Source organism: Leguminivora glycinivorella, chromosome 18 (genome assembly GCF_023078275.1).
Source record: "Leguminivora glycinivorella isolate SPB_JAAS2020 chromosome 18, LegGlyc_1.1, whole genome shotgun sequence".
Classification (NCBI taxonomy): Eukaryota; Metazoa; Arthropoda; class Insecta; order Lepidoptera; family Tortricidae; genus Leguminivora; species Leguminivora glycinivorella.
In genome coordinates this window covers 2,850,648-2,922,736 of record NC_062988.1, presented here as the reverse complement: position 1 = coordinate 2,922,736, position 72,089 = coordinate 2,850,648, and the positions used below count along the sequence as shown (strand labels likewise).

The 72,089-nt window shown below is 37.3% G+C and overlaps 2 protein-coding genes across 3 annotated transcripts; both read right to left on the bottom strand.

Moving 5' to 3' along the window:
* Nucleotides 1–29,531: 29,531 nt before the first annotated feature.
* On the bottom strand, nt 29,532–32,521 carry LOC125236039. Its single transcript, XM_048142727.1, has 4 exons — nt 32,323–32,521; nt 31,303–31,404; nt 30,407–30,486; nt 29,532–29,662 (listed from the first exon to the last, which is right to left on the bottom strand). The coding sequence occupies exons 1-4, from the start codon at nt 32,444–32,446 to the stop codon at nt 29,633–29,635; spliced, it is 336 nt and encodes a 111-aa protein (XP_047998684.1). The 5' UTR covers nt 32,447–32,521; the 3' UTR covers nt 29,532–29,632.
* On the bottom strand, nt 32,387–52,435 carry LOC125236038 (zinc finger protein ZFP2-like). 2 transcript variants are annotated; one of them, XM_048142725.1, is made up of 13 exons: nt 52,308–52,435; nt 52,059–52,149; nt 50,149–50,325; nt 42,633–42,723; nt 39,110–39,241; nt 38,202–38,365; nt 36,223–36,334; nt 35,757–35,866; nt 35,487–35,584; nt 34,568–34,880; nt 34,402–34,482; nt 34,006–34,152; nt 32,387–32,520 (listed from the first exon to the last, which is right to left on the bottom strand). In XM_048142725.1, the coding sequence occupies exons 1-13, from the start codon at nt 52,379–52,381 to the stop codon at nt 32,518–32,520; spliced, it is 1,593 nt and encodes a 530-aa protein (XP_047998682.1). In that variant the 5' UTR covers nt 52,382–52,435; the 3' UTR covers nt 32,387–32,517. The 2 variants fall into 2 exon arrangements, with proteins under 2 accessions (XP_047998682.1, XP_047998683.1); XM_048142726.1 differs by lacking the exon at nt 34,402–34,482.
* Between the last annotated feature and the right edge of the window lie 19,654 nt (nt 52,436–72,089).

Sequence of the window (72,089 nt, the reverse complement as noted above, 5' to 3'; positions counted from 1 at the left end):
AACGCTCACGAAACGAAACACTAGTAGATATCTATCTCTATCGCTCTTGCGTATTGGCGCGACAGAGCCAGACTACCTTTCGCGGTTCGTTTTCGTTTCGCGTCGGAGAAATGCCATTCGGCTACGGGGCCAGGCTATACAAGCGCAGCGCGCGACTCGCCTCGCTGGCTTTCAATCCTCGCATTTTGCTCCATTTAGTTACAAATACTATTCCCTTTATTTATCTTCCTTCTTAAGTTAGGTTTTGTACAATATGAGTATAAAAGTAAAATAAAAATAACACTTACAAAACAATATAAAACACATAAACACATTATAAAAAACCTAATAGTAGAGGAGACATAGCCTTGGGGGTCATAATAATTACCACAGAACCGAAGTTTGGTTTTTTTAGTTCTTTGTGTGTGTCTTTTTGACATACTAAAAATATAGTAAAATATATTTATGCAAAATGCGTTTTTTCGACCGCCAAAAGTTGTATGAAAAATTACTATGGAAAAAAAATCCTAAAATTTAAAAATCGTCTCTGGTATCAACTTATGGGGAATTAGGCGGCAAATTTTTTTATAGCGTTGATGTTTAGCAAAAATATAAATATTTTTCACTATTTTGGTAAAATAAAAAATGATAAAAATCATAAATTTGATGAAAGGAAGAAATTAAAACATAAATTTCAGCAATGTAATTTTTTTCATATGTCCCACACCATGGTAAATACGGGTACGATCCGCCTGGTGATTAACAGTTACGGTAGCTTATGACGCCTGCCAATCTAGAGCCTCCACATGCGCGTTGCTGGCCCTTTAGGGTACCTTTCCACTAGAGATGCGCAACGTGATAGTGTTTGATATCCACCAATCTTGTTCACTGTTCACAAAGCGTAGCGCTAGTAGGAACGGGTTCGACTAAGCTGATTGTGGATATCAGAAGCATCCATAACACATCTCCGGTGGAAAGGCACCCTTAACAGTCCTCAGCTAGCTCGCAGGATAACGCGCGTCCGCGGGAGAAAAATCCTCCTATTGTACCGTATTTACCATGAACTTGTATTTTGGTGGGGTTCAATATAAGTATATAAATTGTCGCATCCCATAAAAAAAACTGTCGATAAAGCATTATATCGAACACGAGAGAAAACCAAAACCTAATAATCATCGGTTTTTCTAGTCATAAATCTGCGCATCCACACACCCTGGACCCGTATATGGTCGCACACTGCGGCTTCTTCTTCTTCAACCTAGCGTTTTCCCGGCCTAGCGCCAGGGTCCGCTTTCCTACTCAGTCTTCTCCACTTTGCCCGGTCTTCAGCATACTTAGACGTGAGATTGTTCTCTTGTATGTCCGCTCCCACGACGTCCAGCCAGCGCTTCTTTGGGCTACCGGGGCCGCGTGACTTGGAGCCTTGGACAGCGAGATTAAGGCATCTGTTTTCGATGTAGGCTTAGGAGGATTTTTCTCCCGCGGACGCGCGTTATCCTGCGAGCTAGCTGAGGACTGTTAAGGGTGCCTTTCCACCAGAGATGTGTTATGGATGCTTCTGATATCCACAATCAGCTTAGTCGAACCCGTTCCTACTAGCGCTACGCTTTGTGAACAGTGAACATGATTGGTGGATATCAAACACTATCACGTTGCGCATCTCTAGTGGAAAGGTACCCTAAAGGGCCAGCAACGCGCATGTGGAGGCTCTAGATTGGCAGGCGTCATAGGCTACCGTAACTGTTAATCACCAGGCGGATCGTACCCGTATTTACCATGGTGTGGGACATATGAAAAAAATTACATTGCTGAAATTTATGTTTTAATTTCTTCCTTTCATCAAATTTATGATTTTTATCATTTTTTATTTTACCAAAATAGTGAAAAATATTTATATTTTTGCTAAACATCAACGCTATAAAAAAATTTGCCGCCTAATTCCCCATAAGTTGATACCAGAGACGATTTTTAAATTTTAGGATTTTTTTTCCATAGTAATTTTTCATACAACTTTAGGCGGTCGAAAAAACGCATTTTGCATAAATATATTTTACTATATTTTTAGTATGTCAAAAAGACACACACAAAGAACTAAAAAAACCAAACTTCGGTTCTGTGGGAATTATTATGACCCCCCCCATACAAATTCTCATTCCACTCCTCTACTATAACCTAGGGTGCCGCCAGGAGCGGGGCAGGGCCCAAGCTGCCGGTGGTTAGGGCTGCAGAGAGAGGAACCGTCGGACTATCCGCGCCGTGTCCAAGATCACCGCCTTCTGCATCTGGCCCTTGATCCATCCACCTAGCGAGAGTCTCTTAAGATGGTGGTCGAGACTCTTCGCTATGAGACCGTTCGCTGAAACGACTATCGGAACAATGATCGTTGAATCAACATCCCACATGGCGGTTATCTCGTGAGCTAAGTCTAGGTACTTACTGGACTTTACAAATACTTATTATTACGTGTACTAAAAATGTTGATTAGGTGAAGTCAACCCATAGATGCCCACTGGGATGTTTAAAAAAGACCCACGGAATAAAACACGCTCCTATTTAGTAGCTTGCTCCGTTGTAGTCACCTCAAGAAATAAGGAACTAAAAACATATTTTTCCCCTCACTAGCTCGGAAACATGTGTTTTGTCCTTTAATAACAGCGGGTAAAAACGCATTTTATCCACTAGTGGGTAAAGTAATTTGACCTTGAATAAAGTCAAATTAACTGCTTTAAAATTGATAAAAGTAGGTGAATCTAGTAATAAAGATGATTTACCACCTGTGGAACTACTGGAAGCAGTGATAAACGCATTTTTCGCGTTGTAGTTTCTTCGCTATAGTGAGGGGAAAAGTTTTGTGTTGTGTAAATGGGTGCAAATGCATTAAACTTCTCGTGTGTTAAAAAACTCACAAGTTCAGGATTCTATTCTCGAACCACTCGCTTCGCTCGTGGTTCAACTATAGAATCCTTTCACTTGCTCATTTTTCAATTCCACACTCGGCGTTAAAATACAACTTTGCCCCCTTGTATAACAAATAACTATTGGGAATACCTATATGGGTAAAATTGCCCCTTGGCAGCCCGTGTCATTACGTCCGATTATGAGATCATGGTTGGCCGATACCCTTCATTCCGCTCCGGAAAACAATCCCTATGTCCGACTGTGTTCAAAATCTTCTAAGTTATGCATATCTTAACCACACCTCGGACACTGGCGATCAAATATATGAAAGAGGCGCGTTCCTAGCACACATTCTAAGCTCGTGTAGGTGAACGCGTACCATGCTTGTATGAGTGAGATATGACAGGTCGACTGTTCGCGTTTTTGACAGGCGGTAACTGTGAGGTAACCGAGAGGGGGTGGGCGGCACTTTCAGCGGGGAGCGGGAGTGGCCATACTGTACGATAGTACTCATTATTATACTATGTCTTAACCAACTATCGAGAAATGGAGTTTAAGTCAGCAGTAACATTTAAGAATGATTATATGAGTTAATAGTGTATTGTAAGTTTTGGCAAGCTTAAAACTGTTTTTTTTTTCCACAAAGCTAACTCAGATATTTCTTACTAGTTTTCGCCCGCGGCTTCGCTCGCGTTAGAAAGAGACATAAAGTAGCCTATGTCACTCTCCATCCCTTCAACTATCTCCACTTAAAAAATCACGTCAATTCGTCACTCCGCTTTGCCGTGAAAGATGGACAAACAAACAGACACACACACTTTCCCATTTATAATATTAGTATGGATTATTTATAACAGGCGCGCTCGTGGTACAGTTTCTTACACCAATTTAAGTGACTATAATTTCATTTTTACTAGATATCCAGTATTTAAATAAAATGACTTTCCCATTGCGTTAATCCGGAGCGTGTAATCCAGGCTATACAAGCGCAGCGCGCGGCTCGCCTCGCTGGCTTTCAATCCTCGCTTTTTGCTCCATTCAGTTTCCACTCCGCGGGGACGGAAATGAATTTCTTGCTATTTTTTTAGCTATTGGAGGTTGAGAGCTGAGAGAGTACTTTATAATGGGTAGTCAGGAAGATTATAGATGTTTAAGACGCTACAGGAGCGAAAATTTGGGAATTTTAGCTAAACTTACTAGTATATTAGCTAAAATTCCCATTATTATTAACAAGATTTATTTATTTATTGTAATGTGTGTGTTCCTATGTACATTTCTGAGGTTGTGCAATAAAGTGGATTTGTATTGTATTGTAAGATTTATCGAAAAAATTGTCCATTCAGAACAACTCAGTTAAAAGATATTGCGAAAAAATCTTTTAAATCGAGGTTCCGCTCTCGACTGTTTCCTCCTTCAAAACTTAATAAATCGTAACGAAATTTGAGAATATGAATAACAGTAAAATTATCTGTGTCGGACAGTTTAGTTTTTTTGGCTAATTGTTACCAATTTTGTATACCAAACCTTTTTTTGCGCCATAATCAATAAGGCCGTTTTTGGAAAATTTTGATGGGCTCTAGCGTCTTTAAAAATAAGAATATCAAAAAAATCAAAACAGTCCGACACAGATAAAAATAATAACAATCTGTGTTGAAAAGATCAGCGTTCTATGTTCAAAAACCAGGGAGGAAATAGTCGAGAGCGTTTGTATGGAGAATTGACCCCCCCCCCTGTATCGTCTTAAACAAAATACATATTATTATAAGTAATTTGTGTTGCGGGTCAGCGTCTTCCTTAGAATTTTTGAAATGGATGTTAGAGAGGCAGATTTCAATTAAGTAAGCAAGCTGTAGGTATTGAATACCTACAGGTTATACACCTTAATAGTCTGCAAGTTGTATGTGCCTATCAACAACATAAGATTTTTGCCGTCATAGACTTGATATTCTATTTTGTTCCCCGCATTCTATGACTTGATTTGTTTACGGGTTGTGCCATTTCTGACATGGCTTTGACGACATTTTTATAATATTTAATGCTTACGATAAGCTTCCAACTTGTGTCGAAGTGTATTGTAATATTCAATTAGTGGTCATTATCATGTAAAGACTGTCCTGCACTGAGAGAAATTTGAATTGTGAATTTAACAAGTTCGACTTGTTGCGGTTTATCCGTTTGAATCAGCCAAACTTATGTTTAAAACAATATGTGTCAGGTTGTTTTTATAAAATCGACTTGTTGATTCAAATATATTGCCGATTCAAATGACAAGTAGCTTGTTGTTTGAACCAAAGAGCACGTAGGCGCTATTTTAACCAAAAAACTTGTTGAACGAACATGAAAACTGGTTGTATTTTCTCTCAGTGTGCTTTTTCACTCAACCGCATCCTTTCTGTTTTGCCTTATTTACCAAAAAGACGGAATAATTTCTCTCGCGAATTCTCTCCGCCCGGCCCGCGACTCGCGAACGAGCACAGATTCAGTTTCATCATCTCATCCAACCCCGTAATTATAAGCTCAGGTGATCGGTTGATGATTCATTTGCAGGTTGATACGTCTGGGTGAAAATTGGGATTTTTATGACGGGGAAGCTGAAAATTCAACGTTTATAATGTAAGAGTTTAATTTTTATATGAAATGAAAAAAAAAACGGAATGTAGAGTAAGTAAATCTTGACTGGAGGGCAAATGTAACTGGTACATTTTTTCCATGTTGAAATGAAATGAAATATTTGAAATAGTTTATTGTGTGTATGTTTGCATCATTAAATAGAGTGTCCACCGGTTTTATATGGTAGGCGTGTTCAGTGGATAAAGTCATGTAGAACTCAACAGCATAATGGAAAAAATAGATCAGTTACCATCCCAACGTTGAGATTTTCCCTGCTATACCTTAGTTCATTATTGTTCAAGTTATTACGAGGAATCTTTGAAAGTAATGTGAAAGTAGAAATATGTACACCTAAATAGGATGTAGGTGTGTTTGAAAGGTATACATTTTAGAAGTTGTGTCGGAACGAACGGTGCAATGAGTTTCATGCGTATTCCACGCATGAAACTCATTGCACTATTGTGTTGACATACATATGGGCACATTTCGGACACTAGCGATCAAATACAGGGTGTAACAAAAATGGTGGTGATCCGTTTAATTAAGGGCGTATTCAATATCGTATTCTCATCAGGAAAAAGTAGGATAAAAATTTTTTTCGCAAAAAATTTTTTTATCTTTGTATGGAGATTCAACCGATTCGCGCGGCCCGGCTCATACAACATTTTTTTTTCGCTAAAAAAATTTTCTACTTTTTCCTGATAAGAATACGATACTGAGTACGCCCTTAAACGGATCACCACCATTTTTGTTACACTCTGTATATGAAAGAGGCGCGTTCCTAGCACACATTCTAACCTGGTGTACGTGAACGCGTACCATGCTTGTATGAATGAGACAATATGACAGGTTGACTGTTAGCATTTTTGACAGGCGGTAACTGTGAGGTAACCGAGCGAGGGTGGACGGCATTTTCAGCGGGGAGCGGGAGTGGCCAATGGCCATACTGTACGATAATACTCTTTATTATACTGTGGTATGGGTCTTGACATCATTAGTGATAATTATAAAATCCTAAAACCATGTTTTAGACAAATAACTTTCGTTTTAAATATAATAAGCAATGAATGACAAATAATTATTTGCGATATATAAATTAATACGGAAAATTATCGAGCGTATAAAAATATTGAATCATTTTTGTCATTTATCTAATAAGTAAATTATAACATAAGATAAACATGTCAAAAAAAGCCTTAACTAAAAATAATTACAAATAGTAATTAGTCAATACCATAATTGATTTATGAATAACACCATACCATGTATTTATGAATAACATAATTTTTGGTCACATCAAAACTTTATTATACTAACAATGTTCTCTTAGCCATACTTATGTCCAGTTTGTGCTTTCTACAAAACAACAAAGTGTGCAATTTTAATAAATAACTGTCAAGCACTTGATATAGCCATTTCCTGGTAGATTAGCATTTAAAGCGCAGTATAAAGCGAGTAATATTTTATTAGACGGCCACGTGCGCGAGCGCCGGAAGGGCCCTGTGGCGCCATCTCTTAATAAATTGCCCGTTTTAAAATGCTATTTGAAAGAGAAGGGCTTATGTGACGATTTTCCTATTTAAATACGTTGATTTTATACTTTTGATATATCATGCCTAAATGTTTTTTATGAAACACTGATTCAAACTTTCACGATTTTTACACATATTTAAAATTGCAAACGGGACTTAATCGCGTATTTACTATGTTTTAAACACTAACCTCCGACGTTTCAAGGACGGCATTGTCCCCGTGGTCTCGGAGCAGACTGGCTGAAGTTGACATCAACATCTTCTAGCTGTACGAGTTTTTCGAGCTACCCGCACTTGGTCCTGACTACCCACTTGAACAGTTTGTGCACTAGGGATGTCACCTTGTCGACACACAACACTCACGATATTCGGTTTTTCAACCTGCGATATTTGTTTCTTCTTGCATTTACTAATGACCGGGTTCCATGTGGATGAGATATTAAAACCTTCGTCTCGATTGAAATTTTTATACTTCTTAATTTCAATGGCTTCACGTATTTTTCTACTATAATACCCACGATCTGTAGAGAGAATTTTAGGGTTGTGAAGCTCAATCCAATGGTTAGGCCCTGACTGTAGCAAGTGCTCAGCAACGGCAGACTTGTTCACCTGGCGATTTTTGACAGCTGCGATATGTTCCTTGACCCTTTCCGCTATGGTACGTTTCGTCTCACCAATGTAGGAACTACCACAACTGCAATCAATCTTATAAACGCCGATATCAATCTTATGCCGTCCTTGAAACGTCGGAGGTTAGTGTTTAAAACATAGTAAATACGCGATTAAGTCCCGTTTGCAATTTTAAATATGTTTTTTATGCTTCATCTCTTTTTTTTTGTAAATCTCTAGGTCTGCTCATTATACTATCTTTGTTCCTACATATAAAAACATGAAAGACCTTCGGGCAACGTGCTACGGCGTAGGCTTAGAAAGAATACGAGTAAATTATAACGTAGAGGATGTTTAAAATTACAGCATATGTATTCTTCAATGTCCTTGTTGAGTTACTATTTAGTTTTTTTATTACATATGCAGATTAGATGCAGCAAATATTTATAGACTTATTCAAAACGGAACCAAATTCTAAAGTTAATTATTCCTAAATTATCTTAAGGGCAATACTTTCAAGCACTCGTCGGGCCCAACTCCCTCGAATTTAAACTTAAAATACACCATACTTTTTTGATAAAAATGTCATATATTACAAAGAAAATCATGGCGTTTACGACATTTTGTAAAAAGAGGGTAGAACATGTTTTCCGACCCTCCCATTGTGATTCAAATCGTACAAGGCAGCCGAATTTAAATAAGAATAAAGCTAATATATTATAACTGTATTTTGTGGGTTTATTTTCTGTATTATTGTTGTTTTTTGCGAAATATGTTGACGTGCCAATGCCAAAAGATTTTAGGCACGTGTAATTTAGGAAACAGGTCTTTATTTTTTAGATTTAGGAAGCATACATGTACATACAAAATCGAAAACGGTCGTGTTTAGTAGGTACGGCAACAAAATAGTACATTACGATACAAGTGCGTAAAAAAGGAAGTTCGAAACGAGTGGCGATAAATTAAAACACGACCGAAGGGAGTGTTTTAAATCGACACGAGTTACGAATTTCCTTTTCGCACGTGTATCGTACGACGTTTTTCAGTACAGATGAGCCTCCGAAGTTTCGACCTGGCATATAATGAACCACTTCTCGCAGTAGTGCGTAAAAAAAAAACACCATCTGTACTGAAAAGTTGTTTTTTATGGGATAGGAGTAAACGAGCAGACAGGTCGCCTGATGGTAAGCTATCACTGCCGCTCATGGACACCCGAAACACCAGAGGTGTTGGAGGTGCGTTGCCGGCCTTTAAGATGGGTGTACAGATGTAGTGCGAAAAGATTTGCCTTCGAATTGTTACGGAAACGTACGAACGTGTCATGTTATTTCAGTCAGTGTCAATACAAGATGTACTGACATTGACTGAACTAGCATGACAAATACGAACGTTTTCGAAGGAAACCCTTTTCGCATTACATCTGTACGCTCTTTTCTTGAAGGTTTGAAGGTCGTATCGGTCCGGAAATACCGCAGGCGACAATTCATTCCACAGTTCAGAATTTGTGTACATGGATTAGTTATCCAAAAGACATGTTAAGTAGGTACAGATTTGTATACAGAGTTATTACTCAACAACATCCATTTTTTAATACTTCATTGAGTGTAGATAAACAGGTACAGTCAGTGTTTAAATAAAGCTGCGAAAACTGTGCCCTTAAATGTAGACACGACTTTATTGTTTATACATTAAGGTTGTGGATGCAAAGTTTTGGTAATTTGTCTATTCTTTTTAATAGTACTGTATTCTATTGACTGTACCTACGATATATGTATGGACTGTACCTTTCACAACCAAAAATAATGTTAAGGTGCAGGACCATATGAAATTAACAACCTACACTATTCAGCATCGCCTAATTAGATATTCATTATAAACAGAAAATTATTTTTTAAATACATAACTAATGATGTCAACCCTTCAAACACGAAACATTAACACTTTAAAGTGTCATAAAACTAACAAAATGCACCCTTCAACACCCCTAGTATAATAGCACAATTCAAAATATGTATTTCATATCGCTATGAATGATATGACACTTTGAAGGCGTTACGAATTACACTAAATCCCTACAAAATTAGAAGAACATTCTAGAACTATGACTTGACTCTTCTGGGTTTTGAAATGGGGTGCAAAATGGAATGATAGTTTAATTTTGAGAGGTATGGGTAAAATTGTGAGTGTATGTTATGTGTCATTGTATTTTTAGCCCCAGGTTTAGATGGGGCAGTTTGCACCCTCTGATTAGCGCGCTTAATCTGTAGGGGATGTTTGGATGGTTTTATGTAACATGGTTTTAAGACTGACTTGGCAAAAAAATATTTTAACACACTTATGAAAATTACTGTATATATTAAAATACACACTACGACGTAGTGAATCGTGGTAACTTATACAACTCAAGTGGTTCATATTATGGTTTGTCAGAAAATACTGCAGCTAGCTATGTATGATAACTGTTATCAGGTTTAAATAATGGTTGTAACATATCTAAAAATATATTGATTTGTAATCCGCATAATACACATATATCCATGCAATCCACCAAATTACGCCAGAATTTAAATGTCATTACTGAAGAATGATTATAGGTAGATGTATTTAGAAGTACTTACTAAGCTCGAAGCAATGCCCGTGTGAATTTTTTTTGTCAATTTGAAGTATTTCCTTACGTTAGTCCCTAATAACAGCAGTTCTCGAAAAGTTTGTACAAAAATGAAGGAAAAAGTTAAATTTGTTTTTATTAATTCCTATTTTGTTACCAAGATTTTGTTGATGAATTGAGATTTTATTAAGTTTTATTTCGTCATTAAGGTTCCCTAGTATCTATATTTTCTTAATTATAAAAAATAACCAGTGAATATCTTACGAAAATCGACTTATATTACTAAATGTTGGTAACAAAATATTATCAATTAAAATTTGCTGACGTGGCTATGTTGTACAAAGTTGCCGGGAACTGCTCATAAACAGTTTCTCTAAAAACAATTTCTTTCCTATCTGCTCAGAATTTGGATTCAAATTTTCTTGGTTACTATTGCATACATGCGTCCAGTTATTCAATAATATTTAGTATGTTTACTTACCAACTTAAACTGTTGCTTAATGAACTGCCCGGGGACTTGTTTGCCTACACGCTCATCTTATTATAACTTGTTCGTGTTCATCTTGTTTATATTTTAGTTGTACAACATGGACATTCGCTGGATTATACAATTGATGTATCTGTTACATATGTCATCTAAACAGAGCTTAGTTTAAAAATGGAATAAAATAAAAGTATTCGGTTTGAAAAAATTTCACTTTAAATCGGTATGTTATTTGATTACATTTTGTTAAAGTTGGTAATCAGGGCCAATTGCGGGTAGTCTGAAAAACTCGTACTGCTAGAAGATGTTGATGTCAACTTTAGCAAGTCTATTCCGGCACCACAGCGACAATGCTGTCGTTGAAACGTCGGAGATTAGGTAAAAAACTTAATTATACGCAATGAAGTCTCGTTTAAGTACAATATTAAGCATCGGTATGTTATTTATTTAGGTAGTTTTAGATGGTTGGTTTTTTCATCATACAGAAACGTCTGCGAGCGATATTACATATTTTTCCTTTAATTTAAAAATAGTTTTAGAAATATTGGGTTATGTAGTTTAAGATGTATACTATCAGCAGTGGGTGATAAACTATGTCTGATATGATGATGATGAAGCGCTTCGTGTTTTTTTATATATAGTGATTTCGAGTGACCATTTTGATATGTCTTTTCAACAGGTTGCACTGTCCGTGGCCACGAACGACTCTGTGGTTGAAACGTTTTAAAAAAGGTAAATGATTTATTAAAACTCTAGAGTTAAGTGTTTATGTTGATTACTTTTATCAGCATACGTTCCATTACAATATGCTCCACAAAACATCTCACCTATAAATCCCATTCCGGAAGTGACGTCACAACGCCGCGCCGGAAGTCGCCGCGCGCGCATCCGATTCCGCGTAACCGGGTAATGGCTGCGGTTGGTGCCACTGAGATTAATGGTAACGCCGATTCTATTAACCTTATGGGGAGGTCATAAATATAGTGTAATAGTTTTCTTGAAAATGGGGGAAACAATTAAAAAGGATATGAAAGAGCAGTTTTTAGGCGTATTTCGTAATGTCTTTGTAGGGATCCATTATAAGTTTGGCATTTTCAATTTTTAACCCCCGACGCAAAAACGACGGGGTGTTATAAGTTTGACGTGTCTGTCTGTGTGTGTGTGTCTGTCTGTCTGTGTGTCTGTCTGTGGCATCGTAGCTCCCGAACGGATGAACCGATTTGGATTTCGTTTTTTTTGTCTGAAAGCTGAGTAAGTCGGGAGTGTTCTTAGCCATGTTTCATGAAAATCGGTCTGATATGTCGCGGTTGGGGGTTTTTTCAAAATTTTAATTTTGTGGTTAGGTTATATAATAATAGTTTGTAGGTAACCTATCTCTTAATACTTGTTGGCAGTTGTTTTTATGAACCCTGTTAAATATAGTCTCTCAATTTTATTATAAGTATTACGAGGACAATGAACAAACGTGACAAAAGAATGCCGGTCAAACTGAAAGGCTTAGTCTACAAGACAATAATACGGCCCGTACTGATGTACGGCAGCGAGACGTGGGCAGTCAAGCAGAAGGATGTGCATTGTACATACTATTCAAGTTGCCGAAATGAAGATGCTAAGATAGATGTGAGGCGTCACCAGGCTCGATAGGATCTGCAACGAGTACGTGCGAGGCAGCCTGGGCGTACGCGACATCGCGGACAAAATGCAGGAAAGTAGGCTGCGATGGTATGGGCACGTAGGGAGAAGACCACCAGACTACGTTGGAAATTTAGCGCTACGTTTCTCTATCCCCGGTAAGAGAGGCAGAGGAAAACGAAGACAAGATGGAGGGACGTAGTGCTAAAAGATATGGCTGAGTGCAGAGTGTCCGAAGACGACGTCAAGGATAGGGCGAAGTGGAAGCGGTTGACAAGGAAAGCTGACCCCACCACCATGTGGGATTCATAGCTTGGAAGAGAGAGAGAGAGAGATTACGAGGACAATGAAATATTATGAAGTAATGTCCGCTACCTACATCATTATACCTTCCCTCACCACATACTTTATCATTGCAAATTGCAAATTTGAAAACCCATAAAATATTTGATAGCATCCCTATTCAGGCTAACAAAGCGATTTCGACGCGAATCGGTCACGGCTCGACACGTTTTAAAAAAATTGCGTACCATTCATAAAAGGCCTATGCTTCGAATACAGTAAGCATCATTCTATCACAATGTCTATTGGAACTTTGGATAAAAAGGACCTTAAATAACCTACAGTAATAGGACCCTTTAGTTCTGAAAAGTCTCAATTAGTAACGCACCGATCGCGTTTACACCCACGACAAGTGCAACAATGACGTCATTAGTCGTCATTAAAAATCAAAGACTTTAAAGCTATAAGTACAAGGTTTAAAGTCACATGTGAGTTGTGAGGAAATTCCACCGTGTATGAATTTAAAAATAATAATACGTCATCCCGTCCCTGTGTCTTTTTGATTCAGTGTAGCGTAATGCATGTTTCGGTCGTGTGTTATTTGAGGAGTGGGTGTCCGTTGTCGGGTCCGATACGGTATTGTAAAATTAGCGTATTGTAAATAAGTACCATGATTATCCGTAGGTCATTGTAGGTACTCTTCTTGTGTAAAGGAAAGAAATAAGGGTAATTAGAAGGAAAACAGACATAATATATTAAGAACGACAAACGGAAAAACGTCGTAATACTAAGGTCCCTAGTTAAAATGAGTTATACATAATTCAAGGTTAAAAAACTAAATAGAATTTTACATTAGCTCCTATAAGTAATCCATAGCCAAACATGACACTGAACTGAACGTTCTAGTCTAACTTAATCAAAATTTGCTATATGCAGCATATCTAATTCGTACCTGTTCAAACATTTTACACATCTTGTATCACAGTCATATTGTGTTTATAAGTGAATGAAATAGATTTGTTCATTTTTAGTCTAGTTCTGTTTAGTTTCATAGAAGATGATAAGTAAGTAGATGCATTTTAATGATTTTAGATATTGCGGATTTCTAAACTTCAGCAATGGACACGCACAATATTCTAATAGCCACATTCGCGCGTGAATTTAAATCTCGCCCGGGGCTAGGTTAGAACGTTGATTTGTGGTTATTTACCGCGGTTGTTAAGTTTCCATTCTGCACGGCCACTCGTGCGGAAGGCGCCATTTCGATTCGACTAACGTTTTTAATTTCGGAATAGGGACTCCAAATTTGAAATTCGAACAAAAGATTTTACAGCCAGTGGTTTGGTATAGGATTTGATTTTTTCGTTGTGAACGTGCATCGTTCGTTCTTTTGTGGATTGGTTGTTAGAAGGTTCACGCCTGCAGCTATGATATTAATCTTTAATTTGGCCATTGTTGCGGTTGCCTTTCTTTGGGTAAACCCTAAAACCCATTTGGAATGGGGTTAATTCTCTCACTGATTCCAAATGAATTTAGGTATTTGAACTTCGATATATTATAGGTAAATGCCGGGATAACGTAAGGAGGATGATGATAGGTAAACTTACAGACTTTACAGACGTATTTATGTATAACAGGTAGGCTCTGTCTTTTTCTTCCTCTCGAGATTTATTAAGATATATCAGGATCAGGACACAACTATATATTTTTATTTTGATATTAATTTCTGGTATTCACTTACAGTTGAGTTACATGGCGTAAGTGCCATATAATATGTATAACACACACTGAAATGTGGATCTAATGTAAGAGCTCTACATGGTTGGAGCTCAGCGACTTTACATCAGCTAACTACGAGTACTACAAGTAACTCAAAAATGTGTCGCTTAACCACAGAATATTATACACCGTGTTTCACTTAACACTAAAAACCTGAAAACCGTTTGTTCAGAATCGAGAGTAGAATCGATTGAGCTATATCGTTAAAAGTCGAGTAGAGCTGCACAGAAAATTAAATATTCAATTCAAAAAAATAATAATCATTAAATTAAAAAATGAATATTCTAGATACGTTTAAAAAAATAAAAATCAGTTGGGGTGTCTGAGGTTTTGAGTGATACCGGAAACACGGTGTATATTCTGTGGTTAAGTGACAAGTACAGAAAGCTCACTCCTTTGATGTTCACAAAACGTCGCCATTATAAATTCTTACCTACATTAACAAATTGACCGCACGCGAGCAGCCGACATTGAATTCTATTGCGCCGCGCGAAGGTGGTCACCACTAAATGGGCCGCGAACTCGCGGCCGCCGGCATGTACTTGTAGCGCGGCGATAGAATCGCGGAGTGAGCCGCCCCTGGCTTAACTTCAAACTTGGGTAAATCCATTCTGCTTTAAGGTTGAATATATAAAAAAATAAAAAATATAATATAATCTTAAGATTTACCCAAGTTTGAAATTAAACGACACAAATCTAGCGTTGCATAGGCGCCACGGAATATACACTTTATATTATTTGCCTGACTAGTTGCCTTTTACAGTTTTAAATACTTCATACAAGTATAGCGTGCGCATCAGACTTCTTGCCGAAAGGTGTGGTTTTTCGGCGGTTCCGGGGCAACCTGCCGAATCCTACACCGGGGCAAACGACGCAACGGAGCCACGCTGTTACGTCATCGCCCAAATCAAAATTGTTAAATTTTATTGTTTTTTTTTATTTCATGTTCTTATTTACTGTTTTTTTTAATTTAAGGTTCATGACGCATTGGATTTATCTGAAATGTCATTGAAATAATTATGTTTTCATAAAAATAAATAAAAAGCTAAATAGTTATACGGTTATACTCCGATGTTCTCTAGTTCAAACATAAATCTAAATAAATATAAGGACTGATTCGCGGTGCGACAGACGAACCGGAATCGTGAGGCTGTGCGCCTCCTGAACTGCAAACACTGAGGTAAATGCTAAAATGCTTGCTCGCACAGAACAGGTGGGGTAGACAAGAAGGTTTCTTATGAATTTCGAAATCATTGGTAATCGGAGTAATTTTTTTTGAAAAACTATTTTTCAAATTAGGATTTTGGGAGGCCCGTTTGTAGTTCTCACTACAAGTTGTATGTTGTAGTTTCATGTAATGGAGAATTGACACACTAACTAATAATGAAGAAATGTACTTTCACGTTGTCAGAATGTTACTGAAAATACCACAAGTCCGGCTCGATAAGTATATGTTGATCCAATTTAGCTTCATATCATAAGTTAATTGTATATCCCATCATGAAAATCCATTTAGTACTTTTAAGTTTATTGCGAACATATACAGGCACGCACGCGGATACTGATAGGGAACTTTGTTTTAAACCAGTAATGAAAGACATATTTTAAAAAGTAGTGTCAAATAATAAGGGTAGGTACATAACCTCAATTAAAATTGTAAGTACTCGTTGTTATGGTACCTACATAATAGTGTCAGTTCTGTGACATCTAGACTTTGATAGCGTCTGGGCTAGTCGAATCAGTTCCAGCCTAGATTTAGTAAATTTACTAAGTTTAAAATCTCCGGCTTCCTTGGGGCGTGCTATGCAAATTTAAGAAAGCTACGCACTGCGCGGTTACTCTGCGTTTATGTAAATACTAGCTTTTACCCGCGGCTTCGCTCGCGTTAGAAAGAGACGAAAAGTAGCCTATGTAACTCTCGATCCCTTCAAATATAATCAGTCAATTCGTCACTCCGTTTTGCCGTGAAAGACGGACAAACAAACAGACACACTCACTTTCCCTTTTATAGTATGGATTAGTATGGATGATACGATTTACGATATTTTTCAGTGGCTCTTCAAAGCTTCGACCTGGCAAGAAATGTCTTACAAAAAAACACCATATCGCTGGCTGTGTGACTCAACCTCGTATATCGGCAATACTTTGAAAAAAACTTTATCTTCTGTAAATGAAGATAAAAATGTATTAAGTATGTATGGAATGCATATAGACTTACTACGTTTTGTCTTTGAGGAGCAGTGCGAGATACGAGATATTTTCAAAGTAGTGACGATATGTTAGGCGCGCGTTTTTACAACTCAAACTCGTATCGTATAATAAGATAAGCATTGATGTTTGATACGAGGTTCAGTCATACGGTGTGACTTAACCCCTCGTATGCTTAGATACAGCGGGCCGATTTTTGAGTCTCACGCGTCCGAATTCAGAAAATTGTCACTGAAAATAATAGGCAAGTCACCGTTTTCAACCGGTATTTTAGTGACAAAATCCCGTATGCGAGATTCAAAAATCGCCCTCCTGGTCCGGGTGCATGGGAATTTTAATCAATTGTTTTAAATGTCAAGGTCTTTTTTAAATGATGAAAATTGGCAGGCCGCATACGAGGAGTTAAATATAGCTTTTGCCCGCGGTTTCGCTCGCTGGGGCTGCGGAATAACTTACCAAATATTTAGGTCGCTGGTTCCCTCCTTGGTGAGTGTCCTCAATGATATAGGTACTTAGGTTGTTTATTTGAATGTATTTTATTTAGTTTAAGGATCCTCTTTAATTATATAAATGAATTAATCTTCGCAACACATTAATTATACGATAATGCATTTTTCTTTTCTTTCGTGACACTGACTTACTGTCACTTCATTTCTTTATATCAACTCCTTGTCGACAACACCCGACAAGGAGGACGTAATATGTTAAAGGTTTTGAATTAAGGCGCAAACACTCGCAAATCGCGAAATGCGCCATACACACTTCCACCCCCCATTTTAGGGAAGTGAGTGGGTTAAAAAGAGACAAAAGCTAGCCTGTGTCACTTTCTATCCCTCCAACTGTCTCCACTTCAAAAATCACGTCAATCCGTCGCTCCGTTTTGCCGTGAAAGACGGACAAACAAACAGACACACATACTTTCCCATTTATAATATAAGTTTGGATTGAGACTTGAGACCCGCAACCCTTGATATGTATAGGTAGGTACTGAAAACTGTCGTTTTACCAACACAGTACGTAGCAGAGCCTCCGCTGAATTCCCAATGAGTCTGCCACGGAAGGGTTCTGTCGTGACATTCGGCGCCCGACAAAGGTTTTTGCAAAACGAATTTATTAAACCCCTTGGTTTTCCGTATAAGTGGGAAAGTTGAGATTGATGGCTGAATCTATTAGAGTTGAGGAGCGAGTTTAACACTTGGAGGGTGTAAAAAGATTTGAAGAAGGGTTTTGTATTCTTGACGGCGTTGGCCGAGGGGCGATCTGTAGTTATTGGACATAAAAATGTCCTCCTAAGCTAGGTACGATCTTTATCGCGAAAAAGTTTTGGAATTTTTATAGCAGTTTGATGTTCTTGGTGAGAAGAAGATAGTTCCACAGTCAAACTTTTGCCGCGAAAACTGAGCAGAGGCAGGGATATATTCGTTCTGATTATACATAATTGTTGTTTGTGAGCTTAGATATGTTATTTCTTGGTTATTTCGGAGCTTGAAAGGTATAACTTACCCCAGAAACTATACAAATTATTTACAAAAGTGTAATGCCACTCCTCCTTTAAAAATTTCAAAGGGACTAAATGCCGAAAACATGAAAGAACTATGAAAGTATTCAAATTAGTAAAGCCTGACCAGACATATATATAACTACTAGCGTTTGTCCGCGGCTTTGCTCGCGTTAGAAAGAGACAAAAAGTAGCCTATGTTACTCTCCATCCCTTCAACTATCTCCACTTAAAAAATCACGTCAACTTGTTGCTCCGTTTTGCCGTGAAAGACGGACAAACAAACAGACACACACACTTTCCCATTTATAATATTAGTATGGATGCGCCATGCTGCGGAATTTCAAGAGAACCAAATTTTTCATAGTATTTTGAACTGTCGCCACATGACATTAACAGTGCCCTCTTGACAGTGCTGATAACATAATAACAACAACCGGCATCGACCGACACCTACTTAACATAGGTAACTAAATGAACATGTTAACATTTTTTCATCAAATTCTAACCGATATATCAAAGCAAAATCACCCGGTTGACAGACATAGATCTTAATTTATATGACCTCATTATTATATAAAATTATACATCTATATTACACAAAACATGTACAAATGAAATGACAATTGCTTAGCCCGGGGCAGCCAAACGAGATCAAAATAAAAATCAAATTACCCCGAGCATTGCACCGAGGGGCCCTTAATTATAATCCCCTGCATCGAGACCCTTAACTTGACTTATAATAAATTTTATTTGGGATTATTGATCATAACTTAATTATAATATTATGATTAGTTGATTGTGTAAGTATGAAAATCTTTGAGCCGAAAGATGGGAACGATAAGTCGATCTAAATTAATAATACATATAGGGAATCGCACAAACCAAAATGTTTCATCCAAGTGCTTTCCGAATATGGAGCTCTTTGTAATAATTTGTCAGTGCAAAATCTGTGCTACTAGTAGTAGATACTAGAATGGTGCAGTGAGGGCAAAAAAGTGGATTATTTTGAATATTTATAGATTACCTATGCAGAATAATGCAGATTTAAAAAAAATAGAACATATAATCAAGCGGGCCGTATGTTTGTTTGCCACTGACACGAAAAACTTAAGTCTCTACGGTACTTTTGGTCCAAGACTGACCAAGTAGGTGGATGATTAAATTTAACACTCAATGGTCTATTTTGTCACATACTCGTACACTGGAAGAAAAGATTTTAGCGACATACCGTGGCATAAAATATGCTCATTGAGGTCAATGAGCTATAGTCAGATAATACAGCAAAAAAATATATATTTCACAAAATCTAACAAAATTGTGTACAGAACAGAACAATATTTTGCGCAGTCCCCCACAATGCAATCGCCTGCAGACTGGCGAATAAAAATCAATTGTAGAACAGAACGAACGGCGGATTACGCCGCACCAGCGCACACGCAAATTGCGCGCTAACCTGATTACAACTAGTTCCACATTGTCTTTAGCCCGCGGGCGCCCTGGATATGGCAAACCAGATCTCTAGATGTGTCATGGATGTTTGGAAGTGGATGTCAAGATGAATATAAGAATAAGAATAAGAAATTTATTTGCTAGGATGCCTGGATATGCGCACGATTCTTGGATATTTTTTCTCATTTCAGGGTTATTATAAAACGAACCTTAGTCAAAGATATCCTCTCCCTATCCTCTGTTCCACGGACTCTGCAATCTCTGTATATCACATTACACGGACCATAGGTTTTATTACGTACTAAATTACTAATTTGACTACAAGTATCCAGTTCTTCAATGTCTTCAGCCTTCGGGCCCTGGATGTGACACTGCAGGGATTCTACACCTATTTTATTTTCATAGTTTTGATATGTCACTTGCATTTTGGCCCAGAATTTTGACAACTGATCAAAACCATAACTGTCATAACAAAAAATCAAATCTTGAGTTCTGCGAGATTTTGAAGAATGAAATAAATAAAATGGCATATCCAGTTTTTTGCTATCATTGGAAAAAATAAGACCCAGAACTACTGAATTTCCATTTGTCGAATTTTGATGGAGCCGCAATGCATTATTGCTAAACAGCATTGATTGCTATCTCAAATAGTTATTTACCAGTTGGTAGTGATTGAATTATCATATCGGATAATCAGGAGTGGATATACATATCGACGGATTTATTGAGTTCGATTCTAGGACCAGTTGGTAGTCGAAAATTGCGGAATGTTCTATACAAAAATTAACCCTTCATTTTAGGGAGATGGGAGATTAGAAAGAGACATAAAGTAGTCTATGTCACTCTCCATTCCTCCAGCTATCTCCACATAAAATCACGTTAATCCGTCCTGTGAAATCAAGATATTTTAAGCATATGATTTTAACACATTCAGTGATGTAAGAATACTTTTTAACCCCCGACGCAAAAACGACGGGGTGTTATAAGTTTGACGTGTCTGTCTGTCTGTCTGTCTGTCTGTCTGTCTGTTTGTCTGTCTGTGTGTGTGTGTGTATGTCTGTGGCATCGTAGCTCCCGAACGGATGAACCGATTTCGATTTAGTTTTTTTTATTTGAAAGCTGTGTTAGTCGGGAGTGTTCTTAGCCATGTTTCATGAAAATCGGTCCACTAGGTCGCGGTCGGGGGTTTTTCAAAATTTTGATTTTGTGGTTATTAGTCTTTTTTTTAACTTTATAGAGTAACTTATCTGCATAAAACTTTGTAAGTTTAGTTTTGAAAATTTTTAATCAAGTTTTGTCGTTTTTATGACCGCGGCTAGTGCAGGAAAAACCGTGCTCAAGTTAAACGTGTTTTATATCGTGTTGTAATTTGTAATTAGTAAGGTAAAGTGTTTTCGACCACTTCTGTTCTAGCTACATACAAAATGTCGGCTTATGCTAATAGTTATTTGTTATACAAGGGGGCAAAGTTGTATTTTAACGCCGAGTGTGTCAAGTGAAAGGATTCTATAGTTGAACCACGAGCGAAGCGAGTGTTCGAGAATAGAATCCTGAACTTCGAGTTTTTTAACACACGAGAAGTAAAATACATTTGCACCCGAGTGTAACACAAAACTTTTCCCTTCACTATAGCGAGGAAACTACAACGCAAAAAATGCGTTTATCACTGCTTCCAGTAGTTCCACAGGTGGTAAATGATCTTTATTACTAAATTCACCTACTTTTATCAATTTTAAAGCAGTTAATTTGATTTTATTCAAGGTCAAATTACTTTACCCACTAGTGGATAAAATGCGTTTTTACCCGCTGGTATTAGAGGACGAAACACGTGTTTCCGAGCTAGTGAGGGGAAAATCTCTTTCCTAATTCGTACCAGGGGGCCGATTTTTGAATCTTGGCCATTCGATTTCGTGAAATTCGTTCAATAATATTTCCACTACTGGCGATTTCAATTCTACTAACAGAATCGACATCGAGTTGTTACTAGTTTTAAAATTACTAGCCGTTAATTACTTTTTCAAAAATAGCTTTCCGTCGTTTTCCTCAGACTTTCGCACGGCGAATTCGTGCGTACAATTTCGCATTACTTGAAATTTTCATCTTTTCTTAATGACCCGAACACATCGATTTTTCCATGATTTAGCACATGTTTACAACAAACTCAAACGCTGACTATTTATCTCTGTCCGTCAAGTCCAGCCAACATAATTAACAACTCCCCCCGCTCCGGCCGCGTCCGTGCGCACGCGCCAGCACGCGGCGGCACGCGTCGGTAATCCCGCGCACATCTCAATCGCAACAACTAATGAAGTGTGACAGCAGAGCGTAATGAGGGCAAGTATGGCGAATTAACGCGCTGTGAAATTGGTTGTGTGTTTGTTTAAAGCAGAATCTGGTTTCCAAGTACATGTGATTTTTTGGTAAGAGATTTTTCAATTTCATAAAGTTTTTCAAACAATATAGTAACTACATTAACCAACTTTTACTTCATACTTTGAAAAGGACAATAGGTGTTACATTTGAAGAAATGTGTTTGTGATCCAATGGTTCTTAAAAAAAACGAGTTAACGACGAAGGTAAAACTCGTGAAGAATCACATTATTTGACACTATAAGTTTCTCAACGTATCGGATATAAAAAACGGGATATAAGTTACAATACGGACAACTGACATCTTTTGGTACGGGTCTAAACCTGAGCTACAGTCCCGTGAGACTTTAATTTACTTATTTTTTATAATCACTGCTGACCTACGGTCGTAGCACTACGTCGTGGCCGACCACTTTGATATCCCAGTATCTTCGTAGAGTCGCTGAATGAGAACATTTTAATTTCATAAAACTAGGGCCATGTAGTCTAGCGTATAATTTGATGAATTTCCTGCCGTCACTACTAAATATTCTTGCATACACGCTGTAACAATATTTTTTCAAACCTCGTAGGTATATTTTATTTAGCTGATATTATACTCAAGTAACTATTGGTTTCGTACAGGCAGAGCCATCTATCGGCAGGATTGTATTGATAACCCAGTTTGCTGTTAGCTAGAATGACAAAAGATGGCGTGTCGATCGTCGTTAATTTATTTCCTTCCAAAATCCCTTTTGAATTTTCATTTATTAAAAATAAAACTCAATTTATTATTGTATTGTTAGTTTTCGTTCCTTTTTGGAAATATTTTATTACCCTCTTTAAGACAGAAGTTAAAGTTGTTGTCTATAGGCGAATGCATCTCGTCACGTATCTGTGGGCCGAGCTGTCAGCCGACACTTTGCATATTGGAAAGGATGTAGACGGGTGGTTTTCAAAATTCTTCAAGGTCAATGAGCCACATTCTAATTTTAAATCGCGAATTAATCGCATAATCGTAAGTATTTTCTTCCATCTTCGAATACAGTTTGTTGTGTTACGTTCAGTGCTAATTCTTGTGTCCATTATTTTCAGATGATTTTATTTTTATAAAATTACTGAGGACCCCTTCCATTGACATGAATGCACGGAACTACAAGCCGGCTTCTTTTCTGGAATGGGTACGTTTCACATTCGTTCGAGTAATATTTTAACCCTCGCCACGGGTTGGTGAAAGCCTCAGGGTTATTGTCTTTTTTTTCAACCTATTTCAGGGTCCTCAGATTTGGAGGTTAACGTTCGAAGACAGAGCAGAGCTGATGCTTCCCGAGCCTGGACCGGTGGACAGGAGGCTGTGGCGATCGGTATGGAAGAGCTCCCATTCCGTGGCTGCAGCGGCCACCTCTCCTCAATTCGGTTAGACGTCCCCCAAGGTCAGAGCGTTCCTCGTTTATTTTTTAAAAAAGGCGCCCAACATAAATTAATTTTTTAATTAATAATTTACCTTTTACCCGGTCTTCCAGTACCAGAACTACTGACTCACCCCTATGCTCTAAATTTTAGGTATTTGTTTTTTTTTTAAGTAAATAGACTGAGCTAGCGATATAATTTATAATAAGGGTAGTTTCATTGCCTACCAGTTAGGCGTTACTAAGTAGTGTATTATTACGTTCGAAATTGTTTTCAGAAAGAAAGTTAATTAAAAAGTTATTTTCTATATAAATACTTAGTTTACTTTATTTACCCTTAGGTAATCCCCAAAATTGTAACAGTGGCAGCCCTACGTGTGGCTTTAGAGAGTTCAGACTGGAAGACCGTTAGTTGCTTACCTATTTATTAATTTTCTTAAACATAGTATTGGAGATTATTTACATATCTACCTATGATTGTTGGCAAAATCAATCTTAAACATTACTTTAAAACATTAAATAACAAATTCCTTACTAAAAATAAAGGAAAGTTTTCCGTATTTACTTTCGTTCCATACTTTCTTTGTGTGTTAAATGTATAGTACCATATAGATAATTATTACCTGTTGTTAGTTGGTGGGTACCAAATCTGGTTATTTTTATTCATTGCCAACAGTACTATATCTACCTACAAAACCATTTTGTCTCTTTATTTTAGTGAAAAGTAAGAAGTTATGCTTGTATTTAATTCTAAATAGTACCACACGCTTGGTACCTACTGCATTTTGTAATTCGTAAATGAGGATTTTTTTTTACATTTTGATGTGAAAGGTGTGATTAGCATGTTAACTTTATTTTACATTGTATTTAACTAGACTACATACTCTTTTTCTAGAAGGTGGTTAATTTTAATTGTTCATAGTTCTTACCTAATGATAATAGTTGTTAGAGTACCTACAGCCAGTCGTAAGAATTGGTGTCTTGTTTTTCTAAATTACCTATTTTATTCTTCCTACCTTAACGATATTGTAGTTTGATGTTGTAAATTTAGTACAAATATTTATGTAGGTAGGCCTTTTCGATGTTTGGTGGTGAGTGGACGATTTAAAAGTTCTCTTCACGTAGTTTTCTGGGTGCTGGCGTTTTAAACCAGCATTCCAGCTTCACTGGCTGGTCGGATTCTTGCGGATTTAAACGGGGAATTCTTAATAGCAGTGTTGTACCCTTGTTGACGCTTTGCGATATGACTTAAATCATATGCGTGAACGTTGGCGTTCTTTTGTGTTGTCGGACCGACAGACTTGCGTCGCCTGAGACGTGGTCTGTACAGTCAACCCTTGTACTTATGTCTAATGTTGTGTCGAAACGTTCCGTCTTGTGTCGTACATAGACGCAGCCGGTATATACGCTTCGTTGTTCTGGTGTTATTGTCTGTTCTTTGTATTCTTAGCTGTCACCGATATTTGTTAGGGAAATTTCATTTAGCTATAAGCCGTCTTCCGTTATATCGCTTGGACGTACAGCCCGCTGTCTGGTATAGCTCGCTGTGCCGCCAAGAAATATAGACGATGCGACGTAATGTAGTAATTTACCTAAAAAAAAAAGGGGCTATTCTTATCTGGTTTAGTGCGTGGGTTCGATTTGGATGGTTTTTTTGTTATCGATTATAGATTTCGAGTTGTAGCTGTTATATTACCCATATTTCCTGTAGTTTGGAGCTGGGGACCAGCTCAAAATTTTGCCTGCGTCAAAATTTTCTCTGGGGAGGGGAGTACTGTAACAATATTTTTTCAAACCTCGTAGGTATATTTTATTTAGCTGATATTATACTCAAGTAACTATTGGTTTCGTACAGGCAGAGCCATCTATCGGCAGGATTGTATTGATAACCCAGTTTGCTGTTAGCTAGAATGACAAAAGATGGCGTGTCGATCGTCGTTAATTTATTTCCTTCCAAAATCCCTTTTGAATTTTCATTTATTAAAAATAAAACTCAATTTATTATTGTATTGTTGGTTTTCGTTCCTTTTTGGAAATATTTTATTACCCTCTTTAAGACAGAAGTTAAAGTTGTTGTCTATAGGCGAATGCATCTCGTCACGTATCTGTGGGCCGAGCTGTCAGCCGACACTTTGCATATTGGAAAGGATGTAGACGGGTGGTTTTCAAAATTCTTCAAGGTCAATGAGCCACATTCTAATTTTAAATCGCGAATTAATCGCATAATCGTAAGTATTTTCTTCCATCTTCGAATACAGTTTGTTGTGTTACGTTCAGTGCTAATTCTTGTGTCCATTATTTTCAGATGATTTTATTTTTATAAAATTACTGAGGACCCCTTCCATTGACATGAATGCACGGAACTACAAGCCGGCTTCTTTTCTGGAATGGGTACGTTTCACATTCGTTCGAGTAATATTTTAACCCTCGCCACGGGTTGGTGAAAGCCTCAGGGTTATTGTCTTTTTTTTTTCAACCTATTTCAGGGTCCTCAGATTTGGAGGTTAACGTTCGAAGACAGAGCAGAGCTGATGCTTCCCGAGCCTGGACCGGTGGACAGGAGGCTGTGGCGATCGGTATGGAAGAGCTCCCATTCCGTGGCTGCAGCGGCCACCTCTCCTCAATTCGGTTAGACGTCCCCCAAGGTCAGAGCGTTCCTCGTTTATTTTTTAAAAAAGGCGCCCAACATAAATTAATTTTTTAATTAATAATTTACCTTTTACCCGGTCTTCCAGTACCAGAACTACTGACTCACCCCTATGCTCTAAATTTTAGGTATTTGTTTTTTTTTTTTTTAAGTAAATAGACTGAGCTAGCGATATAATTTATAATAAGGGTAGTTTCATTGCCTACCAGTTAGGCGTTACTAAGTAGTGTATTATTACTTTCGAAATTATTTTCAAAAAGTAAGTTAATTAAAAAGTTATTTTCTATATAAATACCTAGTTTACTTTATTTACCCTTAGGTAATCCCCCAAATTGTAACAACGCAAAGTAATTTCTATATTATGCAATCAATAACAAACTTTCACATGTTTTTTATTAATCGCAATAAACAACCATACGTAACAATAAAAAAACCTCATATCCCCAGTGCCCAGTTCCCAACAGTTATACTAACGATATCAATACATTATACGCATAATTTTTTTATTATAACGGCACGCGGCCGACGGGTTATGTGTGTAGTACAATGGGCAGAAAGGACGGAGTGACAGTGATATCATAATCGAAATATTATTGGGGGACTTTGTTTGTTTTAGTGTTTGATATTGATATTGTTGTTAGTTAATTTGGTAATGAGTGACGTGAATCCATACTAATATAATAAATGGGAAAGTGTGTGTCTGTTTGTTTGTCCGTCTTTCACGGCATAACGGAGCGACGAATTGACGTGATTTTTTAAGTGGAGATAGTTGAAGGGATGGAGAGTGACATAGGCTACTTTTTGTCTCTTTCTAACGCGAGCGAAGCCGCGGGCAAAAGCTAGTATGTACATATTTAAGGACCATTACCGCAACTGTAATATTTATACATATTATAATAGGTCTTATTTAGTTGAATGTAAAAGTTTCAACGTTATTTCTAACACATTCTCTAGCTCTACAAGTCTACATCGTGAAACACAAGATATTTATTCTACACGTTCCTTACTTTAGTCTTATTGGTTTACCTGTTACCTATATATTTATTATTATATATTTTTCGTTAATACTCTGACCTTAGCAAAATGCTATAAGTAACATTAGTTCCCTGTGTTATTAGGTGAAGTGAACAAAAGTTAGTAATATCATGTAGGCTTAGAAATACCTACTTGTAACTTGTATGTTTTTCAATTTCAATCTCAAAAATGCCAATAACCTTTACCCTATTCGATTAAAAAGGGCTGTCATGTTCAAAAAATGGCATTCGTCGAATCCCACAGTCGGCACCAGACGCCACTTCTGCGTTCGCACGAAATAAAAACTCGATAAAAAATGTCGTCGCCACGCGGCGGGGCATTATTCGATAACTGTCGGGGGCGGTATAAGACCATTGAGGGCAACCCTAATTTTACTATCACAAACTAATAGTGAAAATTCAACCTTAGACTGATAACTATAGACTTTATTTCCCTTCGAGTGGTGGGGTAATCTAGTTAGATTTAGACAGTTAAGTTTCGTCTTTATACTGTTGCGTTTAGGTTGTTTTTTGATTTGGGTTGGAGTTCTTAATAAAATAGGGTTGCCAGAAGATTTCTCTATTTATTGGTGGGAAAGGCCGCGTGTCAGATCTAACACCAGTTTTAATATTTTTGGTCGCGTGCCTCGCACGTGCGTCGCTTTGATAAAAAACTATAGTCCAAATAATTCGAGTTATATTGTCATTTTCGTAAATGCTGTTTTTTACAAGGTTTCCTTTGTGGTTGATGGCCAGTCATTACCAAATTGGATGGCTCTAAATAGCTATTGTGGTAAAGGGATGGCACATTGCGGTTGGGATGAAGTATTCGCATGCTAAATTTTAGATTGCTGGATTTTAAAGCGGAGTAATTGAGTGAGAGCAATTACAGACTAAAATATAATGCGCTTTGTCTGAATAATCAGTCAATAGACAACATTAGATTTTCACTTGTGTATGATGTCAACTATATCGATGTGCTCAAATTAGGTACTGAACTTTTTCAAATGTGCATGAAACTATCCGCTTGGCAATAATAGAAGGCTATGGAGTGGCCCAGTTTTCAACAGGTAAACTAAAAGGCAAGAACTCAGCACTGAGGGACCGACTCAATAAGAATCTATAGTTTACTCGTAGAAGTAGAACTACAATTTGTATCGCTAATTTTCGTTGGAGCAATGTAATACCCCTACTTTACATTTATTGCTTATTATTTTGGTAGGTAGGTAGTTAAATTTTGCAGTGAGCCGCACGATGTTCCTCTTTAATAAGAAAATAATTAAGCTACGTTTTATCTACAGTTAATTAAATTGTAGTGCATTTTCTTGTGATGGAAAAGTGGCCTGAGGGCTTTATTTATGAAAACAGAGAATTTAGTGTATCTTATACGAACACATTTTTTTTTCTTTAATATAAAATGTAGTTAGGTACCTGAGAACATTCTCAAAAATGTTTAAGTATGAACCTCAACTTATTTGGCCCATATTCTTAGCTTGATTTTTAAGTTCAAGGATTAATGTTAGCGACATTTAGCCGAGCGTTCTACAAAGCTGTATCGCAATGCTACCTTTTTTTATGACTTTGAGGTATTAGCTTTATCCGTTTACGGAGTTTAGTCTTAGCTTTACGAACAAACTATCTTTTTTTCTTCAATACAAAATATGTTAGGTATAAATGAACATTCAAAAATTTAAATCAACTTCTGTGGATATCTTTTTTTAAGTAGAAAATATTTTTATTTTTCAATAATCACAAGTTATCATTATCAAACTCCACGATGTTACAACTAGCGCCATCTATCCCCCAAACTCCTAACTAAACGCGCCCTCCCAATTTCCGTCCACGTGCCGCGATATTGCTACAAAAGCGACGTGAGCGATACAATGACGTCACAATAGAAACGTCATCGCTGCGTCATAATAGAGGATTATTACGCGGACAACAGGAAATTGGCCCTTCGAGGGCTTTTGGCATTTGGGGGGTTGATGTTTATTAACTGTTATCTGTTAAAATTGCAATTTTGCTGTTTAAGAACTATCTTACGTAGGAAGATTTTTTATAAACACAAATGTTCTAAACTCACACCTGTATTCCCAAAAGGGTTAAGCAGATCACATGTTTCAGCACCACTCGCAGCAATAATAGATTGCTAGCCTACCACCTACACCACAATTGAACTGAACCCTTATCCCACAGCTTCTAGGAGTTCTAGGACCCCCATGGGAAAGTCGGCGATGAATTGGTAAAATACAGAAATTGTTTCCGTAATTATTGCACTATTATTTTTTATAACTACCTATAAATGTGTCAGTAACTATAAAAGTGGGCAAATTTTGTAACTTTTTAAATTGTTCAACAAAATATAAGAAAACAACGTGTGTCAAAATGTAGGTAGAATTAAATATATCAATATCATAATTATTATAAGTTGATACCAGTTTCGTACAGTTTCTTTTAAGCGCATACAGAAGATACCAAAAAAGTTTCAATAAAACATTAAATATTTTCATAAAACTTTTTCAAGTATATTTTAAACAAAACACCTAAAGCTAGAACGAACAACTAAACTTGGTTTCGCTTATCACTACACTAAATCAAAACTTCATTTCCACTGTAGAACAAAAATAAACAAAATAAATAGTTTCAGTCGGAGTCTGATAAGGGGATGCTTTCCTGAAAAAGAAAAATCCTAATTTATGTTCATCAAGAGAAATATAATAGAAAATTTATTATTATCTAGCATTGATATGTAAGTGCATCTCATAAAGTGCGCTGAAAGCATGTTCAAAGTCTGTTCGATAAAGATGAGTCAAAAAATATACCAGACCTGGGTACGTAGCCGAATGGCACAATTTTATCACTTATCCACGTGGATAAAGCATCCGTCATGCTTTAGCAAGCATGTCAGTGTGAGAGTGACAGATGTCTTATCCACGTGGATAAGTGATAAAATTGGCAGCATGATACGCCGGCTGGGTACGTAGCCGAATGGCACAAACGCTCACGAAACGAAACGCGCGTAGATATCGCTCTCTCTCTATCGCTCTTGCGTATTGGCGCGACAGAGCCAGAACACCTTTCGCGGCGTTTCGTTTTCGTTTCGCGTCGCAGAAATGCCATTCGGCTACGGCACCTGATATATTTCCTCGAGTCGTTTCTTTGCGAACATACCTGCGCTAACACAACCGCAGCGTTGGTAAGAGTATTACTTGTCATTTTTTGTTCATTCCGTGACAAATCTTAAAAATCCCAATCACATTTTTATTCAAGATTTTAAGATTTCGGTTCCGAATTCAAGAAAGGAGCTTATTCAATGTAAAAAAAGGTAACTTTTAATGTAAATGTAGATAAATTTATAATATATCGTTAACACAGATTCGAATAAAGTGACAATGTCTAAAGTGGTCGCGTACTTACCTCAAACTCTCCTATAAATATGTCGGAGTCATCGGAGTGGGGAGGCTGGTCGATGTTGTCCACTGCCGTTATCTGAGGTCCTGCAAGACACAAGGTCATCCGATGTTGCAACGACTATGATAAATGTCGTGATGATCCAGACTAATACTATAAATGGGAAAGTGTGTATGTCTGTTTGTTTGTCCGTCTTTCACGGCAAAACGGAGCGACAAATTGACGTGATTTTTTAAGTGGAGATAATTGACGGGATGGAGAGTGGCTACTTTTACGACATAGGCTACTTTTTGTCTCTTTCTAACCCCCCACTTCTCTAAAATAGGAGGTGGAATTGTATGGAGCGTTCCTCAATCTTCGAATTTAACGCGAGCGAAGCCGTGGGTAAAAGCTAGTAACTTATAACGCAAGGGGTTAGTGGTTAAACCCGACCTGTTGAGCAAACTGGCTTTTGAAATTCGTATTAGTATCTGCAATTTTCGCAACGCTCTTATTCAATGAAAAATAATTTCAATTTATTGGGTTTTACCTCTAACCCCTCGAACGTTTCAACCCATATTCATTTTTAGGATTCCGTAGTCAACTAGGAACCTAGTTTCGCCATGTCTGTCCCTTCATCCGCCCGTCCGTTCGCGAATAATCTCAGTGACCGTTAGCACTAGAAAGCCGAAATTTGGTACCAATAATTATGTATCTCAATCACGCCGTCAAAGTAGTAAAATAAAAAGTGGAAAAATGTTTTATTAGGGTACCCCCCCCCTACACGTAAAGTGGGGAGCGTTTTTTTTTTTTATTTCAACCCTAACGTGTGATATTGTGTGATTGACCACAAAAGTTGTAAACGATCCTTGAGGATTTCTTGTTACCAAACTCGCTAACTCATGTATCGATGATTTTCTTACCTAGTGGGATACATTCCATAGGCTCGAACAAGTCGTTGATGAGGTCGAGAGGTGGCGATGGTGCTGGTGGTGGCAGCGAGCAAGATGATGAGATGCTGGTGCCTGTGGAATAGGTCATTATTATTATACTTTATAGTTAATAGGGATAATCTCTAGGTACTAAGGTGCAATTTAATCCAGGTGGATGTTACAAAGTTTGACTTCAATTCATATTTTTTTAGGAGAAAATAATTCAATGTACAATTAAGGGCCGCTTCATAGTCTAGGGTTAGCAAAATAACGCGGGTTTAACAGTTACCCTTGGTTGACAATACAGTTTAACTCCAAATTCAGCGATTAACTCCGGAATGTGCAAGTTGCCCTGTATTAAGGATATGGAGTAAGCTATGAGCTATCGGCGACAGAAAGGAACAAAAGATAGTCGCTCCCGTGTAAATAAAAGAGAAAGCCATATATAGCTTGTAGCTTACTCGCTTTTGGTGGGACCAGCGCCTAAGTGACTCTTATGGTTTTGATATAAAATGCAAAGCAGAAATCAAGAAGGACATCTTCGCATTTTAATAGTTATTTGTTATACAAGGGGGCAAAGTTGTATTTTAACGCCGAGTGTGGAATTGAAAAACGAGCTAGTGAAAGGATTCTATAGTTGAACCACGAGCGAAGCGAGTGGTTCGAGAATAGAATCCTGAACTTAGCGAGTTTTTCAATACACGAGAAGTAAAATACATTTGCACCCATGTGTAACACAAAACTTTTCCCCTCACTATAGCGAGGAAACTACAACGCAAAAAATGCGTTTATCACTGCTTCCAGTAGTTCCACAGGTGGTAAATCATCTTCATTACTAGATTCACCTATTTTTATGAATTTTAAAGCAGTTAATTTGACTATATTCAAGGTCAAATTACTTTACCCACTAGTGGATAAAATGCGTTTTTACCCGCTGGTATTAAAGGACAAAACACGTGTTTCCGAGCTAGTGAGGGGAAAAATATATTAATCTCCGTGTTTTTGACTTACCAGGCTTGACAACATCATCGAAGCTGCGCGTGACGTGGCGTTCCAGAGGCGGGAGCGACGGCATGCATGCCATGCGAGGTTCCATGGCTCCCATGCGAGGCTCCATGCCTCCCATGCGCTCCATGCGTGGCAGCAGGCGTGGGGGTGACGATGGGATCTCTTGCTTGATGGGGCACGACTTGTCGGGTACTTCTCCTACTGTGGAGTAAGAATAGGCTAGTTTCCTATACTAAGGCACTGGTCCCACGGCGAGCTAGTAAACTATGAGCTACCGGCTATAAACACGAACAAAAGATAATCACTCCCGTGTAAATAAAAGAGACACGGCGATGTTACTTATAGTTACTCGCCCAGAGGTGAGCTATCAATATCGCCATGTCTCTTTTATTTACACGGGAGTGATTATCTTTTGTTCGTTTTTATAGCCGATAGCTCATAGCTTACTAGCTCGCGGTGGGACCAGTGCCTTAAAATAAAATATTTTTCAGTACAGATGGTGTTTTTTTTACGCACTAGTGCGAGAAGTGGTTCATTATTTGCCAGGTCGAAACTTTGGAGGCTCATCAGTACTGAAAAACGTCGTACGATACAAGTGCGTAAAAAAGGAAGTTCGAAACGAGTGGCGATAAATTAAAACACGACCAAAGGGAGTGTTTTAAATCGACGCGAGTTACGAATTTCCTTTTCGCACGTGTATCGTACGACGTTTTTCAGTACAGATGATGATGTAATGTACTATTATGCAGTGCACGAAATGAAGCTCCACAAAATTTGAAGAAGTATATGGACAGTAGTTGTATTTCAACAAAATTTCTATTTAATAAGTCAAAGAGAAAGATAAAAAGTAAATGAATTGACCGTGACGTCACTCCACAGTATTTCATAGTAATTCCATACTAGTTAGCAAATCGTTTTGACAGTTCTTAAAAAGAAGCTGATTTGACTAGTAGGAAACTAGCCTATTTAATTTATGGCTAGTGAACGCTTTGACGCTGATAGACGGTTTGTTGCAATTGCCCCTTTCAGCTTCTACCCTGTATTGAAAGACCTGTGGCCCATTAGTCAAAACTGAAAGTTACAAGTTACAAGCGGAAGTTAGTCTCTTTCCAACTTGTCATATTAGACATTGACTACCACTTGTAAATTGTAATTTTCAGTTTTGAACAATAATGGGGACCCTGATGTAGGTACTTGGTACTTTCATCTGTAGAATTAAGTATAATTAACTAAGTAAGTAAATATTATTTATTGATCATTTTAGCATTTTACATGTAAAAAATATATGGAATATTGAGTGAGAGTATAAGTAGGTAACAACAGGCGGTCTTATCGCTAAAAAGCGACCTCTTCCAGACAACCTTAGGGTAGCTGGAAAAACGGAACAGAAACAAAAGCTAACAGGCAGTGCAAGCACAAAAAATATAGAGAAAACCAACACAAACACATATACATATATACCGAATACATAAATAAATATACCTTACATACACATAATACATACATACGTACATAAATACAATAAATAAAAATGGCAACTTAAGATAGAGATAGATATAATTTAAGCTGATTTTTGAAAATTAAGTACAAGAACTCGAGCTTTTTTTAATCATTGGTGGCAAACACACAGATAGCATCTGCTCTTTTCTGGGGTTTTCTGTAAGATAGAAAATTAGTATCACTTACCATCAGCGGAGAGCGCAGTGTGGTAGGCATGGTGTGGTTCTGAACAGCTAAATGTAGTTGGCCCCCGGCTTTGATCTGTGGGACTACGGTGGCGACTACTGGTACTCGGATTTGAACTGCACTCTTCATATCGGAGGACCCCTGCTCCTAAAAACACAAGAGATATAAGTTGAAGAGAAGTCAAAGTGCTTTAGGAAAGTTAGTTAGTTATGAATTAAAACATGGATACAATTGTCAACTTCATAAGTCGCAATAGGCACTTTTGCCAACTGACTACTGTTCAAAATTAAATTATTAATTATAATCCTGCCAACTTGGTAGCTCAAAATTCTTATCAAAAAATATTTGATGCGAATAATGAAGTGATAAGTCTACTAGACAGATATAGGATTATACCTGAGATCGCGCATTTTCAGAATTATTCACCACTATCTTTCCTCCAATTCTCAAGTCATCTGCTGTGGCAGGAACTAACATCTAAAATGTTAAAAATAGAAACACTGAAACCAATTATTCAACCAAAAACATTAATAACTCCAACCAACTAGTCTTCATTACTTACCTGCTTTCCTCCAGGAATCTTAGTATCAATAACTTTCACAAGAACAGGCGTACTGTTATCCGGCTTCAACAAAGCAAATGGCGTCTGCCTGGTAGCCAGAGCAACCCCCATGTGGTACGTCTTTATAGGGTCCACGATGACCCCAGTGCACATGGTGTTCCAGGGCAGGTCGTTGCTCCAATCGCTGGAGTCTAGAGAGGGTGAAGATTTTGGGGTCCAAGAGGAGGAGGACAGGACTTCTATGGAGGTGCCCATGGAAGTGCCCATGTAGGGTCCGACGGAGGAAGATACTTCGCATTGGTCCACTGATGTCCTGGAAATAGAAAGTCATTAATAATCTCATTCCATGAGAGTCAAGGCGTGATGCTCTCCAGCAAGCCCACATTCCATTTTATACACATTTGAAGTAAGCACCTCTTTAGATTGGGACAATCCAAATGAAGGTGGAGTTAGTGTAGAGGATCTTACCAGCAACCCCAGCCCTACTCCATCCCACAAATAAAGGTACATGAATGCAAAAATAATTGATTAAATAAAAAAGCAAAACTATAGAAACAGATTAAATCGCGTATAATTTTCCCGAGTCATGACCAGAAACGGTAAATTAAATCGGGATGTGTATTATAATGAATTTTTTACCGCGGTAACCAGAGTCACCCGTTGACCACAAACGCTGTAAAGTGTTCGAAACATCGGGATCAAATGTAAATTTATTATACGCGCTTTAATCCGTTTCCATAGTTTTATTTCATGAGCAACTATCGCGGTAACCGAAGACAATATTAAATAAAAAAGCTGGAATTGTGACTTGGATTCAATTTTAGAGACCTACTATGAATGATACATACGACTGTTGAACGAAAATGGTCCAGAATTGTATGAATTGGCCTAGTGGGCCTACGAGCAATGGATGGCATACCTGGTGGAATCCGGCTGCGTCTCAGAGACAGAGCTGGCGGCACGAGGTGTGCTGACTCGGCTGCGCAGAATGGCTCCGTTAGCATCCTCAGAATGAGCCTGGCACAAATTGAACTTTTCTGTACTATCTGGTAACTTGTCTCCATAGTAACTTTTACCAAGGTAAAAGTGGTAACTTTAACATTATGTACAAAATGATTTTGCACTTTGGGTTTGCTCCCATAGAAATTCTTTAAACGCAGATACATGTACATAAATATCAAGTAGGTACCTTGTTTTTATGGCACACGAGGTTAGACTGCTGATTGAATCCCTTGAAACAGATGTTGCAACGGTAGGGCCGCTCGTTGGTATGAGTAAATAAATGGTTACGCAAGTTTCCTGCAAAAATGCAACATCATAAGTAAGTAACAGGAGAAATTCACGATATGTTGCCGTCCGCTAACGTAAATTGCATCCAAAAATTTGGTGAAATATGTAAATCTGCTATCCGACAATATAAACCTTATTATCAACAACAACATTAACACAAAAGTTTACAGTCATCAAATAGATTAACTCACTACTTTCAGAATAGTGAGAGTTATTAATGATGCCATGGTATCTCCCGCTAGCCAAAGAAAATCAAAGAGATTTGCCCCATCACGAACGTAGCTCTAATTCGCGTCTATCGTCTGGGCAGAAGGAACAGTAGGTATCTAAAGGTGAAAGGAAGATAAGGATGTTGGAAGGGTAACCTTTCTGATGGAATCCTTTAGGGCAGAGGTGACACTTGTAGGGTTTGACGTCCGAGTGCGTCTTGCGGTGGGAGATCAGGGTAGACACGCGGTTGAACGTTTTGTTACACACCTGAACAAAGGGAATGATTTCTAAGGATATCGCTAATGTTCTTTCTATGATGTTACAGGATTCACAGAACAGGAGTTGGTCTAAAAACAACAGGTCAATAATAATAGGCAGTACCTACCTGTCAAGCAAGATTATGTATGTCCTCCTCAAACGAGCAGTAAAAATCGATGTGACATTTCTCAGTACTTAATCAGTGGACATGAATATTGTGGAGATTCTAAACTTATTTTGAATAAGAACACCGCTACTTAAGTCTAATATCAACATTTTGAGGGTTCCATACCAAAAAGGTACAAAAGGAACCCTTATAGCGCTGCTCTGTCCGTCTGTCACATTGCTAAATATCTCGAGTACTACTTATGCTATCGACTTGAAATTTGGAATAGTTATGAACATTGTTAACCTCTACAAATTGAAGGTACAATCTTTTTAAATTTATTAATATTAATTATAGAAAATGGCAAACATGAAAGGGGGGCAAACTGTAAATGTCAAGTTACTAGGTCAAGTGGGGTATCGTTAGAAAGAGCTCAAATTATACATATCAAAACTATGTTTTATAATTTTTTTGTTGTGGAAAAAAATACGTACGTATGTGGAAATGTAAAAAAAATACCGAGAGATGGCGCTGTACACAATAATACACATCATTCGTACATACCTCTACTGTATACAGTCTTTAGAGTTATCTGAGAAACTTAAGATTATTTTTAACAATTGAAAGTTTGTACGGAACCCTCGGAGGCGAGTCAGTCTCGCACTTGGCCGGTTTTTTTTAGATTCAATTTGTTCTGCAATTCATCTAGTTTATTTAATAAATTCCTTTTAAATTTAAACGATAGCGTTTGAATTTTGCTTTGCAGTTGACAAGCCGGTTTATCCCGTTCCCGCCAAACTTTTGATGCGGAAACATCCGTCATTGGCACGGAATGCAAGAATGCAACAAATACACCCTAAATCTGTTATCACAAAAGAAACATGTAATTGACGTGGTTACTCCCTTGGGACTGGGGGGAACAATTACAACCCCTTTGGTGCAAATTGGCCGCAAAGGGGTAGTTTTGGACGTCATTCTCAGTGATAATGAGCGGCGATAGTGGTTGTACAAATTGTCGTCTACGGAATATGGATTGTCTTATAAATAAAAGTGGATTTGATGAAGTGGAACGGACTATAATGGTCCTAAAATGAATAGTAACTACCCACCCATCGACAGTTTATTTCATCGTAGAGTTCTGAAAGGAATTGAAGGGCCTTAACTGTGGGCTATTTCACTAGACTGACATTGACACTTGACACTGACAATTCTGTGCCTTTGTAGGTAACATTGTTACTCAGCGTCAATATTTCCTTAAACAAGCAATGAACGGCAAAGTGTTACTGTCGGGCGACATTATCACTGTGTTATTGTAAAATAGGCTACTTGTAGTAGTAGTAGTAATCACTTTATTGTGACAACAGTTTATATACAATTTGTAGGTACAGAGATACAAAGGCGACTTGTCATAACAATGAGGAATGTCTTCATGTACAGTCAACCAATTGGAACCCTGGAATGTACGACTCTTGAACGGGTTTGGTACCTACTGTTGGTAGGTCCAAGTCCACTCCTGAGCTGAGGAACAGATTCTTGTTTTTGGGAAGTTTATTGCATGGATTGTGTTAATTTCATGCGAAACCTCATAAAACCGAACTAGAGTCAGATAGAAATGCTGGGCAGCAGTCATGGCTCAAGGTGGAGAGTTGCAAGTTTTTCCCACAAGTATCGTGGAAGTTAGTACTAATGTGAGACTGATGTTTGTAGTAGACATAGACACACGTGTAAACCTTTTAAGCTATAGTGGAATATAATGGGTAGTGGATTTACCTCACAGCCATAAGGACGCTCAGCAGAATGTATGGCGCGGTGCTGGCTCAAGGTGGAGAGCTGCCGAAAGCTCTTGCCGCAAGTATCGCAGTGGAAGTTCCTCTCGTCTGTGTGTGTGGGCAGGTGGCGCATGAGCGTGTATTGATGCTGGAACTCTCTGCTGCCTAGAAATGGAAAACAACATTTTTAACTTCTGAATCTTCTGATTAGCAGAAACATCTGAAATCGATGCCACTAGGCTTAGAATAAATTTAAATTGAAAATGTCTGCCTTGGGTGAGACTTGAAATCCAACTTGACAATTTGAAATGACTTGTAATCCAGAGGCCGTGAGTTCAAGTCTCATCCAGGGCAGACATTTTCCACTAAATTTATTCTAAAAAATGAGATGGCGGAAAGATCTGGACTCATTTTGTGGCGATTGGCTCAGCATGCACAAAGCCGTGACGAGTGGTGGAAAACAGGGGAGGCCTTTGCCCAGCAGTGGGACACAATATACGCTATTTAAAAAAATTGAACAATAACATAATGGGGATTAGTGACATAAAAAAATATAAAAAAGAAGGCGAAAAGAAATGTTGAAGCATGACCATAGTTCCTAGATCTGTCTTTGAAGGATGATTAGATTGAGTATTTAGATGTTCATTGGACACCAAAACATATACTTATGGCGTTATTCCGCATCTGTTTGATATTTGTGCTGTCGCTTATTTTAGTATAGCTCTTTGCTTAGTTTATTAAGTCCGGGACCCACTGAAAATCAACGCTTCGGCATGCCGTGGCAATATGCTGAGTGGGCTCCCAATTTTACATCTAGATTGTGTTGTATTTATCTCTGTTATATTTGTCCAAACTGATGTATAAATAAAAATATTCTATTCTATTCTATTCTATTATGAGTGTACTCACAAATGCCGCATTCCCACAGTTTGACAGTCCGTCCGTGTCTCTTCACATACTTGACGTAGTGGAACCGAGAACGTGGATCCGTTTTGTCCACCTTGCAAGCGCCTTGGGTGCCGCGGCGCTCGTTTGATACCGCTGAAAAACAATGAATTCTTGAGTGTGTTAACTTATGTAGATAGTAATAAAAACAAGTACAAGGCTTCGCTCGCGCTAGAAAGAGACAAAAAGTAGCCATGTCACTGTCCATCCCTTCAACTATCGTACTCAAAAAATCACGTCAATTCGTCGCTCCGTTTTGCCGTGAAAGACGGACAAACAAACAGACACACACACTTTCCCATTTATGATATTAGTATGGATGTAAAATTATTAAAAGCTTATAAAGATCTTTTGAATTAGCCACACCATTTGAAACTGGATGCTGATACGCAATAATGTGTTATCCCACATGAATTTTGCAATAAAATGTCGACTTTAATCGTCTAATTTTTGAGTTGACATCTTATTGCGAAATGCATGTGGGATTAGGGTTGTAAATAGAAAAAAAACCAAATGTTTTTTTTTTTCAGAATTGTGAAAAAAAACATGAAAAAAACCGAGCACCGTGGTTTTTTTTCTAAATATGGTTTTTTTTCAGATGAACAAATAATACGACAATAACGGTTTTTCGTGAGTTGTAACGTGTTTCAATAACAATCACGTACATTTTAATTCAATTAACATTCAGTATACAAACGTTTATTGGGGAATCCCCGATGCTGCGTGTAGCGTGGAGAGGCGGTGGTGTTGCCAACAGTAAATAGTGATAACTACCAACTACAGATTTCGTAAATGTTACTTTTATAAGACCAGAAATTAAAGTTATTTGATTAAATTCGTTTAATAGTTAACGTTAAGTCTAAAAACCGTATAAAAGTATTAACTACTTTGCAAATTTTGAGATTTCGTACTTTAGAAAAAAAACATACTCCAGAAAAAAAACTGTTTTTTTTCACGGTTTTTTTTTTTAAGCCAGAAAAAAAACCGTTTTTTTGCAACCCTATGTGGGATAACACATTATTGCGTATCAGCATCCTGTCTTATTTCCTATATAAAAGTACAATACCTACCTATCAGGTATGAAATAAAAAACTATGTAGGTAGGTATAGGTATAGCCCTAGAAGCAGATAATGAAACCCAAAATCCACAACCAAAAAGGTTTTACCTATCCTCGTAGCAAAATACAGGCTGTTTTAAATATACTCCGTATAAAGGGTGACCCGTAAAACATGGAGTCCATTTGCTAGATTAAAACGCGCCTACAGGATGCAATCCATTTCATTTGTAAAAAAAAGGCTTATTTCAGCTTGAAATATTTTTAGGAGGCGTCATAAATAAAAGCAGCGTGTTATATATATTTTTTTGGTATGGAGTTTGCGTTAGTAAGTAACGTAAGATTTATTAATAATTAATGTTCTCTATCTATATACCGAAATGATTTATGTAAGTTACTGCAAAGAGGATCCAGTTTACAGAGAGTTACTGTCAAAGTAAAATGTGTAATCACAGTGCATAGACTGCTATCTCTCAACACAGACTTAAAACCTTTAAACCTCAGTTTTGACAACTTGGTCCGTATTCTTAGCTTGATATGTGTTAAAATGTCAAAATATTAATGCCATCTATTCGAGAGTCTCCCAAAGGTGTAACGCCATTTAGGCCACCGTACCTTTTTCTCTATGGTTCTTAGGTACGTTTTTTTCCTGGACTTTATCTGTCTAAGGTCAATTCACCTTTACTTGTCCAATCATGTAAACAAACACTGCTGGAAAACATTATCTCACTTTTCTCTGGAATTACACATTATTCATCACTTATAACGTTATTATATACTTAAAGAAACTCACAAAGTATTGAAATCAACCAAAAAACCACTGAAAAATATCATTTCTAAAAATATTTTCATCAATAATTGCAATAACGAACGGATGACATCAAAAACCCCTGACATTACGAAGTCTAGGTTGTCTACGAATCGTAATGTTGGGATGACAACTTATCATTATGAACGATCGATATTAACACTTGAGTTTGTATAGCTTGCAAAAAAACGCGTTGATATTGACTACAATCATTTATCAGATTTTTTTAACCGACTACATTACGTTTTATTTCCTACCCTTTCTTTACAATAAATATTGAACTATCAGTATATTTTGATATTTGTTGTTGTAAATGTTAATCCTAAGTACTATAAAATGAATACTGAACTAGCCTTTTTCACAGGATTGTTGCAAATGTGACGAAAAAGAATTTCATTTTGGTTTTAACATAGATACTGTGTGACGTAAAATTGAAAATCCTCTGAAGACGTCAGCAGCGAAATTATCGTCAATACATCATTTTATCGACACTTCCAATCACTAGTTATTGTCTTTTATCATATTTGACATTTCGTTTGTTTACATTATTGGACAAGTAAGGATGAACTGACTTTATACGGAGTTACATATGTCTTTGGTTACTGCATGTATAAGTGCTGGTGGCCTAGCGATAAGAGACTGCGACTTTCAATCCAGAGGTCGCGGGTTCGAACCCCGGCTCGTACCAATGAGTTTTTCGGAACTTGTGTGCGGATTGTCATTTGATTGATATTAAATTTGTCAGTCGCTTTTAGGTGAAGGAAAACATCGTGAAGGAAACCGGACTAAGTCCAATAAGGCCTAGTTATCCTTTGGGTTGGAAGGTCAGATGGCAGTCTCTTTCGTAAAATTAGTGCCTACGCCAAATCCGTGGACATGCAAGAGAACAATCTCAAAAGGATGCCGAAGACCGGGAAAAGTGGAGAAGACTGAGCAGGAAAGCGGACCCTGGGCACACCTCGGACACTGGCGATCAAATATATTATGAAAGCGGCGCGTTCCTATTAGCATACAGTCTAATAAGCTCGTGTAGGTGAACGCGTATACTACACGCTTGTATGAGTGAAATATGACAGGTCAACTGTTCGCGTTTTTGACAGGCAGTAACTGTGAGGTAACCGAGAGGGGGTGGGAGGCACTTTCAGCGGGGAGCGGGAGTGGACACACGAGAGTACTCTTTATTATACTGTGCCATGGCGCTAGGCCGGGAAAACGCTAGGTAAAAGAAGAAGAACGATGATGATAATGTTGATGGTTACATTTACCCGGTCCCGTGTGGTGACGGTTTAAGAATTTCATCACCCCCTTTCTTCCTGTGGGTGTCTAAAGTCGACTGTGGGATATGGGTTAAATTGTGGCGTAGGCGAGAGGCTGGCAACCTGTCACTGCAATGTCACAATTTCGTTTTCATTAAATCCCTGATTTGCCAAGAGTGGCACTGAAACTTGAGTAGTTCATGTGCTCTGATGCCTACCCTTTTGTGGGATACAGGCGTGATTGTATATGTATGTATGTATGTATGTATGTATGTATGTATGTATTGTATGTATATATGTATGTATGTATGTATGTATGTATGTATGTATGTATGTATGTATGTATGTATGTATGTACATTTAAATACCTGCGGAAGTGGAGGAAACCAGATGGGAGTCGCTGGTCTTCGGAATGTAACTGCGTCCGTTGAACACCGAGCTCGAAGTATCTGCTTCTTGCTGAAACAAAAACATATTATTATCTAAGTATGTTATAGCTTCGAGTTGGTAAGTATCTTAATAAATTATAGTAATACAGTCAAGGTATTAAATATTGTATATGCGGACAAAGCGCTAAAAATGTATCCACAACTTCGTCGTAGTAAAGCAATAAAGTAAAATGCTAAAATGGAAAGGAGCCCCCCTTTCAATTTGGGAATTTTAGTTAAATATAAGTACTAATAGTGTTCTCAGTTAAAAGATATTGCGAAAAAATCTTTGAAATCGAGGTTCCGCTCTCGACTATTTCCTCCTTCAAAACTTAATGAATCGTAACGAAATTTGAGAATCTGAATAACAATGAAATTATCTGTGTCGGACCGTTTAGTTTTTTTGGCTAACAAGGCTTGTACCTTTCGAGAAACGGGCCCCAGACCTTTTTTGCGCCATAATCATTAAGGCCGTTTTTGAAAATTTTTGATGGGCTCTAGCGTCTTTAAAAATAAGAATATCAAAAAAAATCAAAACGGTCCGACACAGATAAAATCATAATAATCTGTGTTAAAAAAATCATTGCTCTATCTTCAAAAACCAGGGAGGAAATAGTCGAGAGCGTTTGTACGGAGAATTGTCCCCTACCGTATCGTCTTAAGAGGGGGTAGAGCAGGGAGAATTTTCAGAATCTGTCAAATTACCCCATTACACACACAAACACCCTTCACTCACACTACCTCAATTTACTGTGAAAGGTCAGTGACCCTTAATTTTTTTCAAGAGTGTTATTTTGAGTTTGTAGTCAACTACTGACCTCCTTTGAGAAATTAAAACTGTAAAAAGGGTAGCATACAAGAAGACAGAGAAAAAATACACGTCATCTAGCTTTCCTTCTCTGTTCATGTCTCATGTGACTTAAATTTACCTAAATATGTAGATAACGTTCCTTACTCAGTTGATTGTTTATCTAGGTGTATTTCAAATTACTTTGCACTTCATTTTGCGTTACTTTTCTATAAGTACTTAGATTAAAAATCATCAGCCTGCCTATCCTCGCAAACATTATTCAAAGTCGTGTGTGAAGGCCGATACCTCCAGGCAGACAATTATGGTCGCGTGATAAATGATAAAACATCAGGCTGTCCCTATCGCACTATTTGTAAGTACGATAGGGACGGCCCGATGTTTTATCATTTATCGCGCGACCATGATTGCCCTGCAGGTCTTCAGAGGCCTGTGCTGCGCATTACGTATATACGGGTTGTATTAAAGACTATCAGATATTTTCTTTATTCTTTTTGGTCGTTAGGTTTTTTTATCATTTATTTTAATACAAAAATAAAGTATGTGTATAAAATAAAAACCTAATGAATAGAGTACAGAGCTAGCAGCAGTCAAGTCAGAGACACAAAGATAGACAGGGAATATCGACGCATATCTTATCCAATACCGCCATTGCCATCTGCATCAGACTCTTGATCTTACCCAATTTCCGAGTCTCTTCTCTTAATTTCAGTTCCTTGAGTTGAAAATGTTGAAACTCATACTTAGTATTAAATAAAACACAAATACATATAAAAATCACAATATAATTATAAATTATGGCTTAGGCCCTGTACCAGTTGCAGTCGCCACGTCTGTAAAGCCCCTTGTAGTTTCTTTTAAATGGCTAAATCCCTAGATGTCATGCCATAAACATCTGTGATGTAACTGAAAATTAAAAAACATCGCTCAAAGATAAGGTTCAAATTAGCATGGCAAAAAATACAGTGCAGTCAAAATACCATCAAAATACGAAAAAGCATATATTATGTCAATGTCAATATCACTGCCGTATGCCGTATTTCAGGCCATAAGGGCTGTTTTCTCAAATATGAAAAAATCTCATAAGCAGAACTTTAAAAAGACTTTCTTGGAAAATTATTTTGAACTTGATAGGTAGAACAATTTTTAAAAGTTGTACAAAAAAAATCTGAACTAAGTTTGTAACTATATGAAAAGCATTTTTTATCTTAGATTGCATATTTTAGTATCGTAACGAATTTTCTTTCAAATAAAAAGAGAATTATTAGAATAGGTTGACGGTGTCTACCGTAAACTGGGGTTACATTGACCAATTTGGGAATTTAAACTTCTCTAGCTTCTACATTTAATGGGTATTTTTACCTATTAAATGTAGGAGTTAGAGAAGTATAAATTCCAAAATTGGTCAACGTAACGTAACTAAGAAAGAAAAAAAATGGGACTATCAACTTTTTAAGTCTTTTCCTGCTAAAAATCTAAAAAGGTAACAAAATAAGTGATATCAGGATTATTGTTTTCTGTCACGATGCCTGCACGTATCAAATGTTTCTTTTTAACCCAGTGGTTGACTGGTAGAGAATGCCTTAAGGCATTATGTCCACTATTTGTACTTATTTTTTATGTGTAATAAAGCATAAATAAATAAATAAAATGTACGCATAAAAAAAACGATGTGATCAAACTTAAACTGACATTGGGGTTACTTTGATACACTATTTTTTTTGTAACGATAATCGAATGTAATCCCTTACAAAAGTATTTTATCTCAAGAAAAAAAAAATGGTTCGCAGAGTCAAATATTACAACTCTTTAACGCTATTTTGGGGTTACTTTGATCAAGAATAAAAATTACCATCTTCAAAAAACCAACTTTATTTGCAATTGTTTCAATATTTATTACAAGAAGAGATCAAATTATCAGCCTCAACAAGTACCGTGACATAATCAACTATGTGTCACTATGGTCAATGTTACCCCATGCAAGTGATCAAAGACACCCCAAAGAGTAAATCATTAGTAGTAAATACCTAGTTTGACTTTATGATACAAAATTCAATACAATGGTATAGCTAAACACATTTCTGGCAAGCTAACTGTGAACCTTTTACTTTAATACCCAAGACGTTAGTTTAGAAGTTTATTTAAACATGAAAAATAGCAACAAACTATGCTTTTATTTTGACACGTTATCCGCACTGCCCAAGACCATACTTACTTATTCACCGCGTCAGAGCACCATCTAACTATAAAGGTTGGTTAAGGGTTATTATATGTGTAGATTTCATTACCGACTACTCATACATAACATATTAAATCCTTATTTTTTTGGTCAAATAAATATAATATGCTCGTGACAGGTCATATTTTGTTCGCAATCCGAAAGAGTCAACCCTAGCACTTTTCCCTATTCACCCCCTTCCCGACCCTATTCACCCCAACGTTAGAGTGAGCGAAAATTACTAAATAAAACGACATATTTTCAAAGACAAACCGAAGTTCACACTGCCAGAAGATTTTTTGTGTAAAAAATTTGCATGGCACATATAAAAAAACTGCTATCGACGTTCAAAAGTCGGTTTTGGCCCTATTCACCATAAATTACGTTAGTTTATACCCGTTCCGACCCCATGAACCCAAAATCTTTAGAAAACGATGTACTATGTAGCCCAATTTTATTTGGTATTTTGGAGGTAACTAGTAAAAATAATTTAGTTTTACAATTGTGCGAAAATAGATTCTCATTTGGCCGTTTTTTTTTACCTGGTCTGGTGGCCTAGTGGTAATAACGTTAGCTGCGTAAGCTGAAGACCCGGGTTCGATTCCCGGCTCTGCCACCGTGGGCCTTTCGTTTTTTCTTTCGTGTATGATATCTATTTCAATATATGTATAAATGTATGTGGACAGTTGGACACTTTATTGTACATAAAGACAAGTTAGGACATAAAAATACAGTATAGTTATGATGTACAAAGGCGACCTTATCCCTATAAGGGATCTCTTCCAACCTTTGAGCGAATTGAAAATTTATTATTCATATAAACTTGAAAAGGAACAAATCAAAAATTATTTATAAAATAATTTTATTTCTTCCCTAGTTGTATAGTTTCATACTTTTATTTTAAAGTAATCCGTTTATATTATAGCAACCATGGGTAATTTTTGCGGACTTAAGTAGAAACGTAGAGGTTGACAGAAGTGTGATTAATATTTCTAAGTGTTAATTTCTTGTATCTAGTCTAACTACGAAGCAATACATTGACGTATAAATTGCGTCCATATACAGAGAGGTCAATCATAAAAATATCACTTTAGGTAAGTTATATATCTTTTATACAATGTGACAAGCATTGACCACACATCCCAATTCACCCCTCTTCCGACCCTAATCACCCCCTTTGCGACCCAATTTCCCCCATTCCTGATCCCATTCACCCCTCAGGCCGCGGATATTTATTCATCCCGTAAAAATTCCCTAACACAGTTGCATCGCTTTCTTCATGAAAACCATTATAAAAATGAAAATATGTCTTATGATTTTCTGTTATACATAAACTTTAGAAGTGTATACACATTCAAAAGGATAATGAACGATTAAAATGAGTAAAAATCCAATAAATTTGAACGTCAACTTTGACAGACATGAAACTGTAAATATATTATTTTCCTACTTTGATTGCGGAAAATAGAAGGAATATGTCAAGAAATATAATAACATTATATACCCCCGGAACCCTTTTCACCCCAAATTACGGTATTTATTAAATTGTCATTATGTATAATGTCGGGAAATACGGAACCCTACACTGACACGCTCTTGGTCGGTTTTTCTTCTTAATGCTATTTAAGAGATAATAAAAAATTACACCTCCCAATTTATACTTAATAAGTTTTTTATGCAAAAATTTCATTTTTGGCACAAGCTAATATTATCGCCGACTGTACCTTTCTTTCAACAATCATCTATTGCTCTCCGAGACATTTCTAAAAACCCCTGACTCAATGGGGATACGACGTTTCATAACAGAGTTCCTATGATCACCTTTCTGCTTCATCATCAGATTAGCTCCATGATACCATAATATTACATTGTCACTTGATTTACATATGTGTGCAAAATTTCAGCTCAATCGGAAACCAGAAAGTGGGTCAAATTTAGCTTCTACGTTTTGACTCAAACTAACATACCTAGTAACAAGGCAAGTTGAATAAAAGCTTGTATAAAGGCTTCTGATACTAGATTTGCAATAAGTTTACTTGTCATAATTTAAGAACAAATGAGACAGACATATCCAATGAAAAGTCTACACCGTTTTTGTGAACTGTCAAATCACCTCATACAATTTACGGCTGTAAGGCAACCAGGTAGGGTTTGTTATTGCACTTTAATTACATATTAATGATTTCTAGCCCGTAAGATATATATTTTGCTTTAACAATGGATAGATATTTATGCGGGTGAGAGTGTAATTTAGGTTTTTATAAGGAATCAAATATTTTTAAGCGACCCGATCAGATATTTATGCGGATAAGGACCCTCCCACATCTACCGTCTTGCGATCGTAGTGTCGGGCCAACTGTATGGCTAAGCCGCGCTGACGCGGCGTCTTTTTCCATACAGTTGGCCCGAAACTACGCTCGCGAGACGCTAGAAAGAGAGACGATGTTTTTGCCGGTCACGGAGCATCACAAATTTTTGCCGGGAACATGTCGTCATATACCTACTTATGGCCCCCTATAGAAAATCAGATATTTTTGCACGGCCGTTCATAGTCATTTATGCTGGTATTCCATGAATATTTGGTCTAGTTGAGTGGAGAAGTACCATTCAAAACAAGCGCTTTCTAAACAACGATGTATTTTGGTACTTTATAATTATTATTGTTTTCAACTTACGATTACGTGTTCGCGGTATGCACAGAGTAAATCTTTAATGAAATTGAGAGATTTTTTTATATATACAATTAAATTTGAACCAGAAGCACTATACCTATACCCGCTCGCATTCCCCTTTTTTCTATTCTAAGTAAGAATCGATTAATAAGTATCTGAATATGTATGGATAAATTAAATTGTAATTGTTTACATACAACCTGTGAAGTTTGGTTGACAAAATTTGACGTAGGTGCTGTCATATATATTTTTAAAATGACGTACTGTTAATACCAGCGTAATGAAAATGTATTCCAATGAGTAAAAGAAAACATGAAACTTTTTTCAATTTAACCGAACTAGAATGAAATCATTTATACTCATTCGGTTGTGTTCGTTATTTTCTTTAATAATGTGATATATTTTTATTTATTTTTTATGCACAAGCCATGCACCTTTAAACTTTAAATGAGATTGGATCTCCACCTGACATATTTGATTTACCCTATTTATTTTGAGCACAGTTTTACACTGGTATGGTTTTTCGTGTACGTACACTAATTTCTGTCAAAATATTTGTCAAATTTAATTGTCAATGCGGAGCGACCGGCGACACGTCTGCCTCCGATGAGCCGCTCACGGCGTCTAATCGAAAGGAGAATTCTGACAGCAATGGCGAATGTATGGAAATTTTACGATAGTTTAAATTTAAGGTAAAATTTCTTTGTTGCCTTTGAGAGGAAAAATATAAAAAACGTCAAAACTTCTAGTCCATTTATCTGGCTTTTAGAATCACTTAATGTTATAACTAAAGTATTGAATTTTTTTAACAAAGTTTACTAAACGGCAACATACGTTTTTCTCATTTTAGGTCAACTTTGCGTGGGTTTATTTATTATACCTTTAATAATTAGAGATTCTGAATAGTCAAAAGTTGTAGACACACTCTTTAAGATAATAACTACATTTATTTTATTTCCTTTAATTTAGAAATGTGAGCAGCATTTGTTAAACGCCGAATGCTCTTTTCGAGGATTTCGTACGACCCCCTCTTAATAGCTTGGAACCTCGCTGGGGCCCGCTGAATCCAGGCGGGGGAAACTAAAGGCAAACCAAGCTATGTTGGCAGCGATTTTAATAGCACAGAAGATATTTAAAATTGCAAACGGGACTTAATCGCGTATTTACTATGTTTTAAACACTAACCTCCGACGTTTCAAGGACGGCATTGTCCCCGTGGTCTCAGAGGAGACTCGAGGTTAGTGTTTAAAACATAGTAAATACGCGATTAAGTCCCGTTTGCAATTTTAAATATGTGTAAACATCGTGAAAGTTTGAATCAGTGTAGCACAGAAGATGTTCAGTGGCTCAGCGTTGCAAAGAAGAAGTTATAACGGAAAAGAGAGCATAATACTTATAGATCGTTATTGACATACGAGGAAAAAAGCCATGGCGAACAAAAAATACTAGCTATAATCTGATTTTTATATAATAGCAAAAAGGATCGAGTATTACAGAGAGTTATTGTCAAAGTAAAATGTGTAATCACAGTGCATAGACAAGCTTAAAACTTTTGAACCTCAGTTTTGACAATTTGGCCCATATTCTTAGCTTGATATGTGTTAAAATGTCAAATATTAATATTATCGCTATCTAGCCGAGCGTCCCCCAAAGGTGTATCGCCATCTAGGTCACCGTACCTTTTTCTGGTACGTTTTTTTCTTAGACTTTATCTGTCTATACGGAGTTACACATGTCTTTGATAATAGTATACATTACCTCATTGCTAAGAGCTGCATCCAAGTCTTTCCCAAAGGTTTGTCCAGTACCGAAGCCGGGTTCAGACACGAGCGAAGCGATATTGCCGTCCTCTTCTGTCCAGGCGAAGCGGGCTTGGGTATGTTCGAGGGTGTCAGGAAAGAATCCATCGCGGAAGAGAGATCGGGAGACATCTAGCTGGAATAAATTTATATAAATGTATAATATAACCTAACCACAAAATTAAAATTTTGAAAAAACCCCTGACCGCGACATAGTAGACTGATTTTCATGAAACATGGCTAAGAACACTCCCGACTAACACAGCTTTCAGACAAAAAAAAAAACTAAATCTAAATCGGTTCATCCGTTCGTGAGCTACGATGCCACAGACAGACACACATACAGACAGACAAACAGACGGATGGACAGACAGACAGAAAGACAGACAGACAGACGGACAGATGGACAGACGGACAGACAGACACGTCAAACTTATAACACCCCGTCGATTTTGAGTCGGGGTTTAAAAAGTAAAATAGTCTTAGGTACAATCTTTCTTTGAAACTAAACTACGGAAGTCTGACGCGTAAAGGGTTAAGAAAGGACAAATAATTAAGTTATAATAAATAAAGTATCCATACTATAATATTAGAAATGGGAAAGTGTGTGTGTCTGTTTGTTTGTCCGTCTTCCACAGCAAAACAGAGCGACGTATTGAAATATTTTTATAAGTGGAGATAGTTAACGGGATGGAGAGTGACATTGGCTACTTTCTGTCTCTTTCTAATCCCCCACTTTCTTTAAATGGGGGGTGGAAGTTTGTATGGAGCATTCAGAATTTTTGAATTTAACGCGAGCGAAGCCGCGGGCATAAGCTAGTATTTCAGTAAATACTTAGGCCGATAGTCCACTATCATATATGTCTATCATAGAAATATTATCATAGGCAACATGCTGTCCTTTTTCTTCACGTTAGAGAAAAAGGGAGGCATACAGATTTATGATCATATTTCTATTACTTATACATACATACATACATACATACATACATACGATCACGCCTGTATCCCATAAAGAGGTAGGCAGAGCACATAAAACTACTCAAGCTTCAGTGCCACTCTTGGCATATAAGGGGTTGAAAGAAAACGATACTGTGACATACTGTACTTATACAAATATTATAGTGGACTATCGGCCTTACAGTACCAGGCGATAATGATTGCACATCGGTTTTTCGTCTTCGTAGAGCGTTGTCTCTTTCTTGCTTATGTGACAGTAATTTCTCTTTCCGATGTGCATTTATCGCCGTTTACTGTACACAGTTTGACTGCCTTGTATAATCTGGCAAACACAACACAGTCAACTTATCAGTCTGTACCTACTTTAGTTTTAATATTTCTTTGGGTAACAACACTAATGTAAGACAAAGACAGAGCGATTCTCACTGTATACGTTTAAAAAGAAACAATCAGATGCTAAACCGTATTTAGCGTAAAATATATATGACAATAAAATTCTGAACTATAAGTAGGTAAGTAATTTTAATTTAATGAAATGAGCAAAAAACACAAAATTTACACTCTTAATTTATCAAAGGTTTGAAAAACATTATTATTTGCTAGAAAGAGACAGCTATCTGTTTAAATGTCACAGTTTATAAAATGTTTCTATGATTTCTGTCAGAAATATTCATCTGCGCTTTCAGCTGAGTGCTTAGGTACGTACTGTACTTATTATTCATATTTTAGTATATTTTTTCAGTTTTATTAAATAATATTATCGCGGCATAAAATTGGAACAAATATTATAGTTACACGGACACGTTATTTGCAAAGTTTTTCATTTACGTTTAGTTTCATCAGGAAATATTTTGACACAATAACACACAAAACACTGAAAAGGAACGATCAATAACTATAATTACTTACTTCATTACCACCTGAATTTGAAATTAATGGCTCCTTATTGTAACTTGAATCGTTTTTGTCATATTTGTCGCTTAAACACACTTTGCGTATACTGCAAAAAAACACAACACGGCACAAAAATAAATATACATTCGTCAGTAAATATTAAATTCAAAACAATAAAGAAATACAATCATTATAAGCGTCGATAAATATCAATGTGGTTGCGATTCATTCCTCGTTTATTACAGAAATAATCGAACATCGCACCTTATTATTTCATCGCCAGGCCTCATGAAACTACCACCCGGCATTTCTTTTATTTCGTCATCAGAAAACATCATTTATTTTTGCAATATTCAACTTTTTAACAAAAAACACGACACTTCACAACAAATTTTCCTTCATTCGCGACGTTTGATTGTTATTTTTGATTCTATGGCAATCCGCGCACGGAATTTCAAAATTGGAACGTTTACTTTTTAATTTTCGGTGGTTAGCTATTCGGCTAAACAGGTTGGTCATGGTATGCGATCTATTTTGTTTCATTGATTTATATTCGTCTTACAAACTAAAATAGTGTTTTATAAATTTTGGCGATGTTATTGTTTTTTTTTAAACAGCTAATAATATTTACATAGTTTTAAAAACACAGGAAAATATGATCTTGCTGGTACTACTTAACCTACTAAATGTTTTGAGTAGATTTAATATAAATTAAATAATATATTCTTACTGTTTCTTCCAAATGAAAATAAGGCAAATATATCGGAGAATTTTGTTTTAAAGGAAAACATGTAGTAAAAGTATCTTCATTACGAAAGAAAACCAAGTAAAAAGCGTTTCTCTTATTATAAAGAGGGTTATTCCGCAACTGTGAGTGGTCTGCTCATTTCAAGCCACTCATACTTGAAGGACGCTCCGTCTGGGAAATACTTGTGAGGACTTATCTTTATTATTCAATGGGAAACCATAAAAAATGCAATTACTTACCTACCTAGAGCCCGTCTAAGATAACTTTGCATTGATTTGAACAGGAGTAGTAAGGGAATGTCATAGAATTTTGGGCATCATAGGTTCGATATACACATACCTCATCTGTAGCATAGACGTGCAGTCCGTGTGCAGTTGCAATACAAGAAGAGTTGCGTTGCAGTTGGGTTGCAGTTCGTTTGTCCCCACGCTTTTTATTATTCGGTATTTTTAACCCCCGACGCAAAAACGACTAACGTGTCTGTCGGCCTGTCCGTTTTGTCTGTCTGGTTGTTTGTAGTCTTTATATTTTCTACTACAGAAACCGCGATTTAGCGTTCTATTTGATTTGAGGTCCTGTTCATGAAAATCGGTCCACTATGTCGCGGAGGGGTTTTTTAAAAATTTTTGTTATTAGATTTAGATGAATTTCCTAGGAGCGGAGTTTTTTATTAGATAAAAAACATTTTTTTTTAATAAAATTATTGATTTAATTAATTTTGCTCAAGCAGATACTCCTACTCAATATTAAGCCTTGGCAGCTAAACGCTCGAGCATAGAAAGAATACCTCCGGGGAATGCCTTTGATTGGGGGATGTGTGATCTAATTGAAATACCTCAGATACCTACCCGCTCGCTGATAATTTCTTGTATGTGGCCACGAAATGCGAGAAGCACAGAGCGGGTTGTCATTGTCATTGTCAGGTAGAGTACAAGGCAAGTTGACAGCACAGAACTATTCTAAGACTAAACTTTCGCTAAAATACGTTTTCACTGGCGACATTTCCTCGCTGTATCAATTGATCTGAATTGAATACGATTTCGTGAACATTTGAAATTGGTCAGTGACATTTAAATTGTTTGTTCTCACTTTTGATATTTGACAGTTCTTCTTTGTCGTCCTTCTTCTACAGCGATAATAGCCACAGCGATTATGACTACCACGCCTGTTGAAGAGTTATTACTTACGTCAATCTTCTGAAATGATGACTCTTGCAAAGGTGGAGCTATAAATCACTGATTTTGCGACTTAGCTGATATAATAAGCCGCCGCACGGGTCCTCGCTAGTTAGCGGCATTGTGATGCTAATCTCGGCCGCACCAGCAGATAGATCACACGTCTTCTTCTAATTTTATTAATGACATAAGGACGGGGCACTTACAGAAAGTACGAAAAGCACGCACTGACGGGATAGGCCATACCACGCTACAGTGCTTGCCCGCCGGGTAACCGGACGCCCTTCGGATGATAATCGCCGCATGATTAAATAAAAACTTTCAAGATATAGGTAATTGCAGGAAACTGTTCCTATATTCGTTTTTTAATAAAGTATTCTCGAGCGAGAACGTTCCACATACAAAACGGAGAATGGTCTTGAAAATTGCATACCAACTTATAATTTAAACATGTTTTAAACTGAAACCTTCGCTAGCGTATGCGAAACTTACCTACTCATACTTTCTATGCATTTCACTAATATTTGCATATTAGTGCAAGCGAGATTAGGTACGAAAAGTAATGCAACCCATTTATTTCCGAATAAGTATCAAATCCAAAGCGTGTGCCTAGGTTATGTATCACGAACACGTTTATTTATTTATTTAATTTACAAAAACAGTCACCCTTCGGGCATAACAGAGAAATTAAAACGAACATGACGATTCTTTGTTCAGCGTTCTTGCTCGAGAATATGATTGAGCCAGGAGGATGATTGGCGACATGAAGCTAACGGCCAAGCTACAGTCTTTGGCCCATCGGCGGAAAGTCGCTAGTCTGTCGGTGTTTTACAGGTTACACTTCGGGGAGTGTGCTCAAGAGCTACACGAGCTTATTCCACCGTCCCCATTCTACCATCGGACTCTTAGACGCACGGCCGGTCTCCATCCTTACTTGGTGGATATTCCACGAATCCGCACGAAGCGCTTTGCTTCTTCTTTTCTTATGCGCACTGCCAAGGAGTGGAATTCCTTGCCGGCGGCTATATTTCCGAGCTCAGATAACCCGGCAACCTTCAAATCAAGAGTGAACAGGCATCTTCTGGGCGAGCTCACTCCATCGTAGGCCACGTCTTTGCCTTTGGCTAGTCTGTGGTCAAGAATAAACCCTATTTATAATAATAAAAAAAAATATATATATATTGGTGGTAAAATGCCAGTTTAGTGGCCCCAACATGACACGTGTCAACGGCTCTTGCGTGTCATTGGAATGTTTGGCGCGTGGACACTTTGACATGCTACAGCTACATTACAAGACGATTTGGCTGAGTGTACTTAATTATGATTTAGCTAGAGCTATAATTTAACTAGAGATTAATTTAACACTGTAGGTACCTACCTACATACTTTCAGGTGCTTACAGATTTAGGCACAGAGACAAAGGCCTAGATAATCGTCCAATTATGTGTGAATGTGTTTTGTGAAAGATATAGGTATTTTTTTTAACCCCCGACGCAAAACCGACGGGATGTTATAAAGTTTGACGTGCCTGTCTGTCTGTCTGTTTGTCTGTCTGTCTGTGTGTGTGTCTGTCTGTGGCATCGTAGCTCCCGAACGGATGAACCGATTTGGATTTTGTTTATTTTTTTGTCTGAAAGCTCAGTAAGTCAGGAGTGTTCTTAGCCATGTTTCATGAAAATCGGTCAACTATGTCGCGGTCGGGGGTTTTTACAAAATTTTAATTTTATGGATAGGTTATTTTCCTAACTTACTAACTTTGTTCATAGACTTCACAGTACCTATTGGTTTGATAAAAGTAGGTATTATATATTTATTGTTAAATTCGCTATACTTAAAAATCTAAAAATTCTACTTATTACAATATATGCAATTTTTTGTGCAAAACGATTTTAAACAAACAAAACTTTTACATGTAAAACATGTTCCATGCTGCCATCTATTGAGTGCGGTAGAGTACTTATATTTTGTTGAGTCTGCTGCGCCAAACTTGCACTGATTATTTATAAATTATAATCTATCGCTGTCTAAATAAAATGAAAATTTTAAAAGTTAGTTAAAACGGTAGTCAAAAAGTTGATAACAACAATTGAAAACTTGATGGATTCTTATTTGTCAAAATTGGTTATAGTTTTGAGGTTACTACTCAAACAAACAATACAAATTTAATAATAAAATACTAGCATAAGTACATGAAAACGTAAACTCCGAAAGTCAATTACTCTTTCCATAGTCGGTTTAGTTTTAGGTGGATTTAGCAAAGTTTTAGTTTAGATTTGTGTTGCTTGCGCCATCTATTTTATTTTTATGAACTGTAAGTTATTAAAAACAGCGCCATCTAGCGTCGAACCGTCCAACTAGAGTCAAGACCATGGAACCGAGTTTACTTTCCTTCTTACCACTTGCGTCGTCGCCACTGTCGTTGTTGAATTTAGCGCCATCTTTTGGCGAATCCAAATACTAGGTGCTTTGCTCGCATGCGTGCTCGCGCAGAGGAACGAACTTTAGTAACGTTTATGAAAATTCACCGTGTAACGGTTAGATGGCGCAAATTCATATTACGATTCTTATTTTCTTTTACTCGGTTTCTAGTTGGTTTCTAGTAACAAAATCGTAAGTCGGTGTCTAGCGTCCACGATTGTCATTTCGGTTAGGCTAGGCTTTGTTATTAAGACGATACGGTAGGGGTCAATTCTCCATACAAACGCTCTTGACTATTTCCTCCCTGGTTTTTGAAGATAGAGCAATGATTTTTTCAACACAGATTGTTATTATTTTTACCTGTGTCGAACCGTTTTGATTTTTTTGATATTCTGCTTTTTAAAGACTCTAGAGCCAATCAAAAATTTCCAAAAACGGCCTTTTTCATTGTGGCGCAAAAAAAAAGGTGTGATACTCAAGATTGGTAACAATTAACCAAAAAAGCTAAACGGTCCGACATAGATTATTTCATTGTTATTCAGATTCTCATATTTCGTTCCGACTGATTAAGTTTTGAAGGAGGAAAGAGTCGAGAGCGGAACCTCGATTTTAAAGATTTTTTGAAATATCTTTTGACTGAGTTGTTCTTAATGGACAATTTATTTTCGATAAATCTAGTTAATAACACTTGTATATTTAACTAAAATTTCCAAGTTGAAAGGGGGGCTCCTTTCCATTTTAGCACATTTTAGCATTTTCGCTACCGTATCCTCTTAAAGGGGACGCCTGCCATCCATTCCACACGCGGTCCCTAAGCTGAGAGGTCCACCGTACTGAATACGGTCCACTAGTGCATGATGCTATCAAGGGCCTCCGGAGGTGGTGGTGCAAAGCGGACTGGTTCTGGTGGTGCTGTAGATGTAAAGCGCGAGCGTACCTGCAGCCCACCGTTACAGAACAATGGCGGCAGGTGGGGGGGTTATTTAGTGGGTAAGAGGGTCTCATTAGCCCTTAATAAGGAGTCCCACATAACCACTCGGGTCCTTCTCCGCACCCGAGTGGTATGCGTAATGCATTTTTCCCCTCCTAAGCAAAAAAAAAGCTTTGTTATTAAGATCCTTTTATTTATTTCTATGAGCAGTAAAGCACAGATCAATTGACAAGGGATAAACAGACAGATCTCGACGTTCAATATTAGTATCGCGACACTCTGTCTTAGTCGCGCGACGCGACACGGTGCGATAGCGAGATCGCGGTGCGCGATATTGACGCTATACGGTAATATAGACAGTATTGTGACCATATCAGACTAAGCGACTACCATCTGACCTGCTGATCGGGTAAACTAGATTCTACTTAGACAGACTACCTACTGTTAGAAGAGATAGTCATGGAATGCATTGGACCCCATACATTTCACGACTCTTCTCTTTTCAATCAGACTCTAGTCGTGTTTATTCTTAAGATATTATAAGACTATTGTTGAAGTAATTATTATAAACCAGTTTGCTCAACTTCAGGTTTGATTGAACCTAACGCCTTGATTTTCTTCACGGATAATTTAATTCAGTCAATACACGGGCGATGTTTGTTGAAGGTAATTGAATTGAATATATTTAATATCAGCAATAAAATTCACATACCTATTTATTTCAATAAAGTTTTAAAACTAGTGGCTTTGTGAATTGTAGACATCGCGGTAGGTAAGCATTTGCAGCAATATTTTAGGTCACATTCCATTACAAAGTATTTTTTTAACGATTTTAGTAGGATTGGCACAGCAAACGTCGCTCAGTATTGTAATAGGCATTCAATGGGTAAATTATTGATAGTGACTAACTACTAATACTGGCCTTAGCGTCTATTTCAGACGATTTATGGTGCAATGTCCGAGAGACATGTCATCGCTTTTGGTGACTAACGCCGTCGCGTCGTCTACTTCCATATCGATAAGGTTTGATTTCGTATGCGTCGCTGCGTCGCATCGCCATCGCGCGATCATCGCGCGACCGTCGCCCACGCAAGCCACGGCGTAAAGAGACCTATGCGAGAGCGATATATTTTGCCACATAGCTGACAAGGGAAGCTTGCAACTAACTAACTAACTTGTGACTAACTAAACCTACATAAAATACTGCTTTATCTACTCTTACTATGAATACCGCCTCTTCAATGTTAACTTCAACGTAATTTGCAATACGTCAAATGATTAATATTGGCAGCATTGTTATCGTAGTTATTATCTAGTTAAACAAGAAATCGACAACCTTACTATACTTATCCGTACTAATATTGTAAGTGGGAAAGTGTGTGTCTGTTTGTTTGTCCTTCTTTCACAGCAAAACGGAGCAACGATTTGACGTGCTTTTTTGAGTGGAGATAGTTGAAGGGATGGAGAGTGACATAGGCTACTTTTTGTCTCTTTCTAAGTTCGTTTTCACATTATCCGATCCGGTATCGGATGTCGGACCGATATCCCATACATTTACGCCGCTATCTGATTTTTTCCTTTGAAATCCTTCCGACTTCCGATATCGGATCGGATAATAATGTGAAAAGGCATTAATGCTAGCGAAGCCGCGGGCAAACGCTAGTAAAGGATAATTTTGATCCTTAATGATCTTGGAATGCAGTTTTCCTCTGTTCTACATACATAAATACAGTAATCGACGGATTAAAGGATTAAGTATTCGTCTAAATGCAGTAACTATAAATAGCTGCGTGCAACTACGATCCCTACAGGTGTTCACGGAAGACCAGCGTCGGGTCTTACTCCAGTAGGACCGGACATTATGCTGAGTGTTCACCTTTTTCAGTGTACATACTATGTTAGTTATAAATCTTCTTTTTTTTTCTCATTGTGTATGCATTGTTTAACTGTGTTTTTATACTGAAATAAATTATATTCTATTCTAAATATTAGAATTATATTTATTTTACAAAAGGCAGGGTTTTATGTAGACACGCTTTTGACAACGGCTTCGCTCCCGTTAAAGTCTTAAATTGCGGAATGATCCATACAAACTTCCACCCCCAATTTTAGAGAAGTGGGGGGTTAGAAAGAGGTAAAAAGTAGCCTATGGCACTCTGCATCTCCTCAACTATCTCCACTTAAAAAATCTCGTCAATTCTTTGCTCCGTTTTGCCGTAAAAGATGGACAAACGAAATTTCACCACCCCCTTTCTGTATAAAATTGTGGTGTGGGCGATGGCCTAGCAACTTGTCACTGCAATATCACAATTTTGGTTTATTTCAACCCCTTTCTTTGAGTGGCACCGAATTAAACTTAAGCAGTTTCAAATGCTCAACTCGTACAGCATAAAATCATACCGGTATTCATAGAGGTGCTATTCCTTTTCTGTATGTATGTAATGTAGTAAGAAACTATTTTCTTAAGTTATAATATCCTGAGGCTAGGCTAGGTATAAGTATTAAGTAGCTTCCCTTTTAGGCAAGTACACTTGTACCTTGTACCTACAGTGCGTGGCAAACTTTTAGCATATAATACATACATACATACATACAATCACGCCTGTATCCCATAAAGGGGTAGGCAGAACACATGAAACTACTAAAGCTTCAGTGCCACTCTTGGCAAAGAAGTGGTTGAAAGAAAACGAAACTGTGACATTGCAGTGACAGGTTGCCAGCCTCTCGCCTACGCCACAATTTAACCCATATCCCATAGTCGCCTTCTACGACACCCACGGGAAGAAAGGGGGTGGTGAAATTCTTAACCCGTCATCACCACACAGGCAATAGCAGTATAATAAAGAGTACTAACGTACAGTATGGCCACTCCCGCTCCCCGCTGAAAGTGCCGCCCACCCCCTCTCGTTCACCTCACAGTTACCGCCTGTTAAAAACGCGAACAGTCGACCTGTCATATTTCACTCAACAAGCACCTAAAAGCACGCGTTCACCTAAACGAGTTTAGACTGTGGGCTAGGAACGCGCTTCTTTCATATAATTGGTCGCCAGTGTTTGAGGTGTGCGGCGCGATGGTGCGGCCTAAGTTCGCGCATCGTACATATACGAGCAAAAAACCTATCTTATAAGAAAAATCGTTTCTCCGCAGGTAAGGCCATTTTATGGTCTAAAAGTTTGCCGCGCACTATACTTGTGTTTTAGAAAATAATTTTCTAACCGAATATTTATGTAATGTATCCAATTATTATTCTAATTACTTTTAATATTGTATTATGATCTCTTAAATTCAATTCAAAAATTTTAAGTTTAATTATTATTCTAAATTTTAATATATGAACTGTAACTGTTGACGTGTAATGTATCTGTGCATTTACGAAATAAATGAATATGAATATGAATATGAATATTATATATGCCGCTATCTTTCCAATACGATACCTACATGATAATACCTTTCTTACATTAACTCCCAATAATATGACAGTTCGAGTTATTCTCATACAGCAATCAGTCGTATAATGGCACAAACTATATCAATTTGGATGCCTCCACGCCACATGTGACTGATGACGTCACGCAGGTATAATGCCAGAGCGTGATATGAGACTACACTGCCGGCCGCGAAACATTATTTCTCAAAAATATTTTGTCAATAAAATAGTATTCTTAATTCGAAGTTTTTTTTAACTGTCACAGAACTAGTTTTGTGTTCCTGCCGGTTAGTAAGGCTGTTTATTTGCAATAAAAAGGCCCATGTGTTCGTTTTATGCTGTTATTTGTAAGACTATCAATCAAATTATATATTTAAAACACCATAAAAAAGGTTTTGGATGATTTAGGAAGAAAAATATAAAAAAATCGTATCTCCAGAATCGTGGCTCCTAGGACCAAGGTTCGAAGGACGAAATGGAAGGAAAAGGAGGAGAAAATAGGAAATGTTATCGGTTCATGTGCCAAACACCCTGTATACTATACACTTACAAATACCTATAAATATGTTATGAATGATGACTTTTCTATTTTATAATGGTTTACTTATTCACATTTTATTTTTATTTACATTTCATTTTTTAATAAAAATATTTTCTTTTTTTGCAAGCAAGTGCACCACAGTGTCCGACAGCGTCACACGACATTATGCGCGCGTTTTCTGAAATGTGTCTCCGGCAATCCGGGACGGGATTATGCGGACTGCGCCACGCCGGTTATGATCCATTGCTTTTAAACGAGTTCTTGCATCCGATAATATAAACTGAGATATTTGCAAAAGCGAACCAGCAGCTCAAATAATCGCTAAAATATTAACATTTGAATATACTCGAATTGCTCGTAATAATGACACGATCACATTATTGATAAGCACATTATTGATTTATCATTAATAAGCTCCTTTTTTAACCCCCGACGCAAAAACGACGGGGTGTTATAAATTTGACATGTCTGTCTGTCTGTTGTCTGAAAGCTGAGTTAGTCGGGAGTGTTCTTAGCCATGTTTCATGAAAATCGGTCTACTATGTCGCAGTCGGCGGTTTTTCAAAATTTTAATTACTAAACTTGACTGTGCTCAAAGTGGCTGCATTTCAAATCTGGTTCGGAAGTTCAGATGCAGTCGATGTAAGAGTCAGGCCAAGATAGTTGGCGACTATTTTGATAACCCCGCCTCTGCAAGGGTTATGTAAATATGTAAACGTCATCTTGCAACTTGCCTTGCAACTTAAATGGTCGCGCACCTGCGGTTTCAGAGGAATTTTCTCCCGCGGACGCTCCGGCTGTGAAATGAGCTTCCTACCGAGGTATTCCCGATAAACTACAGTATAAGGTTCTTTAAAAAGGAATCTACAAGTTTCTAACAACAAACATGTGACACCCCTTGAGTTGCAGGCGTCCATAGGTTACCGTATGCCATGTTTGCCACCGACGTGGTATTTTTTTTTTTGGATCGACTCAAGTAAGAAATTGATATACTTTTTGGAAGCAATTGAACCACTGATAATCAGAGGACCATATTTACTCACTTTGACTTAGCAAATTCATTTATTGAGAAAGTAATACGTTTAATGCTGGTTCGCCATGGTATGCACTGTCCAAGAAATCGCACCTGGTTACAGTAATGATTGTTACGCCCCTACTACACGCTGGACAAGCGACAATCATGATCACATGATTGACAATACTTATTCTTGTTATGGAGGAATTTGCACGTAGATCATTACCAATTATAGGACACAGCATGAGAAATCATAAGCGGTCTCATTTTTAGAAATAATCCACTTGCGAAATGGCGTATTCCAAGTGCTTGTTGAAATAATCAATTGATTAGGGTAACCATAAATGTGGTGTTGCTTCAAAGAGCCACTAACTTAGGTAATTTTGAAAGAAATCTCTTATCATTTCTATCAGTTAGAAGCCAGCACGGGTAGCATGGTCGCGCGATAGACGATAAAATATCAGGTCGTCCCTATCGCACTATTAGTAAGTGCGATAGGGACGGCCAGATGTTTTATCATTTATCGCGCGACCATAATTGCCTGCCAGGACGATATAATACCGGGACAGAAAAATGCGATACAAAAAAAATCGAACCCCTGAATTATATGGGCCTTTTAGGCTTAAAACTAGATGGCAGCCTAGAAGTGACCTCCTGAAAATCATCCTGAAAAATTATATTTCCCCAAATATTTATACATTTTTATTTTTTATAAGAACAAATGACATGATTTTTGTTTTATTATCATGAAATTCATGAATATCATGACACCACATCAGACACATTTTGAAAAAAAAAGGAGGTTCATCAGTGTAGTTATGATAGTATTTAAAAAAAAATAGGTAATATTATAAATGGGAAAAAAAACGGAGGGTGCGATTTTTAGTATAACGCGAGCGAAGCCGCGGGCAAAAGATAAATCCTATATAAATAATACTTGTTTTTAACAACCGAATAAGTCCCCTTATATTTTTTCTGGCAATTAAAATGAAGTCACTAACTTACGTAACAATAGAAAATATGTACATGGACATAGTCACCCGGTAATATGTTACACAGAAATATCTGACAATCTGACACGGTCTTATTGGTAAAGCCATAAGCATGTGACATATTCCTGCAGCCTTCTAAAAGGAACATAAGTATTATATGGTTGTAGGTGACTGGACTTACCTGTAAGCATCTAAAAATAAAGTTCTTGTACAGTCAGAAACAAAATACTCGAAATAATCGAACGCTCTCGACATACGCCGCCGTGCACATTTGAAGCTCCTGCCTGCCTAGCCAAAATAACAATCTTTGACGCTAGCTAGATGCCAATCGAAACGCAGTCTGGCTAACGTGCCAATACGGAAGACCGATCTATCTACTAGCCACGATAACGATATTATCGTAAGCGTTAGTCCATTTGGTTACGTACCCTGACCGCATGCTAACTCAGTACCTGTTTTTTGTACCGCATTACTATTCATACCGAAGCTATTATAGCCCGGTTCACATCTCAATCTAAAGGTTAACTGTGTGTCTGTTACTGTCAGGGATCGCGCCCCGCTGAGCTGCGCTTTAGTCTCAGCGAGTATGTCATGAGAATTAGCGGGAGCGATTTAAAAAGCGGTTGCGGAGCGCTCATGCATTGGCGTAAAGGTTGAATATTTGTTACTGACAGATATCGCAAGAGTGCAAGAGTAGTCTGAGTGACTGTGGTACCTGAGGCAGCAACAGCGTTTTTGTAAGCAAATCAAATAACGTTCGGCATTTTTAAATTGAAAACTATGGCCTATGATGCTTGCAATTTTATCACTTATCTACGTGGATAAAGCATACGTCACGTATGTAAGTCTTATCCACCACACGGTTTTTGTATGTCAGTCTGTTACTGCCGTGGTTGCTTTTGGGTGTTACGGATAGGAGTCAAGAAACGATTTTCTATTATGAGGTTGCGGAAAGCTTATAAGACAATCTTATCTAGAGGCGTAATGTGTTAATGTACATTTGAAAATGTAGCGGGGAGCCTTACTGTGTAAGTGTACATTTGAAAATGTAGCGGGGAGGCTAACTGTGTAAGTGTACATTTGAAAATGTAGCGGAGAGGCTAACTGTGTAAGTGTACATTTGAAAATGTAGCGGAAGGCTTACTGTGTAAGTGTACATTTGAAAATGTAGCGGGGAGGCTTACTGTGTAAGTGTACATTTGAAAATGTACCGGGAGCATTTTTAATAGCAGCTCAAAAACGCTCACGTCTTGATAAATACATATTATTATGTAAGTAGATACTTACTTTATTAGAAGCTATAATATTATGCGGTTACCTGATTACTCAACGATTACCTATTCATTAAGTACAAAGATTGACGCAAGTCTGTACTAACGTGTGATTTTGAAGAAAAAGCGGATTTAATTTAGTGGAGAGTGCTCAGGGTACGTAGCCGAATGGCACAAACGCACACGAAACGAAACGCTTGTAGATATCTATCTCTATCGCTCTTGCGTATTGTCGCGACAGGGCCAGACTACCTTTCGCGGCGTTTCGTTTTCGTTTTGCGTCGCAGAAATGCCATTCGGCTACGGCACCAGGTCATAAATTATGACTCATAATCTAAAGATTGCTAACGCCGTGTCTTGAGTGGGCGACGGTCGCGCGACCGTCGCCGTCGCGTCTCATACTTTCATATCGATAAGGTTTGATTTCGTATGCGTCGCATCGCCGTCGCGCGACCATCGCGCGACCGTCGCCCACACAAGCCACGGCGTAACAGTTGACTTACAGATAACTCGACCCGCTGCGTAGGACAACACAACTCGCTGTCAGTCTATGCCTTGCGCCGCCCCGATATAATTTGTTCTACTAAATTGTCTGTAAAACCTGCGCTTAGAATGTAATGTTTAATAACTTGTGCCATGGGAGGCTGATTTGTAATTGTATGCTTGTTTTGTTAGATTAGATAGTTTTGAGAAAACAATTATGATAAAACAACTATTTGAATGCTGTATTGTTTGTATTGGACAATGGTTTGGTGGATCGGGCTATTGATCACCTTTAGTTTTATTTAAATAAATATATGAATGTGAGAAACGCCCCACTTTGTCCATTACTATAAAGCCGCTTTGTCAGTTTATTCATTATTTATGTAGAAAATTAAAACATGGTTTTAGAGACTCAAAATTTAAGGTTTTAAGATTCGCTACTTCTTTCCATACAGCCTAAAATCAAGCTAAAATCCATGAATTTTGTGATTGAATCGAAGTCATCGATGTCTATTTTCTTTTTGAGGGGACCCTGTTTTGTACTTGTGGCACTTATGAAACGGCCTTCTTATTTCTATTAAGGGTGCTTTCGAGAAAAACGTCAAAATAATGTAAAATTGATAATTTTAGTCGGTGAAATACTACACTTTCCGTTATCTAATAGATATATTTCATTCAAGTTTCAATTAGAGCATCTTATTACCTTGATACTTATCAGAATGGATTTTAGAAAACTAAATTAATTATGAATTTTTCTCTGATACACGTTTAGGAAAACCCGCGTATAGTGCTGGATTAGTCGATCTTATTTGTAAAATTTGGACAATTTGGAATACTGAAACTGGTAAATTTATAATACGTATATCCTGTACTACAAACTTCTCAGACTACGTGACTAAACAAGGCTAAGACGAATTCAATTTTTTTCAGAAATTACCTAAAATTAACTGACAATTTCTTTGAAAATCTACATCACATCGGAGTTATTTTCGTACAAAATTAATCTGCAACGTTTCACTAAAATTGCTCTTATGCCTTAGTGATTATGAATTTCTATTATATATTATTGGCAATTTTTTGAAAACGAGCCTTCCCCGTCATAATTATTGCCACTTCTGGACATTTTCTCATATTTTGTTAGACCAAGTAGAAAAAGTCCTATAATATGTTATATATTTGTAAACTACTCGGAAAGCTCTTTAATATGATACCACACACGGTATGATTAAGCGCTCGCTTGCGATTTTACTATTTTTCACAAGAAAGCCCTCTTAATATTTTTCACAGCAGAGCTACAGACACCCTATATAAGAATAAAACATATATTACGCTAAATCGAAACCAACTAATCAATACAAAAGAACCACACTATAAACTGTCATGTCTGTGATTTCAGAACATTATTATCGAAGTGCTGTAAAATCCTTCATCCTTGTTTGTTGTTAGTAATTTATCACGTTCATTATAATTATTTTCACTCTTATTATTATTATTTTGGGCAAAATTGCGATGAAACCGTTAGAAAAATTAAAATATTTACTTCTTGTTTACATCACTGACATTCGATGACTTCCGACGACGGGTGTCAAATAGTAATCCTTGCCAGTAAAATAAATTAGTTCAGCTGAAAATCCGCAACGTGGCGAGGCTCAAATAAAAACTTGTTAGGCTTAGAGTAGTAACTCCGTATAGACAGTTTACAGTCTAAGAAAAAAACGTACCTCAGAGCCATATAGAAATAGGTACGGTGGTCTAGATGGCGTTACACCTTTGGGGGACGCTCGGCTAGATGGCGCTAATATTAATATTTGTCATTTTAACACATACCAAGCTAAGAATATTCTTTTTTTTTATAAATGGGCTTACTCTTGGTCACAAACTAGCCAAAGGCAAAGACGTGGCCTACGTAGGGTTGCAAAAAAACGGTTTTTTTGGCTTGAAAAAAAAAACATGAAAAAAACGGTGAAAAGAACAGTTTTTTTCTGGAGTATGTTTTTTTTCTAAAGTACCAATCTCAAGATTTGCAAAGTAGTTAATACTTTTATACGGTTTTTTAGACTTAATGTTAACTATTAAACGAATTTAATCAAATAACTTTAATTTCTGGTCTTATAAAAGTAACATTTACGAAATCTGTATTTACTGTTGGCAACACCACCGCCTCTCCACGCTACACGCAGCATCGGGGATTCCCTAATAAAGGTTTGTATACTGAATGTTAATTGAACTAAAATGTACGTTATCGTTATTGAAACACGTTACAACTCACGAAAAACCGTTATTGTCGTATTATTTGTTCATCTGAAAAAAAAAACATATTTAGAAAAACGCTCGGTTTCTTTTTCATGTTTTTTTTCACAATTCTGAAAAAAAAACATTTGTTTTTTTTCTATTTACAACCCTAGTCAGGCTATACATACTTATATCTTTAATATCTAGTTACCCAGCTCACTAAACAGATGCCTCAGCCCAACAATGTTTGTTCAGCAGTCGTAAAGCATCGTAACGACTCGACTCGCTACAACAGCTTTGTTGTCAGTGAGCACCTTACCTAAATCATGTTTGGCGGACACTAAAAACGTGTAGAGATGGCACTGAAATAAAACTTAGGTGCCTTGTTGCCATCGATTATTTGTAGATTGGCGTTAAGTGTCACTTTCGAGCCAAAAATCTATGTCAAAAGTGACACTTAACGCCATCTACAAGTACCTATAATCGAAAGCTACAAGACATTTTTTTTTTGTGGCGCCATCTATGTGTGGTGTAGTGTATGCGCGTTCTTAGGCGGTCGAATTTTAATGTATGGGATGGTATGATTTTCTTATATTTAATCTATGACAATACTAAAGGATTCGCTGCCAGCAACACAATTTGATAAATCAGGAGAAAACAATAGGCTAGAGCGATCGAGCCGCATTTTGTGTATGAGAAATCGTAATAAAAAAAAACTACAAATACAAGACGTAGGTACCTAAAGTAAAGATCCAGAAAGTTCTTCAAAGATAATTCCTACTTCAGATACTTATTCTATATTTTAAATCAGAATATTTAGTGTTTTATTATTTTGCCTGAAAAATATATCGTCATGGTGATGATGATGATGATGATGAGTGTTCTTCCCGCGCTGGGAGCTGTGGGGGCTGTGTCTGGGCGCGCCCCATACTTGTGGGGCGGTCTGTCGTCGTCGTTTTGGGGACGACTGGGCGATCAATATATACCTACTCTTATCTACAATAATCATCAATATGCAATAGTTTGAGTCCCGAACGAGGCAAGCGAATTTGAGAAAATCTTTGAATGCAGTTTTGCTTCTTTTTAAAAATAAAGGAATGACTCCTTTATATAAAATGAGTATCAAACAAATGAAGTTAAATATCAATTCTTGTAGTAAAAAAATAGTTATTTGTTATACAAGGGGGCAAAGTTGTATTTTAACGCCGAGTGTGGACTTGAAAAACGAGCAAGTGAAAAGATTCTATAGTTGAACCACGAGCGAAGCGAGTGGTTCGAGAATAGAATCCTGAACTTGCGAGTTTTTTAACACACGAGAAGTAAAATACATTTGCACCCGAGTGTAACACAAAACTTTTCCCCTCACTATAGCGAGGAAACTACAACGCAAAAAATGCGTTTATCACTGCTTCCAGTAGTTCCACAGGTGGTAAATCATCTTTATTACTAGATTCACCTACTTTTATCAACTTTAAAGCAGTTAATTTGACTTTATTCAAGGTCAAATTAATTTACCCACTAGTGGATAAAATGCGTTTTTACCCGCTGGTATTAAAGGACAAAACACGTGTTTCCGAGCTAGTGAGGGGAAAAATATTAAAACTTCATTATTTACCTACATATTATCACTTTATAAAAAAATATTTTTGAAACTTCGAGTCCATTCCTAACTCTACCGCCATATGCAAATACGCCTCGAAAGAAACTTATAACGCGTTGCGCTCGCAAATCCGTCCGTCTGTCATCCCTGGTTAGTTATGGCCGATTCGTTTGTTTTAAAAAATAATTAGCGCGAGTGTAAACATCACACAATGCCTGTGGAGATCGGGGTTCCGTGTAGGCAAAGTCATATGTAACTCCGTATAGACAGTTTACAGTCTAAGAAAAAAACAATATAATATAATATTGATCCAGAGGCCGTGAGTTCAAGTCTCACCCAAGGCAGATATTTTCCACTTTTAAATTTATTCTAAGCCTAGTGGCATCGATTGCAGACGTTTCTGCTAATCATAAGTTAAAATTTAGCATGGTTAGCGCATCGTAACTGGTGAATTTCCAATATGACTTGGAACTCCGGTTGCCGTTTAAGAAGTTTAACACTCTTACGGTAGATGTCGCTACGGGTCCCATTGACCTTAGTAGTGGAAAAATTTCGCTGGCTTGGTTGAAGTCTTGGTGGCTCAGTTGGCAGAGCGCTGGAATATTGATCCAGAGGCCGTGAGTTCAAGTCTCACCCAAGGCAGATATTTTCCACTTTTAAATTTATTCTAAGAAAAAAACGTACCTCAGAGCCATATAGAAATAGGTACGGTGGCCTAGATGGCGGTACACCTTTGGGGGACGGTCGGCTAGATAGCGCTAATATTAATATTTGGCATTTTAACACAATATCAAGCTAAGAATATGGACCGAATTTTCAAAACTGGGGTTTAAAAGTTTTTTTTTTCTCTATTATACTTGATCCTCTTTGCGTGTAGGTATCGATTTTTTAAAATTTTCAATTGCTTGAGATAATATTAATTGATATTTATGATTCAAGGACCGACCGAGAGAGTGACGCTTGGGAGTTACCAAAATTGTCTTTTTCAATATTTGTCTAGGTACGTTCTAAGTCTATTACATTTTTGTAGTTAAATAACATGAAATGGTATATGTAGGTACTTAGTTTAAATTACTGCTTAAACAATTTAAAATTCAATATCTCGGACAGATTTGCGTCGGTCTAAAGGGTGATTTGCGAAATATTGTACAATGCTATCTTCCAACTTAAATTCCTTCAAAACCGATCAGTTTCTTTGAGCAATTTCAATACTATTAGTATTGTTTAACACAGTCATATTTAAGTCCCTTATAATTGTTACCTACCTAATTCAATAATTAACCAAACTGGGTTTTTTTTTGTGAAAATATGATACGTATAAGAAAATTTTTATTGTATTAAAATAAACTTGGTATATACCTAAAGGTTAATATTTGGCAGTACGGAACATTCCACTGCATTTCTTTAATCCCTGTCAATCGCAAAAATATCGCGAGCGAACGATTTATCGTTATCGTAAGAGGAACCGACTTGACGGGGAGAAATGAGCCAAAACAAGTCGATACCAACATAATTGGTAAGACACACTATTGATTTATGATCGATTTGTTTTGCAATTGTTTTCATGATTTTTTTAATATGAGGCAAACTTTACTAGCAGACGGATCGCCTGATGGTAAGCGATCATCGACGGCCAAAGTTGTAAACATTGTACCTGGCGGATGAGTCCAAATATTTGAATGGTGAACCGATTCAAACTTCAATCAAGCTCAAAATATGATATAGACCCATTTTTCAGTGTCAAAAGTGACAGAAAAGTTTTATTTCACACATCGTATCGATCCATAATTATGCTATCTAGAATTTCTAGAGCGAATATTTATAATAAGTTCTACTACTAGTACTTCGTACCTATTCTATCGGAAACTTTTTGCAGTTATTGCCTAAGTAATCTCTTTTCTGGCGTTTTTAGTGCAATTTGTTACTTAAGTATACACGGTGTTTCCGGTATCACTCAAAAGCTCAGACACCCCAACTGATTTTTATTTTTTTAAACGTATCTAGAATGTTCATTTTTTTATCTGATGATTATTATTTTTTTAAATTGAGTTTTAAATTTTCTGTGCAGCTCTACTCGGCTTTTAACTCTACACTCAATAAAATAATTGCTAGCTACCATCATAAACCTTCAAACTGTTTAATTGTGTACGTTACTGCAACGACATAAGGTTTACCAATAGACAGCTATGTCAATGTAAAGCACTTTAACCTGTGTCACAGTAAACTTCAAATTGGACAGGTGACTCAGTAAGCAAATTTAAACCTAAAATTCAAAATGACAAGGTTGTAATTAGGTACGAGTTCAATTTGTTATGACTTATGATAAACTTTAAAAATAAACTGACGCACAACGTCTATCTCGTAGCGGAAAAAATAATCGTCCAAGTAACCAGCCAGTATTAATACCCTTAAATACTGAAAAAGGTATACAACCTCTAACAATATGATATGCACAATGTTGAATTACAAATTTGTAGAATGGGCACGTAAATAATAACTAATAATACAAATTAAAACAAAAAATATTACCCCCATCAAGATATAGCTCAATCGATTCTACTCTCGATTCTGAACAAACAGTTTTCAGGTTTTTAGTGTTAAGTGAAACACGGTGTATAGAAAATTTGACTGGAACAGAGGTAGGTAGAACAAAACTGCAAAAACATAAATTTATGTGTTTTATTATTTATAAGTAACAAACTGTGTATATTGCCTTATAAGTTGTTGTTCGAGTGATTGCTTGTTGGAATGCTCGCATTGTAAGCTTAAATTAACTCCACCTGTCGAGCAAGCCCGGTGTAGTATGAAAAGCGAAGATATAGTTAGCTAGATGGTGTTTTTCTGCGGATTGCGGGTCCAATGTAGATGGACCTGCAATTTGTATGAAAACTACTCGGCGACTGCACGCCAACTGCTACATCCAATTTATAGCCGATTAGCTTTTGCCCGCGGCTTCGCTCGCGTTAAATTAAAAAAAAAAAACGAAATGCTCCATACAAACTTCCATCTCCCATTTTAGGGAAGTGGGGTGGTAGAATGAGACCAAAAGCAGCCTATGTCGCTCTCCATCGTTTCACCTATTTCCACTTAAAAAATCACGTCAATTCGTCGCTTCGTTTGTCATGAAAGCCGGACAAGCAAACAGACGCACACACTTTCCCATTTATAATATTAAGTACATATGTACATAATACCAGAACTTATAGTCG

Coding starts and splice junctions, on each gene's coding strand:
- LOC125236039 (XM_048142727.1), bottom strand. CDS start 32,446: ATGGAGCGCATGGGAGGCATGGAGCCTCGCATGGGAGCCATGGAACCT. Junction 31,405..32,322: donor CGATGATGTTGTCAAGCCTG/GTAAGTCAAAAA, acceptor CCTATTCCACAG/GCACCAGCATCTCATCATCT. Junction 29,663..30,406: donor TATTTATAGGAGAGTTTGAG/GTAAGTACGCGA, acceptor TTTCTTTTTCAG/GAAAGCATCCCCTTATCAGA.
- LOC125236038 (XM_048142725.1), bottom strand. CDS start 52,381: ATGATGTTTTCTGATGACGAAATAAAAGAAATGCCGGGTGGTAGTTTC. Junction 35,585..35,756: donor TCGTGTGCCATAAAAACAAG/GTACCTACTTGA, acceptor AATTTGTGCCAG/GCTCATTCTGAGGATGCTAA. Junction 34,881..35,486: donor ACGCAGCCGGATTCCACCAG/GTATGCCATCCA, acceptor TTCTATTTCCAG/GACATCAGTGGACCAATGCG.